A 72,089-nucleotide genomic window follows, 5' to 3' on the forward strand; every position below is an offset into this window, starting at 1 on the left:
GTGTACCACGGTTTGAGAACCACTGGGTTAGATCATTAAAACCTCAATTAATTAAAAAAAACTCGGTAACACTTTCTATGAATGTCGCATTTGTAAGCATCTATAAACACATTTATAACATGTTATAATGTATTCATAAGGCATTATGAACGTGGTTATAAATATTTATAAAAAAGAATTACACTGAATTACACTTTATAGCCATGTTTATTATACATTATGAATTGTTAATATAATGCATTATAAATAGTGTTAATAACATGTTATACTGTCAGTGCCAAATAAGTCAGTCCCAGCTTGGAGAGTGTTAAGTAAAGACAAATACCAAGCTAACGGTGGTGAACATTACCTTTCCCACATTGGGTAAAACACTGATGGCAGCTCTAGTTTAAACTCTGACATTTGAAGCCTGTAATGTGCTTTACTGTGAATGTTTTAGTGTTTCAGTAAATCCTTCAGTAAATACTTCAACTTGAAGCCTCACTCTGAACACTGGAGGAGGCTTTAGTACAGTACGCTTCACTTTACTTAGAGCGGACTAATACAACTTATGAGCTCTTATAATTTGTTATGATCAGTACTTACAATGTATTATGTTAACAATTCATAATGCATAATAAACATGGCTATAACGTATAATGCATTTTTATAAATATTTACAGCTATGTTTATAATGTCTTATGAATGCATTATAACATGTTATGAATGTGTTTATAGATGCTTACAAAGGTGACATTCATAGAAAGTGTTACCAAAAACTCTTTACACTGGAGGACACTAGGTGGCCAATCAGGTACAGTTCAATTAACTACCACTGAATACAAAACACAGGACTGTAAAATTCCAGGTCCGGATCTGAAGACCTCTCACCTAAACCATTTCAGCTTGTATGTACATCATATGTGTGTGGCACATGTCCTACATTCCATTTAATGTACAGTAAGGTTGAAGAGAAGACAGATTAATGAGAAGTTAGCCCTGACAGGATCGGACGAGTTTAGCACACAGACAGTTGGCACGTTAGCGGTATTCCTTTAATATTCACAGAGCACTTTGTAGCGTTTCGGGGATACTGTACATCCGCCATTCCAGCAGTGTGGAATTCCAATTAGGCTGAGAAGCTTACTGTAGTTAGCCCTTCTCCCGGTCCCTGTGAAGGCTACCTCAACTCTCCTGTCCATGCTGGCCGGACAGCACCGGCTAAAAAGTGCACACTCGTGGCTTCATGTGGGCAGATTCCTCAGAGCTGCTGGGCAGCTGCCTGCTCCCTGTAGCCTGGCAGAAGGAGAAGGGGGTTAAAAAGATTTAGAGAGCAGCTCTAGGTGAGACGCTGGTGGGTGGTCCTGATACAAACACCGGCTTCCTGAGTTTCTAAACACTGACTCTCTATGGAAGATCTTGAAGCCCAACAACTCTGGGGCAAAAACATCAGGCCTTGAAGACTGACCTTGCATTCACATTAGCAGGCGACAGAGTGACGGGAGACCAGTCATTTCCTTTGAGAGATCTGAAGCTGTGATTTAGTGACAAGCGAGAAAGTGAGTTAAACTTTATGCAAATGAAGACAATCTAAATGACTGGCTCCAACAAAAACCTGCAGGTTTTTAGTTCCTATTTCCAATAAAAGAGATTTGTAAGTGTGTAAAACCTTTTAAAGTTAAAAACCTTCACTTAAATGTACCAATTTAAGGTTTCTTTCTAGAACCTTTAAATGAAGTGGATCCTCTTTAAAAGAACCATACATTGAAAGTTATATATGCTATCAATATATATATATATATATATAAACAAGTGCCAGACCAGCCTAAACCAGCTTAGATTAGCAGGGATGCCTGCTGGTCTGTGCAATCTTTTTTAGCAGGGAATGCTGAAGATGCTTCAATTGCTGCCATGTTGAGAAAGAGAACTGACAAACAATGAGAGGACTAATTTAATTTAATTATATTAAATACTGATAGTTGTAAAACTATGAAAACATAATACTTCATACTTTCCCAAAGGCACCTCTGTAATAACAGTGGAAATGCACACAGACATGGCTTTGGAATCTGAAGCAGGGAGTGTTATTAGCATACTAGTAGTCACTATAGCCAAAACAAAAGGTATAAAATGTAATTACTGAAAGATATTGAGTTACTAGTGCAGGGTGATTCAAAAAGATTCATCCAATTTCAAAATGATTTATTTCACCTGTAAATCATTACAGATCAGTGCAGTAAACTGTAAATGGTTTAAATGAGCATAAAGTTTATTATGTAATTGTACAAGGTCTCAGTCTGAACCTCCTCCAGCTGTACAGACAACATCAACACCATAGTCAAACTCATCCCATACTGGATTGAGCATGTCGGGTGTCTCTGCACTCACGGCTCTTTCAGTGCGATTTCGGAGATCATCCAGTGTTGTAGAACCAACGGCGAACGCTCTGAGCTGTTGGAGCTTCACTGCCCACGAAAATCACACTGCACAGTTATGACGGATTCACTCTTATTGAAGTGGAGAACGCAGAACGCTTTCTGCTCAGGGGTCTCATCTCCTCTCAGACTGAAGGGAGCCATCTTCCACTGACAACCAGAAACATTATGACCGCCTTTTCCAATTGGATTGTGATTGGTTCCTCAGCGCCTCATCGTTGTAAAAATATGGCGCTTTGAAATCGGATGAATCTTTTTGAATCACCCTGTATTATGTATGTGATTCCATTAAAGAATTTAATTAAATCTAAAAAAAAACTAAGACTACATCTCAGCTGCAGCGGACCTTGTTTGTGTTTCACTGTTGATCTGCTGCTGCTCAAACTGTTTGAATGCATCAGTGCTGTCCAGCGCAGAATGATGAACGGAACAAGTTTCTCAGTGTTATTAAGTCTATTGGTTTTTTGTGAAAGTGCTGTTTTTTTTTTTAACCAAAATTTTAATGCATCCCTAAATTTAAAGAAAACAGTGAATGTAGTACATACACGATTTGGGGTGACATTAGTGACTTATCGTCTCCTAATGTGAAGACTGTAAGACTTCTTTTTGCTTTTCTCTTGGAGTGATCACTGCAAAAAGTCAGTGAGTGGTACTAAGACATGCAGCGCTCTCGGTTAATTAAGTCAGTGCTATTTCTGGAGTGGCAGGGTTCAACAGTTGCTATTGGGGCTAAAAATGCCGTTTAACATTTAGTGAGATTTTAAAGACCCATTCACCAAATACTAAATGAATATTGCTCCAAAATCTTTCATTGAAGAAATTACACCAAATCTGGAGTGTGCACCAAATATAGACTACAAATGTAGCTGCTGTGTTTCACGGTTTGACTGTGATGTAGTGCTGTTGTCTGTGTTATTGCACCACCAAAAATCAGCGAAAACAGCTACACCCTGCCAGCTGCAGCGATTCCTGACTGGGGCTTGAAGAGCCACCTGGATCTGGGCTGCATTTGACACATCAGCAGACCGCCTGGAGGGATAAGAAGACTGCTGTGCTATCACATGACTAATACGCCACCTTACAGGTGCCACATTATACGAGGCTAATACCCTTTTCATGTGCAGATCTTTACCTTGAAGGATTTAAGAATTTCAGTTTGGTCAAATTGGATCGTTGGATTTTATTTCCTGATGCTTATTAGCCAGTTGAAAACATGATGAACTTAAAAATGATTCATGGTGATGCATCAAAGCCGCTGCCTTTAAAAAGACGGTGACAAAAGCTTTAAAAGAAAGAGCACAAGCTCATTTTCCAGCCTTTAGTTAACTCCGCGGAGCTCCGGTGACGACGTTAATTATAAGCTAATCTTATTCAAAGCCAACATGCGATAAAAACAAAGTGTCTAAGTGGCCTCATCCATGAGCGCGTTTGAAGGGAAGCAGGGCCATTTTGTCTCTATGAATCTTCAGCATTATCTCATTATAATGGGCACCGCGGAGACGGCTCTCGACTGGCATGCAGCAGACAAAACCAAGATCAAACGGCCTGCAAAGAGACTGACAGATGGGAGGAGGTGGGAGGCACACGAGCAGAGATGGATTGAAGTGAACTAAACGGGAGCGGCAAGGCTAACAGGCTAACGGGAAAGGTTGGCTGGCCAGGCTGTGCTGTGGTCAGACCTGCATCAAAGCACCGATTCAGGAGTTGAAAGGAATATTCTAGCATTTTATAACTGAATCTCTATCTGGCACATCTGTACTGTACCATTGATCGCTTACTGTATTTAGAAAAGAACAGAAAACCTGACTTGAAGTGCATTAATAATAGAAGCCAATGGGCAGATGCTTCAGTTCTTTCCTGAGTACAGAGAAGGTGTTATCTGTGGTAATCAGCATGCTGTAAATGCTGCAGACAGATTAGGCTGAAGTATTAACAGCTAATTAATTTCACTATAGAGATAGAATTCTGGTATTTTAAGATATTTTTAAAAATACCAGGAATTGTTCATTTTGAGGAAGGTCTGAGGAGCTTTTTGTGAAACAAGAGTCATGCACAGAATGACACACCTACCTTCAGAGACTTGAAGATCGAAGTGGAGCAGCATGGAAAAGAAATGGGAAAATGGTTGAAGTTAATTCTCTGCTGTCTGAAAATAGCAAGTCTTGTGAAAACATCCCCGTTCATATTCACCCAGGTTACAACACTGCAGGAAAACAGAGGCTATGTTTGAAGACGATCACAGCGGGTTTGAAACACGTTAGGGAGAATTACATTCAACCACGGTGCAGCTTTTACACGAGCAACATACAGAGAAAGAGAGAGTCCTGGGAGTTGCCTCAACCGCCTACACGTAGCAATTATCGCAGTGCTTTCCATCCGCTTCCCTACAATCATATAGTAGGAATTGTCGTTGTTTCAAAGGGTTCCAGATTTGCAAATTAGAATGGGGAGAGATGCTTTAAAAAGCAGCAGAAGTGGGAGGCACCGCGTAGACATGGATCCCTTTGATTTAAACATAACTTGAGGGATTCTCACCTTACATACATGTAATTAAAAACCCCTATGTTGAATTTCTGTTCTCAGTGAAGTGGTGCAGTCGCCTGAAAGTTGACTGGTACAGAACATCCTGTGGGACAGCTACATTCTCTGTATTTGGTCTTTAGGATTATCAACATTGGGGGATGTTTTGTGTTTCTACAAGCCTGGTATGATGCTTACTTGCGAGGATGACCATGTCCATGCCCCAGAATATGCTCATAATCCAGCCCACCATGACCACGGCGGTGAGGATCTGGATGAAGGCCGCGGCGATGTTCAGCCAGAACACGCAGCACACGTGTCGATCCGGCAGATCCGTCCTGGCACCACACAGCACCGTGAAGGCTGAGATGAAAGTACCTGCCCATTCGGATGCAAAGAGAACGTAACAGTTAGATTGTTGATGAGATGCTGTTAAGAAGATGCTTTGCCTCACACTGCCTAACATGACTGACAATAGGCGACAGTGACAGGCTCAGCCTTTTACACTAGGGCTAAAAAAAATCAGTTACAGAAACTCACCACTATCGGACGCTGTGTCAGAGGATCCCAATGACATATAAGATGAAAAATACATGTAGTACAAAACGTATCAGCTTTGGAACATTTTTATTCACCACAGGAGGCGCTAAGAAATGTTAAAGAAAGCCACTAAAAACCAGTTCTGTTTATTTCGATAATAATAACAGATTTCTACTGGTGTTCAAACATTATTAGCCATTTGGATAATACTAACTGATTCTTAGTAGTGTTTAAACATAATTAGACACTGGACCTCATTCACCGGAATCTTCCTAAGTTTGTTCTTAAGTGTGTTTTTGAGAAAAATCTGCGTCAGATTCATGACGTGTTCTTAAAGCGCAGAACTGTTCTCACCTTTGTTCTCTTGAGTGTTTGTAGATTCTGTTCCTACATAAGAATAAACCCCAAACAAGAGAACATCGGTGAGCTAGAATCTTCATCAAAACTCTTTAGGACGGTTGGTAAATGAGGCCTAAGGTTAACATTTTCTGACAGTTTCTTTGCTCATAGATTGTTAGTAAGACACTGTTAGGAAGATACTCTGTGTAACTCTGCTAACATGACTAACGATTCATGAAAACTAGATAAAATTATCTCACTATGTTGGCAGATAATTTTACTTGCTTCAAGAAATAGGCTAGAAATATGCAGTTATTTGCCAATATAATGAGATAATATTTCTTATAAAAATACTTAAAACAAGTTAAATAGTCCTATAATAAGATTTCTATCATGAGAAATTTTAGAAATCGGCTACATTTAAGATGATTTCACTTGCCAAGATATCATTTTTGCAGCGAACACCTGAACATATAGTATAGAGTATTATGTCAGCTCCAAAATGTTCACCCTGTATATTTATGTTCTCTCATTCGCTGTCCTGTGTTCACTTTCAAATTCATGAACCCGCCTCCTAAGGAGCACGTCTTTCTATTTTTCACCACGAGGTTTGAAAAAGCCGCTGTACAAACATCCTCTTAACATCGTTCCTTTCAACAATACTACTTGATCCTGAATGGTCCAGACATCGTTAACCTCTTTTAACATTTTCCAACAAATATTTTCCTTTAACGCTGAGCGGCGGCGACCTTGTCTAAAGCTGTGATGCCGGCACACAGAAGAGCTGGAGGCAGGAAAATGGAGTCTGTCTCATTACAAGGTTGCCATCTATCCTGCTGAAAATAATGGAGTACTTGATTAAGAGGTCAGAGCTTTAATCAAAGTGTAAAATATTTAAAATGGAGGTCAGACTGACATACAGTACAGAGCTCAGCAAGGGTCAGATGTGACTGTCTGTTCTGAATGGATCTATTTAGACTTACAGTTCAGTAATTCACTGTAACCGTCTACAGATTGTCTCAGTAAAAGACGACAGTGACCGGACTAAAACACAGCCATCAAACTCAGCTGACCACACACACCTCAGCTGTTCAGCTGCTACAGGACTAAAACCTCGGTTTACAGTGAGAAGCCAGGTTAAGGTCCTGTGGTGCCCCTGGGCGTTAGAGCTATAGCGCATTATCCCCATGAACCCCTTATAATAACCTACACTTATTTAGGGTTCTTCAGTAAAGCTAATGGCTCTATTTAGAACCATGAGTTCTATCTAGAACCATTTCATGCTTAAATGCTTCTTTGCATGGTAAAGTGGTTCTTTGGATTGAGGGAGAATGTGTTGTATATGGTTCTGTATCAAAGCTTTTTGAAAATGGTTCTATCTTTCAGCAAAAAGGGTTCTATTGTTACAAGCTTGACATAAAAATTGACGCAACAATAGAGGAACCCTTTTTGTGGCTATATAGAACCATATGCAACACATTCTCCATCAATTTAAAATACAGTTTCACCAAGCAAAGAACCGTTTGAGCACGAAATGAGTAAAATTCATGGTCTAAGCAGAACCAGCCCCTTTACTACAGAACCTTTAAAGAACCATTTTTTAAAGTGTGTAAGACTGTTTGCTGAAAAGGTCTTGAATTTGCTGAAGACCTGTTCTGTCAATTCTTCACAATCATTTCAACGGAACCAGAGATACATTCTCAGCTAAGACCTTGTCCAGATTGGACAGGTATGCCAACAGTAGGTCATCAGCTGGCTTCTGAAGATCACTATAAGATGATCCTGTCTATGTTTTATCCTTATAGATGTCACTGTCTGTCAAATTTACACAATAATGATACTTTTTGGAGATTTATGGCTGGATTATTATTTATGGCTGACTGTTGTGCTGTGTGAATAGATTTAAAGTGTTATGTTAGCAGATTAAAATCATTTATAACTGTGCTCTTTTTTGAAGCTGGTCACCCAGGTCACCCATATGGCAGATCCACCTATGGTAGTGAGTGAAAGGTAGTAAATACCAGTTGGACATAGACTTGTGATTAATTGTCATATAAATAACTGCAATTAGCAGTTTCACCCCTCAAAAGGCCAGGGCCCACCAACAGGCCCAAAGTTTTAGCACACAATTCTAACCTAAGAACCTAAATTGGCTGATAAGCCATCTTGCTTCCTAGCTATGTTTGATTAATAGCTAATAGTGGTTGTTGAAATAATACACTAAATCAGGGGTCGCAACCCAAATGTTAAGAAGAGCCATTTTGTCCTTTCAACAAAAATCAAACCACTTTGGAAGCCACAACACTTTATGTCCTTTTTACCATCTTGGCTGTAAATACGTCTCAGTCTGTGCTGATGTGCAGGTAAAGACTAAAAAATATAATACAAACCAAAACTCAGACTTACTTTGCTCTGCTTTAAGCTTTAGCTCAGCTACAGCTGCTTTTCTCACTTCTCCAGCAGGAAACTTTTCCGCAAGTAGAATAGTTTCTTGTAAAATGTCTGTCAATGTTCGTTTTTTACTGAAGTCGCTTCACATTTGCCAGCTTCTTGTTTGAATTTTCCTGTTCCACCTTAAATTGTGCCTGAGGCTCCAGAATGTAACCGAGAACGAGAAGTTGACTACAGACTTTTTAGTGTTTGTCAGTTTCTCGTTGCAGATTAAACGTATCAGGAAACCAGCTGGAGTGATTATAAACACAAATAAGTCTGTTTGTCTCCAAATGATCAATGTTCGTCTTAAATCTTTCTCTGTCTTTTCGTTACCTACCAGCCAGGCGAGATTGTTGTCTGCATTGCTGAGCACCAAGTCAGAGGATTTGTTTGATATCTTAATGAACGCATTTACTGCTTTCTTTTATTTCAGTTTATTTACATCAACTCAGCACATCCAGCTCACATTCTGCTTATCGCAGAAATCTAACGACTATAAAAGCATTAAAGGTTTAAATAATTGTGATCATTTCAAATAATTGCGTTTAGGTGATTATTGACAGGCCTAGTCGGAAAGAAATTTCATATATTCAGTAGTAAAGCATACATATCATATTTCCAGCAGTAAAGCCGTGAACTATGAACAAGATCTTTTCTCTGGAGTGATTCGTGCAGTGCAGACCTAAGACACACATCAACATCTCAAAGATAGAAAGAAAAAACAAAACCCAAAATAAAAAAGGGAGTAAGTATAAATCTCAGTTTTTTCCCCATGGAGGTTGTTGTCGGTTCTAGTTATCGCTGGGAACTCAATTAATCACTGGTATCTCAGCAGGACGTCTTTCAGTTGCCAGATATATTCCTCTAGTATCCTTCAACTCAGAGTAATTATTCTAAAAATAGCCTCCATGTGGCGGATAAACATGATTTACAGCAGCGGAGTCTCGGTGGAAACAGGCAGCACTGTGTCGAGCTCTGCGGCTCCTGGTCCGGTGCCAAGTAGGCTACAGTAGTGCTGAGCAGTATCGATAGAATTCAGTATCATATATGAAATCATGATATCAGATGATGTTAAAAAGCTAGAAAACCTCACAAACCTGACAAAGCTTGTTTCAACTGGATGGGTTCTGCTTCTCTCATCATTACACCAAAGGGAACTTAAGGGAACAGCATTGTAAATGGTAATCAGGCTGATTTCCAGAAAGGAAACTCAATTTTTCAAAAATATTTAGTTTTTAGATTTTTGAATGGCTCTTTCAAGACAACTGGAAGCACCCAACGACTAATATACAATTAACGGGTTTTTGTTATCTATGTTTCCAATGTTTTACTTATATTACTGTGTGAAGCGCTTTGAGATGTTGTAACTAGAATGAAAAGTGCTATATAAATAAATATTTGTTATTATTGTTATGATGATGATGGTAATAATCATACATGTTATTGTTGTTATTATTATTATTTTTATCCACTAGTCCACCAAAACTCAAAATCATTAACATGGCATGACACCAACACCAGTATATCAGATAAAGACCAGGGAACGCTATTCTCAATATCTGATTCAATAACACAACAAAACAGAAATTCCATTTAGCACAAGCTTTTTTACTAAAAACAATTTTGTGTGAACATTAACAATTAAAATAAGCTGCAAAATGGCATTTAGCTTTCTTTACAAACGTATTTACCTGGAGAAAGCAGCAAACAGCAGCCCTCATTATTCAAACTACTATTATTATTCTTACTACTGATATTGTTGCTGTCATTATTATTGTTGTTGTTGCTTATATTATACAAGTAAAGAACAATATTGTTTCAATAAACCAGTGTAAGAGATGGGTCATTCTACAGAAATGTCCACTTTTCTGTCTCTCCATAGGAGTCACTGGTGTTACTGATCCTCATTGGTGTTACACATAATAAAGGAACACCAGAGACATTTTAATGAAAAATACATTTTACAGAATAACTGCTACAGAGCATCAAACCACATGTAGTCAATCATGGAATATCCACTAAAATATGGAATTTAATCCATTTGTATTCTATTTTTTCACAATTACCTCAGAATAAAGTCGGTCACACCAGTGACTTCAGCTAAAAGCTTCATATGAAATCATGAGCTGAATGAGAATCTCTGATAACTGAAAGACACAGTGGACTCACCATGTGCTTTTCTTCATAGATCCTCAGAAAACAGGTAAAAGGAAGTCAAGTGATGTCATCAGTGTGACTTTTATTTCAAAATAAGAGATTTTTTGTTACGCGGTAACACCAGTGACACGACTCCTGGGGACCACAGCTTTCATCATATATTTTATATTTATTTGGTGTTTGTTTTCTTTATGTCATTTAAATCATATATTTCATAGTCATGTATAGATTATTGTAGTTAAAATAGCACAAAAACATTTTTTACTTCAAAATATGGCCTCAGCCTTCACGCATGACTGTGGGGACGAGCTCTTCTGTGGTGCTTGGAATTCTAGATAATTGATTTTAAAAACAATATTGCTAAATTGAGGCTCAAGAAGGTGTAACTGTTAAAATAACTTATTGTTTTATTTTAAAATATAAATAAATTGTAATCCTAACATGTTTTTTAAGTGTAATATATCTGTAAACGCTAGGGGCACAAAAATGGGCGTTTCTGTAGAATGACCCAGATACATTATCTTGGCTAACAGTAGCAGCAACATGATATAAATTGATAGATAAATTGAGTACAAGCAGTGGTCAGAGTTTACTGACATTGGGACAGACCACTGTTTGTAAATTATTGACCTGAAAGACTAACATTATACTGAACTGATTCAAATCCTAAAACTGAATTAATTTTTTGGCCATTCTATTACCTTAATCATCTGTCTCGACAGCTTGAATGTGTGGGTTCTAGTGTTTACTTTTTCCAGTAACAAAGTAACGTAATGCGTTAGTTACTGTCTCTATGTACACCAACTGGCCGAGCCTCCTTTCACCCTGTTCTTTAATAATCAGGACCCCCACAGGACCACCACAGAGCATGTATTATTAAGGTGGAGGATCGTTCTCAGCACTGCAATGACAGTTTGTGTTGCACTGGTACGAGTGGATCAGACACAGCAGTGCTGCTGGAGTTTTTAAACACTGTGTCCACTCACTGTCCACTCTATTAGACGCTCCTACCTTGCTGGTCCACCTTGTAGATGTAAAGTCAGAGATGATAGCTCATCTGCTGCTGCACAGTTTGTGTCGTGCAACCCTCCTTGGCACCAGTGCACCAGTTCTTGTGACACTGCTAATACCAATATAGACGATATATCACCCAGCACTGGGCTACAACACTACATGGTTGCATCACAACGGATCCATTCTGGCGGACGAGTTTAACAGCCAGATGATGAATCACGTAGCACAGCATTCAGAGTCACCTTGCTGTGGCATTGGCAGGAATTCCACTTCCTCTGTGGAGGAGAAAAAACAAGAATCCACCAACCCAACTCCACTAAAAATCAGACCTGTGATCTGATAGAGAGCTCTGAGCTTAGAATAACACAGAGCAAGCTGGGTTTTGAGGGCTGGGGGCAATTATTAAGAAGCGCTCGGCTCTTTCTAGTGATGGTGATCTCATCCCACCCACAGCGCTTTCTTTTGGCTCAGCCTTCTAAGTGGACAAACATTTTTGAAGCAGTACACTAATGTTGCTCTTTCTCCTCATGATTCCAAACACAAACAGCTCTCCTCAACGTCTCACTCGTAACCTAGAGAGCCGGCGCTGAGAAGGTGCAGTTTGGGATGATGGAATTCGGATTATTATTCCCTTATCTGAGCAAACGCTTCTCAAAATAACACGTACCCTCCTCTCCATTCTGCTCTGTCGTTCTCTTTCCTGCTCTCTCTGTCTCACTTCATCCCACCCTCCGTTTTGTGTTTCCATCTGTATAGTCAAGTGGGCATTACTTGTGCGTGTGGTGTGACTAACAGAGCTTACGGGGTCGGGTGTTAATGGCACTCTAATTACTGACAGTGACGCGAAGACCCCCATTTCTCCCGTTTTATCCATCCTCCCACATCACTCTCTTTCTCTCTTATACGCATTCTTTTTCTTTTATACACACATCATACATATATCTATAAATCAGAAATGAAAACTTGGCCGTTTGCAAACTCATAATGCACAATATTTTTTATTCTCCAGCTGGTCTCTCTAACAGTTAAACACAGCCTGATTAATATACCCATCTGTAGGCATTTTTCACCACATTGTGTTCTGCTATTTCTTTCTAAACACTCTCTTGAAATGCTTTTTAAATCTTATTCCCATAAAGCATTTTGAAATGGTATGCATGGCTCATTATCGTTCGCTTAAAGTTAATCTAAAATATATTTTTTACTTTCTTTGTTCATGTTTAATTCATTATATCATAACATTCAGAAAACAAAATTCAAGTTTTTTTTAGTTCTGAGTTTTACATCACTGTGCACCAGATGGGGAAAACATTATTAACCAAAACATCATGTTTCCCTCACCCCTCCCACCTCCCCCAACTATCACTGAGAGAAAACACTCAGCTAGCTCAGAGACCCTCCCTGATACCCTGTTTCAAAAACACGTCATGGTACAGAAGGAAAATGCGTTATGATGTCTGATTCAGAGTGACATTAGCTCCATTCAATATTGGCTCTATCGTTGGGGGATCTTGAGTTTAACCCCCAGCTGTCCGTGGAGTCCAAGACAATGTAAATGGCCTCTCGTGGTTCGAAAAGATGTGGTGGGTGGCTTTATGCGTCTTGGAGGAAGCATGTGCTAATCCTTATCCTTCCACCTTGGTAGCACTGTGTGATGGAGAGACCCCTTTCTATTCTCAGAGAGTCTGGGGCATATCGTCCTCTAATGTAGCCAACATCAACTTTCTTTGAGAGGACTGGCCTTCAACCAGAATAAACTGTGCCCAATACATTGGTATGCATTAGTAAACAGACAAGGATATCTCGCTTAAAGCCACTAAATACTTCAAATAAAACTCCTGAACTCATGAACGTCTCAAGCCCTTTCCAATCCTGAGACTATATCTTGCTCTGAAAGATATGAAAGACAGACATGTGGAAAGCCAATTATAGTCATACTGCCATGTCCTGATCATTGTGGCCAGCTTAACCTACAACCTACTACTATCGCACAGGCTTCATGTATGTGTGGGCAGAGAATCTGAGGACTTGGGGAGACCTAGCTAGATTACTCAATTATTAAAATAATGATTATATTACTCGATTATCAACATTATCGATTGCTGACACAGGTTCAATTGCATTTATGCAGCTTGTATAATCTTCATAGATTGTACTATAAAAGCACTGTCAACACAATGGGATGCTGTGGAGCAGCCACACATGAGCCTAAGGTCATCTTGCCCAATGCGTAGCCTCAGACAGAGGAGTATAAAGCCCCCCAGTACTGGGCAAAGGAGCAGATGAAACCTGTTCTCTCAAGTGATCTCACCTCCAATACCTTTTGGATTTGAGCTGGAGTTTGTGCTTGTGATCCAGAACTAATCATCCAAAATCAGTGTCCGACCTCACTGCAATGTTCCAACATCTAGCATAAAGCCTTCCTAAAAGAGTCGAGCCTCTTACTGCAGCAAAGAGAGACAAACTCCCTGTTAAGACCACTGGTTTCAGAAGAGACGTTGGATGAGCAGGTGTCTAAAAACTTTTGGATATGAAGTGTGTATTACACTGTTTTTACAGCTAAACGTGGTGTGTTTAAATGTATTTGCCGAGATCCTGACCCGGCACATTCAGCTATCACTCTGAGCCACATGCACAGCTAAGAGAGACACCCTGCATCCCCCCATGGTGAAGAAGAAGCGACGTGCAGGACTGTAGAGGAACAAACAGTGCCTCGGTGAGGGGCCCTCGTCCCCGCGCATTAGGCTGACGATGACTGTAATTTTCACCAGCCTCGTTCATAGAGCGCCAACTGCAAGTGTGGGAGGTTAATTATCCAGTTTGAACCTCTTTTCTTAGTGAGGAAGACATTGCTCACTCACTTCGCTCTGCCTTACAGAGCTCCTGCTTTTTAGCAGGCCGTCTGCTGTGGAGGAGCTGATTTTTTGGTGTTTTACATTGTGTAGTTTGTAACACCTCGGTTATGTAAGCGACTTGAATAAAAATAGCACTAATGACCCTTTGCCGTTGCTGGCAGGAATAAAAAAACAAAATATGAACACCCACTGTTGTCTCATATGAGCTAGTGCTCGTCAATCTGGCCAGCGGTGAAGCTGCGAATGTGTGAATACCTCTCCTCCACGTCTGAGTGGTGCTTGGGAACGAAACACTCCAAAAAGATGTTTTTCTTTTTTTCAAAAACTGTTGTAAACTTGTCAGCACACGATAACTCGCGTTAAAGAGCGAGGCTGAATCACTTGTCCGCAGCCAGACATCGTTGGGCTTTTGAAACCCAACTCTGCTCAGCTGGATACAAACAGAACTGAAATAGGCAGCTAGAGCAGCCAAACGCACAGCCCCCACTGCTTCCTCCCCTCCCCTCCCCCCCGTCTTCTGCCATAAACTCTTCTCCCACACTAGCGGCGAGAATGTTTGTCAACATTAGCCCGGCGAAGCTGATGCCTCATGTGTCGGGTACAGAATCTCCTGGCAGTCCCACACTATCAATCACCAGCCCCCGCTCACACCATCTACGGCTGTAGCACCCTCTGCCTCTCCACGCCTACAAGAAACACCAGCCTCGCTTATAAACCCTCACAGGCCCAGGGCTGGGAAAAGTCTTTTTCATGGTATAGTATTATATTAATAATTAATACAGTAATAATTGGTATATACACCGATCAGGCATAACATTATGACCACCTCCTTGTTTCTACGCTCATTGTCCATTTTATCAGCTCCACTTACTATATAGGTGCACTTTGTAGTTCTACAGTTACAGACTGTAGTCCATCTGTTTCTCTGATACTTTGTTAGCCCCCTTTTACCCTGTTCTTCAGTGGTCAGGACCCCCATGGACCCTCACAGAGCAGGTACTATTTGGGTGGTGGGTCATTCTCAGCACTGCAGTAACACCGACGTGGTGGTGGTGTGTTAGTGTGTGTTGCGCTGGTACGAGTGGATCAGACACAGCAGTGCTGCTGGAGTTTTTAAACACTGTGTCCACTCACTGTCCACTCTATTAGACACTCCTACCTTGTCAGTCCACCTTGTAGATGTAAAGTCAAAGACGATAGCTCATCTGCTGCTGCGCAGTTTGTGTTGGTCATCCTCTAGTCCTTCATCAGTGGTCACAGAACGCTGCCCACAGGACGCTGCTGGCTGGATATTTTTGGTTGGTGGACTATTCTCAGTCCAGCAGCGACACTGAGGTGTTTAAAAACTCCAGCAGCACAGAGGAACAAAATGCCATAACAATTTTACTGAACTTAACTCAAATGAAGAACATACCAAAAATATTTAGCTTTTGGTGGAGTGAAATGACGTTCCTCCAGGACCAACAGGGAACAAAACAGACCAGACAAAGTGCAAATGTGCAGACGTGAGTGTGCAAAACATTAAACTAGAAACAATACAATAAATATGATAATTAAAACAGACATTAGACACAGTAAACAGACAGGACGGTACCTGTATCACTTCTCAGTCATTGTTGTTTGGAATGGGATTGAAAATCAAACTGACAAATTATTGTAACTGGGGAAAACAGTACGGCAATACAAATCAAGATTTTTTTAAACCATTTTTTTAAACAGTACTACTTAGAACAACAATGGCTTTATGACTCCAGTGAAGGAGTGGGATTGTGATAAAACAGGTTCAGGGCTAGTTCGATGCAAGTGGACAGCATGTTTTTTTAGCCAGCAATGACAAAACTGGGGCTGACAACATGATATCTGGCAGAGAGAGAGAGATGGAGAGATGGGGGAGGGGAGAGAGAGAGAGAGAGAGGGAGAGCGAGAGAGAGCGAGAGCGAGAAGAGGACGGTGGGGCGGGGGCAGTCTTGAGCCAGCCACAACCAGGAAGACGTTTGTGGGGACTGAGCCGGAAATTGAAAATTCCTCAGGGGGCCAGTGACCTCAATTTATGATGATGAAAAGGGGCAAGCAGCAGCTCAAGGTTGAAATTGTGGCGACAAATGCAGTGACTCAAAGAGGCTGCTGTCACGATTCACAGCCATTTGACCAGGATGCAGTAGAAAGTGGAATATTTACGTGGCAGTGCAATAGCAGCCTTGCCTGTGTTTTGGAGGACTAATTACAGTAAACTGAGGAAAGTGGGACACTTTATGAAGCAATTCTTACTCATATAGAATTTAATAGAGATTTTTTTTGGTCAGTCTGGAAAACAGTGTTAGTGGAAGGCATAAAATAATATATTCAACTGAACATTAGCTCACAGGCTGCATAATGCACTCTCCACTTAGGCTGATGCGTTACTTATTAACATAAGCAACACACGCCACAGTGAGGACTGCTGAAACGTCTGGCACCATCCTCGACATACGACTTCCTCATTCCTTCAAAAGCTAGATTAAGTAAATTGATATTGAGCTGGTCTAGCATATTCCGCTTATTGCGGACATAATTCTCCTGTTTTCTGAAACGGAAATCCATTTTAGGGGAGTCTCCAGATGAAATCAGGGTAAAGGCGTTTATTACTTTGACAGTTCTTGCCATTAATCACCCTGCAAATCACGGCATGTGACATCCGTGCTGCGGTGTCATCTGTTTCGGGCTGTGTCTGCTGACCGCCACTGTGCAACGGCTTTAAAATCAAGACAGAAGCTCTGGATGAAGCTCTCTCATTCACCTTATTCATCCGTGACCCTCTCAGTGCCTCTGAGAGAGCGAAATGCCACAAGCAGCTGCAGCGCTGAGCTATTTACCTCCGTATGTATAAACAGTGCAGTCTTTTTGGCTTAAATGTCAAAAACCTGCTGAGTGTAAGTGTATATGTTAGGGGTCAGCGGTGGAAATAGAACTGAAACTTCCTGCTCAAATAAGAGTACAGTTCATTTACAGACAATTCACTACAAGGAAAAGTATTTGGGTCATTCTACAGAAACGTCCATTTTTGTGTCCCTGGCATTTACAGATATATTACACTTAAAAAACATGCTATGGTTACAGTTTATTTACATTTTCAAATAAAATAATAAGTTATTTAAACAGTTACACCCTCTTGAGCCTCAATTTAGCAATATTGGTTTTTAAATCAATCAATCTAGAATTCCAAGCACCACAGAAGAGCTCGACCTCACAGTCATGTGTGAAGGCTGAGGCCATATTTTGAAGAAAAAAAAACACATTTTTCTGCAATTTTAACTATAATAATCTATACATGACTATAGATTGTATAAATTAAAGGACATTAAGAAAACAAATGGCAAATAAATATTATAAAATATATAATGAAAGTTGTTGTCCCCAGGAGTCGAGTCACTGGTGTTACCGCGTAACAAAAAATCTCTTATTTTGAAATAAAAGTCACACTGATGACATCACTTGACTTCCTTTTACCTGTTTTCTGAGGATCTATGAAGAAAAGCACATGGTGAGTCCACTGTGTCTTTCAGTTATCAGAGATTTTCTCATTTAGCTCATGATTTCATATGAAGCTTTTAGCTGAAGTCACTGGTGTGACCGACTTTATTCTGAGGTAACTGTTTAAAAAATAGAATACAAATGGATTAAATTGCATATTTTAGTGGATATTCCATGATTGACAACATGTGGTTTGATGTTCTATAGCAGCCAGTTTATAAAATGCATTTTTCATTAAAATGTCTCTGGTGTTCCCTTTATTATGTGGAACACCAATGAGGATCAGTAACACCAGTGACTCCTATGGAGAGATAGTAAAGTGGACGTTTCTGTAGAATGACCCCTTCGTAAAGGAAATTATTCAAGCAAGGGCATTAGTATTTATTTTTAATATTAGTACTTGCTTTGAGTTATTTTTGCATGTCTACAATCACATCTCGTTGGTTAGATCTGTGGAAATGCTGTACAAAGATAATATTACTACTGAAAGAGAAATGTTTTACTTGAACGTTAGCTTAGCTTGCTTAAATGTTAGCTTTAATATGAAGTTGAATATAGAGTTATCATGATTACTCTTCCACAGCAATAATGTAAAAAGGAATTAGTAAAAAAAACAGCTAACTAACAGCTTCTCTGGATGCTACCTCAGTTTGGAAGATGATCAGCGAAAAGTGGAGGTTTTCAGAGGTTTTGAGAGGCTTATTTGTCAGCTTATTTTAATGCTGTTTTCTTTAATACATTTGAAATTGAACAGAGATGACATATGTGTCATGTATGTGCTTCACGTATACTGGTATTATCTCTCTCCTTAGGCATCTGAACTGTAGTAAAGGCCTCTTGTCCACTGTAGGGCCGACGATTCTGAGCATGGAGAGTAACCGCTCCAGTGGCGTTTCCACATGGACATGGTTCGACATGGAAAAAATGAATCCCTTAAATGGCTAGGGCCCACCGGCAGGCCCACAGTTACATTACACACTTCTATAACCTAAGAATAGCTCAGAAAGTTTGGATAGAAGTCATTGTAGTTATTGAATAATAGGCTTTAAGAAGCCTGGGATTTTAAGAGGTTAATAAATGAAAGCAGTGCACAATTTTCAATCCACCACATAATAAATCTGAGGAGGTCAAGCGGCTGGTGTTGGATGGACAGAAAGCCGAAATTAAGCCTCTTTAATGGGGTTTGATCTGTAGCTTCCTAGCAAGGCTAATGCTTGCTGGCTCGTCTGGCCTATTTAGCTTATCTAGTGGCCTACAGATCCGAACGCCACAGTATAGGTCCGATTCCATGCTCTGTGGTTACAAAGGTGGACGATAAAAGTGGTTGTCCTCGTGGCTGAGAAAGCAGAGTCAAACGACTGGTGTTGGAGAGAGAAAAAAAAACAAAATCAAACTTGTTCTGAAGTGTTTTTTACTATAGTCTGCTGGGCTAGGCTAAAACTAGCATAATGTTAGTTAGCCCGCTAAAGTTTCCATCCACCGTAGTACAGGTTTGGTTCCAACTCATGCTCAAATAACACCAGATTACAGAATAAAGACTCTAAGAGCACAAAACCAAGTGATTCTTGTTGGAGTGACAGCTGGAATTGAACGTGTTTGGTAGCATTTAGCCTGTTAGCTGTTGCTGGGCCACTCTTGTGTGTAGTTTTCTTAAGTATTTCCTGATTCTGATTTAACAGCACAGCAAATGGATGAAGAATCCACGATTGGTCACATGAGTGAGAACCAGCGGGGAATGGAAAGCCTTCACAGTGGAAAACAGGCCTCAGAGCAGGGCACGGCTTGGCTTTGCTTGGCTTTCAGAATTGAATCAGTAGTTTCTTCTATTGCACTGTTACTCTGTTATAATCGATACTGCTAAAATTCAAAATACCAAAGTAAAATACTCAATTAGAAATGAACTCAAGTAACAGTACTGTGATTTAACTGTACTCCAAAAATGTACTCAGGTACTGTAATGTCCATTTCCACCAACCCTCATAACAATACTCTCAAGATTTGATTCAGTTGAGTCTGAATAAAGAAAAATGATGACTATATTCATGTATCCAACCGATTAATGAGACTACAGTAGGGAGGTGGGAGGCCTGGAACAAAGACTTATGAATGTGTTGGTGTGGCTTAAGTTGATTGAGACCTTCAAACAATGGGGATGCGTTATATCAGGGGTGTCAAACTCAACCACTGAAAGGGCCATCTTAAAAAACCTCAGCAAATCTGTGGCCCAGCTGTGTTTTTATTTCATTTTTACTTACTTTTTTGCCATGACCCGATTGGGCCACAGTTTATTCAGAACACACCAAAACTGCAACAGCAAAATAAGCACTGAATACTTTTAAAAAAGGTAGTTTTTTCAAACTGCCTATTTGCCTGAACTAGACACAAGGCATCTTTTCTTTTAGTGTAACCACTGGCCCACAGATTGTTGTTGGGGGAAGAGGGTTTAGAACGTACACTATGTTGCAGTGCATGCTGGGGACTGTAGTGCATCTCAGGATGAAACAGGCTAATAAGAACAGAAAATTAAAATAATTTCGCGGGCTGGATAGGACTGTGTCACGGGCCTGACTTGGCCCGCGGGCCTTGTGTTTGATTAATTAATCCACAAATAAAATTATTTATTTGGTCATTCTCAGAACACTCTAATATAATATCTAAAAATCTGGAATATTGGTGGACATATCATGGATTTATTAGAGTGCTTTGGTGAGTAGCTGTATTTATGAGCCTCAGTTTTGAAGCAGCTGCCATAGTACAGTATAGATGCATTATTTTACAGCCTTATGCAATTGCAAGAATTGAACTGCAGAGGTTGCAATAACGTTGAGGCAACAAACTAAAATATTTTTTGCCCTCAGGCTGCGTATTACTGGCTGGTCACCTGGTCAGCCCCGTATGAACAGATGTTCCTGGATCGTAATGAAAAGAGAACAGCGATTTATCATAGAAAGTGCCGTTGTAAGAAACGGCTAACTGGGTTATCTTTAATCTTACCAGAGACAGGCGAGACAGGCGTAAGCCACTATAGCATCTGCTGTCATGGAAACAGGGAAAGCAATAGGGCTGGTACAATAGGTCCCCTGTACCATTCACAGAGCTGAGGAACAACAGTGAAAACCAATGTAACTTATTATCCGTTTCCCCAAAAGTGTACATTTCAGGGGCCGTGATTTACTGAGTGTTTTTACTTTGCTGAGATTCCAGTTGGAATGGAAAAAAGCAGAGAGAGAAAGAGAACAGTGGGCTGTTAACTAGGCCTGCGCTCAGGACATTTTCAGGACATGTTATCCAGCTTTGTGGTGAAAGATGGGAACTTTGCTATATTTGACATTTGTACGATGCTTGAGACAAAGAACTTGTCTCTTTTAGGCACCACAGCTGCAGCTACAGAAGCGACCTTTTTATCAACACTTGTAGTCTGCGTCAGTTGCTCTCCCTGTAAACGTCAGCAGCGCTGTCACATTAAATCCTACAACCTACACTACAGCAACAGGAACTGATTATATATCTGGGCCACTCAGACTCCTGTAGCTGTGATATTTGGCAAGCTACATGTCTGCGCATGCTGATATTCAGACTGTTATGAGTATACGGCAATACTGCTTACACTCTGGCCAATGCATCCAAATTCAGTCCAGGGTTTTCTCTCCTGATTATGATATCTAAATTAGGGGTGGGCAATATGACAACATTTATCATTACCATGATTTCTTGATAGCTTTTCTGAACATATCATAGACATTGTCAGTCACTGTCAATGTTGAATAAACAGCGCTATGTTCATAGTGTTGGAGTATATTTAAAATGTGGCCCTGCTGATTCTTTTTTGTCTGTTCCCACATATCAAATCACAGACAAATGAAATATTGTGATGCACATTGTGTGGGACAGCATGTGGCTCCATAGCCGCATGCGGCTCTTTTACTGTCCTGTTGTGGCTCCACAGCTGAATTAGATTTGTAGGTAGAAATAAAATAATCCTCCTTTACAGTAAAATAAAGCTCTGCTGATCGTTCAACACAGTTTAACAATAAATGGTCTTAAACTCTGGAGTTAATGTAGAACTGCTAATTCACCCTTTAACCCTGAAGATCAGCGCAGACTGCTGGTCACCATAGCAACACAGACGACAATCTCGACTAGCTAGTAGCTAACGAAACAGCAAAGAGAGAGATTTAAGACGAACATCGATAATTCAGAGACGAATGGACTTATTTGCGTTTATAATCACTCCAGCTGGTTTCCTGATATATTTAATCTGCAAGTCACGAAGCTGAAATCAGTTTCTTATTCACCAGCTTCATGCTCAAATTCGAACAAAAAGCTGGTGAATAAGAAGCGACTTCAGCCTTTTAAAAAATCAAACGTTGAGAGACATTTTACAAGAAACTGTTCTACTTTGTGGAAAAGTTTCCTGCTGGAGATGCGAGAAAAGCAGCTATAGCTGAGCTAAAGCTTAAAGCAGAGCAAAGCAAGTCTGTTTTTGTTTATATTATATTTTTATCCTATATTAGCACATACTGAGACAGATTTACAGCCAAGATGGTAAAATGGACATGAAATGTTGTGGCTCCCAAGGTGGTTTGATTTTGCTGAAAGGACAAACTGGCTCTTCCTAACATTTGGGTTGCGACCCTGATGTAGGGGAAATAGCAAAAACATCATATCACGACACCTCAAGACAGTTTTACGATACACAACATGTATCACTGCTATCAAAACTATAAATACAATGATGTTTGTTCAACGTTTCATATGCTGCACTGTAGAGCTGCAACAATTAATCGATTAATCGATTAGTTGTCGATTATTAAATTAGTTGCCAACTATTTTGTTAATTGATTAATCAGTTTTTTAAGATAAAAAGTAAAAATTCTCTGATTCCGGCTTCTTACACTTGAATATTTTCTGGTTTCTTTACTCCTCTGTGACACCAAACTGAATATCTTTGGGGTATGGACAAGAAAAGATCTTGGAGGACATCATTTTGGGCTTTGGGAAACAATGATCAACATTCTTCACCATTTTCTGACTGTTTATAGACCAAACAACTAATCGATTAATCGAGAAATTAATCGACAGATTATTCGACAGTGAAAATAATTGTTAGTTGCTGCTGCACTGCATTAAATCCAAATAAACAGTCCTATTTATGCTCTCTTTGTAATAAAACATGCAGTTGGTCAGTAGTGACAGTATCCCCACATACTCAGAAACATACCCAAAGCGTATTGTCTACCATGATGATAAAATTGATCACAGTAACCATAAAATATTGTCATATCACCTACTTCTACCTTGACGTAGCATGATATTATATTTTTGCCATATCGCTCTCCCCTAATCTGGACTCGAAGAGTCACCTGATACTGAGTACTGACCCAGCACCAGTGTTCTGTTACAGTACTCAAGTACTACAGTAGCATAAACGTAAACATACAGTAGAAGCTAATGCAATATACACTGTGAAACATGGAACAGGGCAGAGGTCAGAGGTCTGCATGGGTCTGTTTTTAGTCCCGCTCATGAAGGACTTCATCTCGCTCCTGTCTGCTACCTCAATGTTTTGTCCTGCTCCTCCAGTTGTGTATAGCTGGATTCTGTCTGTGTTAGTCACAACTGACAATGACTGCCACATGTCAGACTTGCATTTAGTCAGCTGTGTCATCGTGTATTTGTCCTTCTTGGGAGTATTTTCCACAGCTGTTGCCGTCTGACTGTCTGAAGGCTCCGCCGTTTCTGCAGCCCACAAGAAAGTGATTGATGTGCTGTTCACATGATTGGTGCTTCTATTTAGAACTAGTTTAGAACTTCTATTTAAAATGAGTTCATTCAGTCTTTGGTATTTTGCTGTTAGATATTATTTTTTTTATATGTTATCATTTCATTTTCGCTATTACTTCATTTGCCCCACTCCTGACACTGAAAATTAGCCCTGCTCCACAAGATACTGTGGTGGGTCCTGGAGGAGTTGTGTGGGAATACAGGCCACTAGAACAGGAATTGATCTTAAGTATTTGTAAGATTTGCACACAACAAAAATATTGGAGTTGTTCAACTGAAATATAATTTTACTTTGCTTTGTTTCAGTTAAAGAATTTGTCAGCTAAACTGCTTGTTACCACATAAAGTACATTTTTTAGGTTGAAATGACAAAACGCACCAACGTCACACACCAACATTCTTTTCAGAGTTCTTATTTTAATTTTATGGTTCTAAAACGTTCATAAAATTGCACTTGTATAATGACCATGACTATAAAGCGTTACTGAATGTGGATCGGTCACGTCTGACTGATATCTGAGCCGTGGACCACTATTATGAACCACCAAAAGCTATCAAATTCCTAACAGCTCCCCCTTGTGGAGAATCTTCAGCTTCCTAAATATGAGTGAGTGAGAGAGTGAATTACAAGTAGGAGTGGGCAATATGATGATATTTTATTGTATCGTGGTAAATTACTTCACAACCTGCTTTTCTGCAAATGCTGTGGATATTAATGATGCACTGATCATGAATCATGAAACTCTAATTCCAATTTCTTTACAGCCAAATTGGCTTTTTTGTTCAAAGCTCACAGTGTGTGATTAATGAACACATGAATCACAACAGCACATGTTCAGCACTTTTTACTAGCTAAAAATGCAATATAAACAAAATTAATTGCTCTTTTAGGGACCAAACTGGCACTTTAAAATTTAAAATCACTGCTTATTTAAATAACATGACTCAGGTAAAGTGCTACACTGAAAGTAAGAGGGAACTGCCTATTTAGCACAATGAGTCATGCATATTTATGCTATAACATTTTGGTACACGTGCAGTGGCAGCATTCAAACACACACGAGTGCACTTGCCTGCCTCACGTTATTCGTGTTTTAAATTGCAACACAAAATAAAAATAAACTGGCTGAATGCCAATTTTATGTTATGAGCAAAAATCTGCCAATTCCACTTTTGGCCGATTCATGATTGTGCATGTTTTATTAATGCACTAAGCTCCTTTGGACACTGTACCAGTCTGTTGTAGGGAGTGATTTACTCTGTGCTGTTGTGTTCTGGAGCAGCAGCATTAACAACAGTGCTCTGAACAAAATAAACAAACTTATAGGGAAGGCTGGCTCTGTTGTTGGAGTCAAGCTGGACTCTCTGGAGGTTGTGGCAGAACAGAGGACGCTCAACAAGCTGTTAGCCATATTGGACACCTCACACCCCCTGCATGCTACACTGGATAAACAGAGAAGCTCATTCAGGTCAGACTGTTACAGCTGCGCTGTGTTAAAGAGCCGTGTGAGATCTTTCTTACCCACTGATATACGGCTCTACAGCGAGTCTCCTTACTACTGCAGAGATGGTACTGATCTCCTGCTGTCTGAACTGAGCTGAACCTCATCACTGTATCTCCTCTCCTGTTAATACAAACTGTGCAGTATATCATAACCGCTACTGTAATGACTCTCACTGAGCACTTTACACTGTAATATTGATACAACTCCTAGTAATGTCTGTACTTTATATGTCTGTACTTTATATATAGATATACTTTTATTTTATTTCTCTTATATTTTAACCTATGTCTATTTTTATTTTCTGCATATCCATATCAATAAAGTTCTGTCTGTCTGTCTGTCTGATCTATCTATCTATCTAATAAGAGAGTATAATTAGTCTTGTATTAATTATTGAAGTTAGTGAAGCACAGTATGTAAGTCATATTCATGATTAATTTTTTTGATAGGCCTTGAGAAAATTTCCTTAAGTATTTTGATATATTTTTCCCCATATCACCCACTTCTGGTTGCAAGTCAGGCCCACGAGGTACTTTACATCTAATTAACAGCCTATGTTAATATATTCAAATAAAACACTGACTTTGCCAGAGTAACTGCAGGCATCATTAACTCAAATACTTTTAAGACAAAATCTTTAAAAATCAATTAAAATGGCAGAAAAACTGATATAATATAAGCTAACAGAACTGTATCATTATCACATTTCATCATTAGTGTTTATGACTCGTACTGTAGGACAGGTGCTGATAACACAGGCAGATTTTCCTGACACTCATCTAATGAAGGTGCACATGTGGAGCAAATTAACATGATTCAGTTCGAGCCTAATTCGGCTCCTAACAAATGCACCCCAAAGTAACAGCAACTGGAGGAGGAGGGAAGAGGAGCATGTCAGGAGTGATTCACTAACTAGGGAGGTGAGCGCTGCAGACGAGCCTCAGGCAACCACTTGGCATTCCTGCTCGGGGCACTTTCCCCTCCAACGTCCAAACATGTGGCTCCCTTGTCATAACAGTTGCCTCTAGTTCGGGTAACCGGCACCACGGCACAGGCAGGAGCCTGATAAGCTGGTCCTGCATGCAGTGGTGATAGAAGGCAGGTGTGTGGATGTTTGTTTTCTGTACAGTACACAGATGCAGTGAGTCAAAAAGACCAAATGAGTCAGGATGCGCGATATATCGGTAATATTATTCACGGATAAATGGGAAAACATTGGGCCTCATTCACCAAGCGTTCTTCAGAAGAAAATTCTTCCTAAAACCCATTTATGCAGTTTTGACCAAGACTCTGACTTTCACCAGTGTTCTCTCATGTGGGATTTGTTCTGAGGTAAGAACAGAATCTACACACCCAAGAGCACAAAGGTGAGAACAGTTCTGCGCTTTAAGGACACGTCATGAATCTGACGAAGAAATCTTCGCAGGACCTTTCTCAAGAACACACTTAAGAACAAACTTAGGAAGATATTGGAGAATGAGGCCCATTATTATTACCAGGGTTTCCCAGGTTAAAATTTGGAGGTGCGCCAAGGTTTGTGGACACTTCAACACGTAACTAGAAAGCTGGCTGTATTTCACCACAAAGAAAAACAAGCATCTCCAAAATGCTAGGTTTACAGCAGAGGGCAAAACACTCTTAACTTTTACTCTAAGTTATTGTAAATAGATTTCATCCCAAGCAGTTCTGGAGCATTTCTATTGGTCCGTTCATCATGAAATTTTCACACAGTGTAAAGGACAGCTGCCGTGTTTGAACGATGTAGAAAACTGAAAAAATGGAGATGTTTAGCTGCAGTGACACTCATGATCCATCTAATATTTACTTAACCGGTGAGGAATATTTTAATGAAAGGCTGTACGAGGAGGAGGGGGGACTCGTAGCTCAGGCACATGGATGTGTGCTTATTCAGTGTCAGAGAAGTTTAAACCTTCCTGAAATACAGTCAGGAGAATTAGCCGAATCGCAGAGATGTCCATTTTTAGCGGTCAACATTTAACAAACGATGGAATTCGAGTCTACTTTGTGTCTTCATTTTCAACGTGTTTAAGCCCTTTCGCCATCGATTATGGCTTCTGCTGTCAGTCATAAACACATCAGATCACTGTTATTCTCCTGACAGAGTGTATTCAGAGGACTCTATTGACGTCACACTTCATGCCTCCCACAAAATGCCCTTTTGTGTTAATATATATGCATTTAAGGTTCAATAAGAGTTCTTGTTTCTGCACAGAAACTACAACCCAAAATTATTTAATATCATCAACTGCTGTATAGTTTAAGGGCAGCTTCAACTACATAAGTGCTTATATTGATTGTTGCTGAATGAATGAATGCTTGTGGGGAACAGTTAGCATGATGCAAATAACATGATGCCTAACTGGTTCTACACCTATCATTCACCGTTAGCCACTTTAGCATTTTGGGGTGAAAGGTGCAAATAATATGATGCTAAGTGTCTCTCCAATAGCTCTATTGCATTGTAGCCACTTTAGCATTCGGGCGTGAGGTGCAATTATTATGATGCAAATAATGAAATATTGTGATGCAAACCGGTTCTTCACTAGTCATTATTTATTGTCAGCCACTTTAGCATTTAGGAGTGAACTGTGTCTTTAAGCTCAACAAGCATTCTGTTCAAGGTCAGCAAGGTAGACAAGGTCGTTTGGGATGACCACACCACGACATGCATGCATATAAAAGGATCGCTCTCCCTGAGTGCTCTGTACGCGTTTCAGATGTCCACGGGGGAGTCTGAAACTCGAAGCTTGGCACAGATGTCTTACTGGAACAGACTACATTAGGGAAAAGGCAGAAATATGGCCATCCAGCCCAGACTGGCGAAAACACCAGAGGGCCACCGGTGGCAGAGTGGAGCAGGAGGGAGAGGTTGGAAGTTTGCAGTCGGACTGCATTAAGCTCAGCCTGAATAAGCCTGTCAGGAAAATGTGGGCCACTGGAAAACGCAGCAACCAGGCTGGGACCTCGGTTACACCACAGAGACTGCATATTTCCCATGCCCTGATATCACTAACCCCAGCAGTGCATGCAGACACACAGACACAAGAAAGGCCCAGTGGGACGGATCTGTGTCAACAGAAGCTGGAATGAAGAGGAGAGGCCGTAATTTGATGTATTCTGGGATCGATACTAGAGGATGGACTGGGCGGGCATCTGTTCTCTGGAAAGACTGTAAGTTTACAGCAGTTCAGTTTCAGTATATATTAAAATAAAACAAGAAAATAGTATACATTTTTTTTAAATAGGGTATTCTGTAATGCTATAACAGCTAATATATCATAGTTGTTGGAACAAAACCTCATATCTCCATTTTTTTCATCTTTTAGTTTTTGACATAATTTGAAAATGCTGGTTGCCCTATACATTGTGTATGAATTTCATGATAAATGGACCAAAGGAAACAATCCAAAATTACTTGGATTACTTGATTACTGGTTCCATTGACTTACACTAATTTGGAGATACAAGGTAAATATATATATACGTACAACACCTGCTCTATTTTCTCAACACCTACTTATTATAATATTGTTATTTTCTGCATGTTGCTGTAATGTTCTAGCTAAATAAATACACCAATAATGAAAAATAAGGAGAAAAAACAACTTCTCCTTTTAGATTATACTGAATATAACTAAATAAAACAACAATCAATTTTGGGGTTAATCCCTTAAAATCCCAGGCTAATAATTCAGTAATTATAAGGACTTCAATGCAAACTGGCTGAGCTATTCTTTGGATATAGTAGTGCGTAATGAAACTTTGCCCCCCCCCGGTGGACCCTGTAAGGGTTTAACCGGAATATTAAATTTTAATTGAGAACTGTAATAACTGATATCTGACAACTCTTTCCAACGTACTTCTTCTGACAGCCATCCCGTGACCCCCAAAGTTATCTTGCATATTTGTTTTCAAAAGTGGAGCAGACATATCCCCCCTGTCCACCCTCTGAATTTGCACCAGAGCTACCTGGCAATGCTAGAACCACACTAAAAATATCATCTTAGACACAAGGTGGGTCCTTAGAGGCCTTCAGCCACTCCCACCTGGCAATTAGGGAAGGAGGATCTCAGGATGAAAGGGAAAAGGGGTGAGGGGGCCGAGCGCCAAAATCACACCAGTGTCCAAATACCAAATATCAAGGGTACCAATTAGGCCTCCGAGAGCCACGGGCCAGAGTGAAAGCTGAAATCACAGAGAGAAGTGCTGGGTAGCGAGAGGGATGAGGAGGTTGCTGTGAAAAGGTGAAAATGAAGTGCTGTGTTGCCTGGATACAAAGAGGGAAAGGTCAGCGATTGTTTCTGCTTCTCATACCTTTTGAACAGGTGATTGGAAAAGAAATGACTGCAGTCGAAGGTCACGTAACGGTAGCTGACCTCAGTGTTAATAGAAACAAAGAGACAAAGTGACTACAGAGCTCAGTCCACAGGTTTACACAGAGGGGTCAGGGGTGTCAGTGATGGTCATTCTTCAGAGACGGTTTGATGAACACACAAGCCTGAGAATCACTCACACAAACGGACACGTTCACCCGAACACTCTAAAAATACATGTAAACAGTTACAGTCTCGCGCATTTGCTGATACTGATTCCCTGTGAGGGCGCGACACCGTACTGGGGAGCCTCACTGACAGCCCTGCGCTCCGCTGGACTACAGTCCACCTCTTCAAAATAAACAGGACATTTGTGGACAGAAGAGCCGCTTAAACTCCCTCTCTCTCCCTCTCAGGTGAATGCTGACCGTTACTCACCGAGCCCAGGTACAAACGTGTTGAGGAACAGGCAGATCACAGCTACAGGGAAAGGCATGTACGGGATCGCTGCCCGTAAAGGTCCCTTCTTCTCTCGAACTTGGACAACAACTCCGCTGGTGGAGGAGGAAACTCCTTTCTCGTTCATCTCCGTGTCCTTCTGGTCCATTTCTGGATAAAATCTATGAGAGAATTTCCTCGAAATCCTCTGACTAAAGTGATTGGTTCACTCGCCGTTCGCGCGCAGCTCTGTAATCTCTCTAAACACTGAAGCGAGGGAAGGAAATGTGCAGCTACACCGTCGCTACCAGACACTGTGTCTTTACGCACGTTGTTCTTTTCGCACCCGTTTTCCGGAAAGCCCCGCCTTCTGCGCAGGGATTGGCTGGTAGTATTCCGCCTCCTGATGATTGGCTCCTACTTTAATTTTTCTACACTGTTCATAACACAACATCAAAGGCCTGAAAGCTGGTCATACTTAATCTGTAGGGATTTTTGAGACACTTTAGGAAACACCTGTTTATGCAAATTTAAAATTAAAATAAAATAAGCAAGATGCCCCCCTGTTCCTAACACACAGTCCATTGTACCTGCGCCCACCTGTAATGTGTTATTTACAGTTTAAATTATAACTGTGGACACTTTCACAGAAGAAGTGTTGGATTAAATCAATAAGCCGATACTGTACACTCCTATGAAGAGCGGTGTGCAGTAGACTGTAGCGTGGAGGACACGACACCCTCCACAGACACAGTTTAACAACCCAATACATTAACACACACAACAACAACAGCAACTACAACGAACTTCCTTCTTCTACCGGAAACGTGGCGCCTAACGAGAGCTGCTTTGCATGGCCACACCCGCTAAAGCTCCCCAGGTAGCACGGTTAAAAGACTGCCGGGACTGCCGTTTGGGGTGGGCACAACAAATTTATGGGTAGGCCCAAACCTCACTCCCACAGACAAACCTTCACCATCTCTCACAGTACTTACCAGCTTTCAATCTTCACTCCTCTGAAGGTTTAAATGTTATCGCTTTTATTCTCACTCGACCAAACATGTAAAAGTAGTCAGCTGTGTTACCCTCTTAAATATCACAGAGGATGCAAATGGTTTGTATTTCTTGTGCCGCGTGTGTTTGTGTTGCAATTTTCAGGTCATTTTGTGGTTAGATCCACCGTGCCAATGCTGTGGATGTTAAGCCACTATTCACAACCACAGCTGTGCTTTTGATGATTAGCATTTCTATGGTTGTCTAATCTGTTAATGGGGTCTGAATAGCTTATTAAGTGGTTCAATGACTGCTGCGTTTTTCATGAATGCTTAGGCCCACTCACGCTGGATACAAATCTCATTTCTTCTGTGACGTCCGAATCGGTTAAACAAGGTGCATATAAAAAAGCCTTTCTTAAAGATTGTGTATGTGTGTCTTTACCTGTAGGTATCAGCCCTGACTCCTGTCTTAGCTGAAGCAGGGTTATTGGACTCCAGTGTATTTGCACTAGCTATAATAGACAATAAAGCACTTCTGTAAATCGCTGTGGATGAGACTGTATGCTAAACGCCATAAATGTACATGCAAATGTACAGCAGCACTGTGTTGGAATTACAACCTCATTTCCAAAAAAAGTTGGGACGCTGTGCAAAATGTAAATAAAAACAAAATGCAATGATTTGCAAATCATTTAAACCCTATATTTAATTGAAAATAGTACAAAGACAACAAATCAAATGTTGAAACTGAGAAATTTTATTGTTTTTTCAAAAATATATGCCCCTTTTCAAATTGATGCCAACAACACATTCCAAAATAGTTGGGACGGGGGCCTGTTTACCACTGTGTTTCATCACCTCTTCTTTTAACAACACTCTGTAAGTGTTTGGGAACTGAGGAGACACTGCTGTAGTTCTGAAAGTGAAATGTTTTTCTATTTTTGTTTGATACAGGATTTCAGCTGCTCATCAGCTTTATAACCCACCAAATGTTTCAGCGGTGACAGGTCTGGACTGCAGGCAGGTCAGTTTAGCATCCGGACTCTTTTAATATGGAGCAATGCTGCTGTAATACATGCAGAATGTGGTTTGACATCGTCTTGCTGAAATAATCAAGGCCTTCCCTGTAAAAGACGTCGTCTGGATGGCAGCATATGTTGCCAAAACATGTATATTTCGTTCAGCATTAATGGTGCCTTCACAGATGTGCACGTCACCCATGCCATGTGCACTAATGCCGCCCTGCACCATCATAAATACTGGCTTTTGAATTGTGCACTGATAACAAGCTGAGTGGTCTTTATCTCGGAGGACACAGTGTCCATGATTTCCAAAAAGAATTTCAGTGCTGCCTGAGGGCCCAAAGATCACAGCCAGCAAATACTGGTTTTTGGCCTCGTCCCTTACATACAGAGATTTCTCCAGATTCTCTGAATCTTTTAATGATATTATGTACCGTAGATGATGAAAAGCAGAAGTTCTTTGCTATTTTTTGTTGAAAAATATTATTCTTGAATTGTTGCACTATTTGATCATGCAGTCTTTCAGAGAGTGGTGAACCCCTCCTCATCTTTACTTCTTAAAGACTCTCCGGGATGTTTTTTATACCCAATGATGTTACTAACCTGTTGCCAGTCAACCACCAGGTTTTTTTTTTCAGCATTACACAACTTTAGCAGCCTTCTGTTGCCTTGTCCCAACTTTTTTGGGCATATATCTTTCAAAAAACAATACAATTTATCAGTTTCAACATTTGATTTGTTGTCTTTGTACTATTTTCAATGAAATATAGGGTTTAATGATTTGCACATCATTGCATTTTGTTTTTATTTACATTTTGCACAGCATCCCAGCTTTTTTGGAAATGGGGTTGTAGTTGTTTTAACTGAGCGTTGGAATTATTCATCAAAAATGTAAATAACATGACTATACACCATGATGAAATAGCACAATCAATAGAAAAAGTGAAGGTGTAGCTGTAGCTTCTGTATGTGTGTTGGTTATGAGCCTATTGGTTGTTGATGCTTTGATTGAGCAATAAAGGCACACAAACGGTCCTGCGGTCCCAGACCACCAACAGCTACATTCTCCTCTCATTAAATTAATGCTTTTCAGCATTAACAGAAATGTGACCCCATAAATTAGAAGATACAATCTCCGCCCAACCATAATCACATTACCACTCACTGAAGGCCCTGAGTGGCTTACAGTATAATGGAGCACAACAGAGATACACAACATGTCCAAAAGTTTGTGGACAACTGTTTATTCAGCGTTCTTCTGAAATCAGTGGCATTAATAGAGAGTTTGTCCCTCTTTGCTGCAGTAACAGCCTCTACTTTTCTGAGAAGGCTTTACACTAGACATTGGAACATTACTGTGAGGATTTGATTGCATTCAGCCACAAGAGCATTGGTGGGGTCAGCTACTGGTGTTGGATAATTAGTCTGAGATCATGAATGCTGCTCTAACTCATCCCGAAGGTATTAGATGGAGCTCCATCACTCCAGAGAACTCGGTTCCTCTGCTCCACAGCCCAGTGCTGGGGGGTGTATACCCCTCTAGCTGACACTTGGCATTGAGCATGGTGACCTTAAGGTCATGTGCAGCTGCTTTAGATTATATAAGCTGTGTGTGCAACTTATATATTGTGGAAAACTGAATTTTCCTTGCTTTTTAAAATGAAATAGATTAATGTACTACACTAACAGGCCTAAAATTTCAAAACATACTGTTCGCTCTCCGGTCCATTTATGAAAGGTATGCTGCAAAAACAGCCTGTTTTGAATTCATGGTTTTTGTGATGTCACAAAAACCAACACATTTGCATTTACACACCTATTTAGCCTACATCAATTAAGCTCCTCCCTTTCACATGGAAGTTATAAGCAGTGTTTCAGCCTGGATTGCCTTTTTATATGAAGCATAACACAGGGTAGCCAATCAGAACAGAGGTCATTTACAAATATCAGTCTTAAAGAGACAGTAACAAAAACAGCCTGTTTGATTCTATGGGATAGAAGTTTGATAAAGGTAATGTAAAACTGAATTATGATTGTATTTCACAAACCCACACAAACAATGAAAGTGTGGAGATATTATTCTTCATTATTCTATATTATCCTTCTTATATTATTCTATTATTTGAAATATTATTCTTCGGACATATTTAGCATACTTTGGAACCAAACATGTCTTGCCTGATAAAGGATAAGGGGACAACTGTGTCAATTATATATTTTTGGTAAACCACTAATTTAAAGTAGATGAATTCATTAATTTGAAGGGATGTATGGATACTTCTATACATACAATGCACTTTCTATTAAGACATCTAGCCACAAACAGAAGCCTATTTTAATTTTGTGGTGCACTGTTTTGCACATCTCAGAGAGATGTGGTCAGGTCTCTGCCCCATTTTCACTTCTGTTAAATAATAATAATAATAATAATAATAATAATAATAATAATAATAATAATAATAATAATAATAATAATAATAATAATAATAATAATAATAAGGGCGGCACGGTGGCGCAGTGGGTAGCGCTGTCGCCTCACAGCAAGAAGGGCCAGGGTTCGATTCCCGGCGGGTTGACCAGGGTCATTTCTGTGTGGAGTTCGCCTGTTCTCCCCGTGTCTGCGTGGGTTTCCTTCGGGTACTCCGGTTTCCTCCCACAGTCCAAAAACAAGCAGTCAGGCCAATTGGACATGCTAAATTGCCCCTAGGTGTGACTGTGTATGTCTGTCTGTCTGCCCTGCGATGGACTGGCGACCCGTCCAGGGTGTATCCTGCCTTCCGCCCAATGACGGCTGGGATAGGCTCCAGCACCCCACCGCGACCCAGAAGGATAAGCGGTTTAGATGATGTATGTATGTATGTATAATAATAATACGTTCAATTTATGTTGTGCCTTTCACAAACCCTAGGACGCTTTACATAGTATAAAAAAAAGTCATTAACCCTGTGATTACATGTTCAAGTGGGCCTAGAACTCTTTAAAAGTGCAGCTTTTTAAGACTGCCTGCTATTTATTAAGAAAAGACAAATGTAAATGTTTGGTGGGTTCATTTTTTCTGTCTGATATTTTGAAGTGGTCATAACATCATGGTGGTGTTGGTACAGAGAAGTGGTAATAAGAGCAGTAATGCAACTAGGATCTTAAGGGCCCTGGTGCAACAAAAAAGCCCTATTGATCTTTCAAGATTTGAGATATAAATAAAGTTAGAGTTACATTACAGATAATGGTTATCATGGAGGAGATGCATCATGAATAAGAGGGAGATAAATAGGCATTATAATCGTGGCTTATTGCTTTATTAGGGCTGTTGATGGAAGCTAACTGGTATGTGATGTTGTTAAGAAATTGGATCATTCTGTGAGGCATCTGTGTACAACTGCGTTCATATCTACAGAACTGTGATAAAACAGAGACCACCCTCAGGGGGACAACAGTAGAGAACATTCACTTAACAGAAAATTAACCAGAAGCCTCAACAACTAAACATAGCATATTTTCAGGATTTAGTGTGTCCACTCATTGCCTTTATTACAGCCTCCATTCTTTTCACACGTTCAATGATGTTGAGGTCTGGACTCAGTGGTCAGTCCATTGTTCTGAAAACACCAGCAGATTATTTGTTTGATTTACAAATATTTACTTTTTTGTCTGTTTCCATTTAACAGCTTCTTGAACAGCTACACATCCTTTCAGAGCCACAGCGCTGAGTCGTCTTCTCACAGTGGAAGGATGGACAGAAACACCTGTGGATGTTTTCAGATCTGATCAGCTTGATTTTCTCCTCTCTCTCAGAGATGAAAGCTTTAAGTGCTGTTTATCTGATGGGGGCAGTTTTGGGGTCGACCAGGTCTTTGCATGGTTGTTAGGAGCCACATTTTCTCTACATCTTTTAATATTTAAAGTTAATATTAAAAATTAAGTCCAGTTCTGGAAACTCTGTGTTTTAATTTATTTTCTTTTGACTTTCCACCTTCTTTGTGCAAACCGTTTATTTTATATCTAATCTCCTTAGAAATACTCCTGAAAAATGAATAAATTCTACTTAATGGTTATTTTGACTAGAAAAGGTAGGTCTCTGACTTTTGCCGGGGTCTGAGTGTCATGGGCCCTGGGGTGAGGCCCCTTCTCCCACACCTGTATTTACACCGCTAAATAAAAGATGCATAATAACATATTTCAGTCATAAAAAAGATGCATAAGAACATGTTTCAGTCATATAAATACTTCATCATATTAAATATAATAACACTGATTTTGTATATTGACCATCTAGGCTTTTCCACTAGAAAACAGAAAAAAATTGAGACTGGTGGTGGGGAATGCAGTTGTCTCTGCTCAGTAAATATTCATAAACCTGACCCCCCCCCCAAAGATGAAGTCAGCCTTTATCACTATCAGGTCGCCTAGCAACCGAGCGTATTCTTGGTGGACGTGATCAATGTGAAACGTTTCTTTTACAGAATCAGAAGGTTTTGCACCTGAGTGTCGGCAAACGGAACGATAGGAGTCGACTGGATTACAAAGCTTGGTTGAACTGCTTCGTTGGTGTCAGAAATATTTGCAAACAGGCAATAAAAACATTTTCAATCTGAAACAAAGGTGATACGTGACAACAAGAAGATAAAAGCACGCAGCAATATTCCTACATTCCTCCTGAGGTCTGAGGAGCCGAGGCGGATCTCAGCAATTACTCCATATCTCATTTCTAAGACTATCCTGGGCAAAGCAGAAGAGGGGTGGAGAAACATGAAGACTACATTGTCAGTCTATGTATTTTATAATCATTTTATAATTCTTTAAGGGTTCCTTAATAAAGACAATGGTTCTGTTTGGAATCATGAACACTTAAAGAACCGTTTGCATGCTTAAAGGTTTTTTTGCATGGTCAAATAGTCCTTAGATTGATGGAGAATGTTGCATATGAGTCTATGCAGCACCAGAAAGAGTTCTGTTATTATTACAATGTCAAGCTTTTAACAGTAGAAGAACCCTTTCTGGTCTGTCAGATAAATGCATAATTTGACCTCTGATGTTAAATTATTGAGACCACAGCAATGCTCAAGTATTTCTGTTCCAGTAAGGCTGAGATTAGACCCCAGAATAGGGAGCTTTTCTAAAAGATAAGCTTTCTTTGAGGGTAAGTCGTAAGATCCTTCAAAGCCCCTGCATGACTCTTGGTATTTCAGTTTTATGGACAGTGCTCCCTCTCCACTCACTCTCATCTTTTGAACATCAAACCAGCACATTATTACGTCTTTCAGACTGGTGCATTATTAAACCTAATGGCCATTTTGTAATTATGCCAGATCCAAATGACTCACATTGGGAGCTGCATTGTCCTTTGTTTTTAATAGCAGGAGGTATTTGGCATGGGAGCTGGACATTTCTTTGTAGCTTGTTTGCTTTCATGTCTCATCTGGTACAGCACAGCTTTCTTACTGACTTGGACAGCTTTGAGTCTTTAAAATCTGCCTGTTTACTGTTACATTAGTAGCAATCTGAATAATCACTGTGTCCCCTCTTGGAAAATACACCCACCTTCCGCTTTATTAGAAACTCCTCCTAATAAGCTTCATTTATTTGGAGCCTTTCTCATAATCAAGGATGACTATCAATGCAGAGAACTGTACGAACACACCAAAGTAGAAAGAATAACAGAAGGTATAGAAACAAAGATAACAGTTTAATATAATTAAAGGAAAAAATCAAATGTGCATAATCATAGACAGGGGAAAACATAACGGATGAGGAAGTAAACATTAGGACAGGGAAGAAGAGTGAATGTATGGGGAGGAGGAACATTTTGAGTCTGACTTTTAAGGAAGAAAAGAAAGCGGAGAGTAGAGGTCCACCTACAACACTGGTGTGGTTTTATGTACCAAAAATGGTCATCATTCATTTATACATGTCCATTTTCCAGCCTCTTTTTTATCCCTCACAATTAAACATGCTGTTACTGTGCCTTTAAGACTGGTGTATGTAAATTGGCTCTGTTCTGATTGGCAAACCTGTATTGCGGCTCATTCAAAAAGCACTCCTTATAACTAATATGAGTGGGTGAGGTCAAACTGCTGTAGGCTGAACAGGTGGATGATGTTAAGGAGTTGATTCCCATGTCATCACAGAAACAGTGAACTCAAAATGGGCTGTTTTTGAAGCTTAGTTTCCATGTATGGACTGAATGGAGTATAAGTGAACGTTACGTTCTGAAGCATTAACAGTGTTTACATATAACTTCAAGTGCCCATATCTAAAAAAAACAGTAGAAGCAAGTCAGCTATATAGGGGGGCTCCAGGCCATTTAGGGTCTTATATGTTAAAAGCAAAGCCCTAAACTTTACGATTTACTGATTTATACTTCCACTAAATCAGGGGTGTCAAACTCAACCACTAAAAGAGCCGTATTAAAAAATCTCAACAAATTCATGGGCCGGGTGTGTTTTTATTTTATTTTTGCTCAACACTTTGCCACAAACCCAAAGGGCCGTTGTTTATTTAAAATATGCCAAAACTGCAACAGCCAAAATGGGCACTATACAGTTAAACAATTAAAAAAAATGTTTTATATACAATAATAGACTATATTAGCCACAGATACCTGTTAAACCTCTGTCGACCAGAGGAGGATGGGTTCCCCTTCTGAGTCTGGGTTCCTCTCAGTGTTTCTTCCTGTTGCTCTTAGGGAGTTTTTCCTTGCCACTGTCACCATTGGTGACACTCATGGGGGCTCAGAACCCAGAATTTTCTGTAAAGCTGCTTTGTGACAAAATAAATAAATATTATATAAATAAACTTTGACTTGGCTTGACTCTTTCAATGTCCCCAGTGTAAAGTAGGTTTTTTTTAAAACTGCCCATTCTCTTGAACTGGACACCTGGCATCTGTAGTGCTGTCCCGTAGATCGTTGTTGGAGAGGGGTTGGGAGTATTACATTGCAGTGCATGCTGGGAACTGTAGTGCAGCTAATGGTGAAACGGGCTAATATTAATAGAGCATTCAAATAATTTTGCGGGCCGAATAGGATTGTGCCACTGGCCTGTCTTGGCCTGCAGGCTTTGTGTTTGACACATGAGCACTAAATGGACCATTCTAGTGACTGGACTTTCACACTATTTAAAAAAGAATGAAGTATTCAGACCTTAGATATTTGCAAGAATTATGTTATGATTTACTGGAACTCAAGGCTTTAATTGAGACATTTAATTTTTAAATAAAAAAACTGTGCTGACCTACATTTTTATGTCACTACAAAAACACAGAGTTTACAGCCGAATCCTTATTTTAGCAGTTAGATCTCATTGTTTTGAGGAAAATGTGTTCCAAAGTTAGCTAAAATTATTCCTACTAAAACATTTGGTAAAGTTTCAGTGCTGTTATGATTGTTTTGTTAGTGACAATCATTTATTTTAATGAATTAAACATAATTATTGTACAGATACACAAAAGGATTTTAGTCCAAAGTCGAAGTCAGTTTGGTAGAATTATCCATGTTTGTGTACAATTACAGACTGTTGTGATATACATTTTGTTAATCACATTCATTATTGGTCATTATTTCTAATCACTGGACTGCTGTTGCTAATGTCATGGCAGGTGTGTGACACTGATACAGGTATATCAGGCACAGCGGTGCTGCTGGAGGTTGAGAGTGCTCTAGCGTTGCCACGATATCAGAATTGCGACTTCAGTAAAGATACCAAGCAGTATTACAGCTTAATATTAAAACAATACTATGACAAAATGTTAAAGCTTAACAGAGCACAGAATATGACTTCAGAGTAGCGTTACAATTTTCTTATATTTCATTTATTTATTTATTTATGTATTGTATTTTATGACTCTTGATGTTCTGTCAGGTTTACATACTACAGCAAAATCTACCAAAAATGTCACAATTCATTTTCACATGGCCGTTTACCACGCTCTTTATCCCTAAGAAATTAGGCCTTTTTGTTACTGTGCCTTTAAGACTGCTCTATGTAAATAAACTCTGTTCTGATTGGCTGCTCTGCAATGTGCCTCATTCAACATTCAAAAAGCATTCCAGGCTGAAACACTCCTTTATAACTTCAGTGTGAATGGGCGGGGCTAAACTGCTGTGGGTGAATATATGTCAAAGTGTTGGTTTTTGTGACATCACAAAAGCAAAGAATTCCAAATGGGCTGATCTTGCATCTTATTTTCCATGTATGGAGTTTGTGGAGTGGGAGTGATTGTTAAAGTTGAAACATGTACCAATGTTTACATACTACAGCAAAATCTTTTATTTCAAAAAAGTGAGGAACATCTGTTTTTCCATGATAAAGAATTGAAAGTACTGAAAGTTAGAGTATTGCTTTGTTTACCATTTTCTAAAATTGAAAAAGAATTGAACTACTAGTTCTTCATGCAACATTACTATAGCCTCTAACGCTATAGCAGCGCTATGGAGATACAAACTAGGCATGTCTAATAAACTGGCCAGTGTAAATGTAAAGTAATATTCCTGATTTACAGAATTACATATGAAAATATAACTGCACTGCAATTGGTTTCAAAATTTGAAACCTGTCCTAAAGAAGCCAAACACAAACACAGTGTTTTAAGTGAGTTTGTTCTTTTCCGTACACGAACAGTCCTGATGTATTATTTGAGAAGTGCAACCATCATTAGGCAAAGTGAAATGTGCTTTTAAAGGTCTTGAGCAGAATTATGAAAAGCATTATATACCCAGTGGACTAATGTATTGGCTGCGTAGGCTGGAGACTGAAATGACGCAGATGGTGTGTAAAGATCTCTTTACTTACGGAACGGCTATCATTAGCTTTAATAGCACTGGCCTGTAAAGATCATCATGGACTGCTCAGAGAAAAAGCCCGGCCTTTCTCTGCACAGGAGAGCTCATTTTCTCCACCAGCTGTTGGAGGTGTGGGTGTGATGAAACAGCACACATGTACTTTAGTATTCAATGCAGTTAAGTAATAATGTATTTATTTAAATGTAGGTGTTTTGACATTAGCATTAGGACACTGAGTGTGACGAGGACCATTCCTAACGTCATAACAATGACATGGACTGAAAATGATGTAAACCAGTGGCATAAGGTGGAGAACAGAGTAACATTTTTAACTGTTAACTTCTGAGACAAGGAGAACATTTTTCTATGTGTAACAGGGTCAATATGTAGATAGTAAAGGGTAGAATATGAGACCGAACATACAGTGAAAAATGCTTTTTAATTTTTTTATTCCTTTTAAGAAATTAGTAATCCTATAGAAGCCTTCTGTCACTGGAAATCATAATTTGGACAGATGATCTCATATTTATGAGAAAGATTCTCATTATTAGACATATTGAGTCATACTCATGACAAACTGACTTATTATGAGGTTATAAATCAAAATTCAGAGATAATCTGAGATGGCAAGTCATTGTTATAAGATATTAAGTCATAATAATGAGATTGTAAGTCATGAATATGAGATTATACTGTAACTTATCATTGTGAGGTACCAAGTTATGATTATGAGATAGTAAGTAATTAAAATGAGATATTAAATCACAATCATGAGATATAATTAATTTTAATTATAGTTAATTATTTATTTATAGTTAATTAGTTAATTATTATTGTAAGGTACCAAAGCATTATTATGAGATAGTAAGTCGTTATTTTAAGATACTAAGTCACAATTATGAGATAATAAGTTGCTATTGTGAGGTACCAAGTTATGAGTATAATATAGTAAGTCTTTACAATGAAATATTAAGTCACAGAAATGAGATGATATGATTATGAGCTGGTCAGGGTATGATATGAGATAGTGAGTCATTATAGTGAGATGCTAAGTCACAATTATGAGATAATATGCTATTATTGTGAGATACCAAGTCATTATTTTGAGATACTGAGTCACAATGATTAGCTAGGAAGTTATCATCATAAAACACTTATTTATATTTATGAGATAGTAAGTCATTACAATGAGACGCTAGGTCACTATAATGAGATAGTAAATTACTATTGTGAGGTACCAAGTCATGAGTATGAGATAGTAAGTCATTACAATGACATATTAAGTCACAAAAATGAGATGATAAGTTGTTATTGTGAGGTATCAAGTCAACATTATGGGATAGTAAATCATTATTTTGAGATACTAAGTCACAATTATGAGATAATAAGTTGCTATTGTGAAGAACCAAGTCGTTATTATGAGATACAAAGTCACAACTATGAAATTATCATTATTATGAGCTGGTAAGTCTTGATTATGATATAGTAAGTAATTTCAGTGAAATACTAAGTCACAATTATGAGATAAAAAGTTTTTTATTGTGATATACCAAGTTATTATTATGCAATAGTAAATCATTATGAGATACTAAGTCACAATTATGAGGTACTAAGATATAATTATGAGCTGGTAAGTCAGGATATGAGAGTGAGTCATTATAGTGAAATACTAATTCACAATTATGAGATAATATGCTATTATTGTGAGATACCAAGTTATTATTTTTGAGATACTAAATCACAATGATTAGTTAGGAAGTTATTATTGTACGACACTTATTTATCATTATGAGATAGTAAGTTATTATTGAGAGGTACCAAGTCATGAGTATGAGATAGTAAGTCATTATAAGAGTATATCTTTATAAATGGGAAACTTTCTCATTACTATGAGATATTAAGCCATAATTATGGCCTGATATGTTTTATAAGGCTCATATTTAACACATAAAAATGCAAAATCACAGCTAAGACAAACAAGAAACAGTTTCAGTCCAAACAGGCCGTCAGCCATGTTGCTCCCATTCACCCTTGGTGCACTTACTCTTGTAAAGGGGATCATCCAATCAGCATGTTACTGATGTTCTGATTGTCAGAGCTGAGCTTTTTGACTGTCATTTATACGCAGAAAAGGCATCCGTCTGGCTTCCGTCTAACGCATTGATCATGTGCTGTAATGGCAACCACTAATAGCAGGATTAACCCGCAGGCTTACAGGCCTAATTCAGCTGAGAGAGTGGACTGAAGGCTGACTTGACACACGTCAAAAAGCCTCTCCTATCTGAGCTGCTCTACATGGTCAGACCTAGTGCAGGAAATTAACCCCCACAAAGAGCCTATGTATATTAAACTCAACATGGTGGATCTCCTGCACTTAATGAGAGGTTTATGCGACTTTTTTTATTTTAAAAAATGTTCAAGCTTGATGTACAGTTAAAAAAAAAAAGACGTCGATAAGAATGTCGATATGTCCGTCAGCTTGTAAACACCTGCTCATTTAACGTTCCTTAGAAATCAAGAGTATTAAAAGGGAGTCTGTCCCATCTTTGGATCACAAAGGCCGCTCCAGCTCATTCCAGTGATGTTGAAAGGAGCTCCATCAGTCCAGAGAATATAATTCCACTGTCCACAGCCCAAAGCTGGGGGGCTTTATTACCTCCTAACCAACTCTTGGCATTGGGCATGATGACCTTTGCTCATGTAGCAGTGCTTTTTACGGAGATTATTCAAGCTGTCTGTGCAGTTGAACGTGTGTGTCAGCAATACATGCAAGCTAGCTGAATTCATTAGAATGGGTGTCTGCATACTTTTGTATATATAGGATATGTAATTTAAACATAGAGAATAAAGGAACATTAGTGGTTACTTGATTAACGTTGCTACTATAGGTTTAGAAGCAAGACTGTTTTCCTGGCCTGGCAGGCTTTAAACATCTCCTTCATTTGATTAAAATGTATTTATGTGATTGTATTACTACTGATGTTTTCCTGGTTGAGATAGACAGACAGACAGACAGACAGACAGATAGATAGTTAGATAGATAGATAGATAACCATAAACTATAATGTGCAAAAAGTGAGGAAAATCGCATAAATATTTTGCAGGGGACAATGCAGTAGTGTATGTCATGTCCAGTGAATGAACTGAGTGACTAAACACTGTAAACAATAACATATGTTAATAGTATTGCAAAATGCATGGGTCTATAAACAAGTGGCCATGCAATATGCAATATTCAATACATACAATCACAATCTTTTTTAACAATTAATAAAAAGTGGTGAACCTACATAAACTTACTAAACTTACTTTGTTATTACTTAAACAGTTAAAGGGGAATCCACTGACCTTTCCAAATTTATGTGTAATTCAATGGTTTCAAAGTAAATAAAGCAATTTATGGTGGTTCAGTATGAGATGGTTTATTTTAGGGAAAATATGAAAATAAGTTTTCTTTGGGTGCTATTTTGCCTTATGATGCCTTGCATTTACCTCTCCAACAGGAGGGCCTAGCATAAGACAAAGGATTAAGAAGCTACTACCTTTTAGAGGCGTTAAATTCTTTGGACGTCTGGTTCCTATCACCACCACAGTGAACAATTCTGACTCAGTAAGTTTCTCTAGAACAGAGCGTCTTCATTAAGCCAACCCAAATGACTTTATTTACATCTTAACCACTGAGTTCTGCAGAACCTTTGAAAAACCTGTGAAATTCCCCTTTAAAAGGATGTGCTGTAATCTGACTGAATTCACAGTGATACCATTCAAGCCCAGTAGGTGGCAGAAATACCCGTTACCTGTTCTAACGAAGTACAACAGAATAGCAGGGCTGAGAGAGTGAGAGTGAAGACAGTAATGGTGGAGCACAGGGAGCGGATGAGTGACAGCTCCACTGCCGTGAGAGGAGGAAGCCAGTGGAGCAGAAGGAGACGCAGAGAGCGGCCTGTCTGAACGTGGAGGCGGGACACTAAGAAAAACAGAGATGACAGACACTGAAAAGCGTGACAAAATCGGAAGGTGTGATGGTGGAAAAACAACAGATTGACGCTGCTGACAGAGGCAAAGTTGAGGGAGAGTGAAAAGAGAAAGTCAGCGCAGAAGGAAGCTGATTGAGGGCAGAGACAGAAGAATGAGAGAAAAATGAACACGTCCTGGTGGGAGACAGTGATGAGTAATGGAAAGATTTCCCCTTTGTAAACATGAAAATAAAAGAGCGAGGAGAGAAAATAGACGAACTGGAGAAGAAGGAAGAGGAAAAGCTAAAGAAAGGAGGACATGAGTCAGAGAGAAAGAGAGAGAATATTGGTCTCTGGGACGTGCAGAGCAGTGATGAGACGTGAGAAGAAAATAGAAATGACCACAAACTTAAAATGGAAACAAAGGGGAAGAAAATGCAGGGAGAGGATGAAATGGAGAGGGGAAAGAGAAGTGAAGAGAAAGAGCAGTGAAAAGAGAAAGACGGAGAGAAAGTCAAGGAGCAGCAGAAGGGCAGACACTGATTACTCACTTTTAACAGTTAAGGTCAGGAATCTCCACTGTAGATCGTTCAGTTGCTGCAGAACTGAGATAAACGTCTGACCCCATTTGCTCGTCTAGCACAGGTGTCAGTAGCACAGGAGTGGAAAATCAGGTTTGCCACCCATCCGGTTTTCGCCTGATAGTCCAGTTTTCAGGCTGTGTGCCCAGCTGTCCATTTTTGATTGTCATTTGTCTAGTTTTTGCAATGTTTTCCCAAATTGACCATGTTGGTCAGTTTGTTTGTCACTCATGACTTCCACCCTCTCACTGGCTATTTTAGGTCAGTTGAGTCATTTAGTGTTATTGAGGTTTTTAAACACAGTGACCGTCATAAAGATAGCTGCCACAATTCTCAGCATCTATTTTAATGTTTTGAAACTTTTGAAAAATGGTCCTTTTTCCTTGTTTTTTTTTAAAGTGTTAAAGTAAGTGTTTATCCGCTTGAATGACCAGAGGCCACCAGCAGGCCCAAAGTATTATTACACACTTCTATAATCTAAGAACAGCTCATCCGGTTTGCTTTGAAGTCCCTGTAGTTACTGAATAATGAGGCTTAGGATGTAATGAGCCTGAGATTTTAAGGGGTTAACTTTCAGAAAATGTTATTTTCCCACTTCAGGCTGACAATCCAGACACTTTCGATCTGCGCTGTCCGTAAAGGACTGTGTAAGGACTGGGTACCACTCATTTGAAGCGAGTAACAGGGTTGAACACAGAGATCATATTTTCCATTTAGTTTATATAAATGCAGTAAAAAAACATATTAAGTATACACCATAAAGCAGAGAGACAAACTAAACAATTGCTTTAGTCAAACCTTTCACTAAAATCCTTGTTTAAAGCCATTTTTATTTCATTTTTATTTAAAATACTTAAATTAAAAAATGATAATTAATTAAATTATGGATAACAAAATTCCAAGTCATAAGATTACAAATTTTGCCTAAACCAAGCATTCAGGAGTGGTTAGCTTGACAGGGTACACATGTTGCATGCTAACTACTGATAACCACATAGTTTACATACATTTCAGTGTGTTTCATATGAACATATATACTTTTTTCTAACAATAATTTTGGCAACAGGGTTGAATGATCATGCTTTACTCGTGTCGCCACATCAGTTTTTTGTGCGTAAATTGAGAAAATGGAATAAGAATATTTACTTGTCTCAGGAACTTCAAAAAACAACAAGATGAAGCAAATACTGTAGTGTAAAAAGTGGCCCATCTAATCTTGACTTCATGTAGTAACAAGCAATTGAACTAGTTATATTCATCTCAAAGCATTACTATGATTGAAAGAATCGTTCACTCAAAGTATTTATTTAGGTTGAATAAAAAACAGTTAATTTACTTGATACCACATAAAGTAATTTTTTTTAAGTAGATCTGATTTTTTCACAGTCTGTACATATATATAATAAATGGGATGCTTTTTACGGGGGTTCGGGGGGCAAGTTTGGGCAACATGGTTGTGCATAAAATGTGGGGCTAAAATGAGTTTTTGTTAAAGTCAATAAATTTCTATTTTATTCTTTCCAGTTGTTGTAATTTGAACTCTATAAAGTTTGGTCAGTAGGGGGAGCAGTGCACTCACTGCCTATGAGCACAGCGTTGGCTAATGAACTGCTGAATGCTGTTGTTTCATTATCTTTTTAGCTACTGACATTATTTTAATTTTGAAATTAATTTTTGGCCTATTTCTATGTCTATTTGCACTTTCATTTGATTGGGTGTTATGATTTCTTTATGTTCTTGAAGGTCTTTTTTTAGTAAATCCATAGTTGTCTGATTGTACAGTGTCTTTGGGTGATGTGAAAGGTACTTTAAATAAAATTCTATTATTGTTATTATCATAACATGCATGGCTGGTGCTGATCACATCAAGCAGACAAAACCAGTGCTGTAAAATATTTGACCTTTGTCAGCTGAACTAGAAGAGAGGCGCTCTTATCTGTCTCATCACCTCTGAACCGCTATATCTCTGCAGAGAGGAACATGGAGTCTGGTGTCAATGACAAACAGAAACAGATGGCGCGAGTGACCACTGGGCCAGTGTGAGATGTGGATCGAGTGTTTGAAGACTGCGAATGATCACTGGTGAGATCGTGATGAACTTGAGGAAAATGTGAGTGAGACCCTTCACTGGCTTTCACTCTCGTCTCAAAGCTAAAGCTGAGTTACACTACATGATTTGTTCTTTCTGACAAATGTTCACAATCTGAAGCCATTTTTCAGGCTGGGAGTTTGATCTGAGGTGATTGATGGTGCAGATGATCTGGTATTGAGAGAGAAGAAACAGTCTTGAGCTCTGAAGTGATCAGAGACAGACAGACAGACAGACAGATAGATAGACAGACAGACAGACAGACAGATAGATAGACAAACAATCAGGCAGACAGACAGACAGACAGATAGATAGATAGATAGATAGATAGATAGATAGATAGATAGATAGACAAACAATCAGACAGACAGACAGACAGACAGACAGATAGATAGATAGATAGATAGATAGATAGATAGATAGATAGATAGATAGGCATATAATTTAGATAGACAGACAGACAGACGGACAGACAGACAGACAGACAGATAGATAGATAGATAGATAGATAGATAGTTAGGCATACAATTTAGATAGACAGACAGACAGACAGTTAGATAGATAGATAGACAGACAGACAGACAGACAGTTAGATAGATAGATAGACAGACAGACAGACAGACAGACAGTTAGATAGATAGATAGATAGATAGATAGGCATACAATTTAGATAGACAGACAGACAGACAGACAGACAGACAGATAGATAGATAGATAGATAGATAGTTAGGCATACAATTTAGACAGACAGACAGACAGTTAGATAGATAGATAGACAGACAGACAGACAGACAGTTAGATAGATAGATAGATAGATAGATAGACAGACAGACAGACAGACAGACAGACAGACAGTTAGATAGATAGATAGATAGATAGATAGATAGATAGACAGACAGACATATAGATAGATAGATAGATAGATAGATAGATAGATAGATAGATAGACAGACAGACATATACATAGATAGATAGATAGATAGATAGATAGATAGACAGACAGACATATAGATAGATAGATAGATAGATAGATAGATAGACAGACAGACATATAGATAGATAGATAGATAGATAGACAGACAGACATATAGATAGATAGATAGATAGATAGATAGATAGATAGATAGATAGATAGATTTATAAATGCATATAAACTTACAAATATTAGGCAGAAATGAAGATAGGAATAAAAGCAGACGTACAACAGGAGAGATGATGTAGTGATGTGATTCAGCTCAGTTCAGACAGCAGGAGAAGTCCTGTAGTGTGTGATGGTCAGTGATAAAACTCGATGAGTGATCCAGGAAACAGTCAATGAGAGCTAAGAGAGAGAGAAAAAAGGTGAAGAGAGACGTGCAAACACTCCACCATGTTCACGGACACGGAGGAGCTGCTCGTTGAGTTCAGGCAAACAATCGCTCTATTCATGATTCCAGGTCAGCAGGCAGTTCATAGTTAAATATTTCTCCTCCTCTGGTGGTGATATCTGCATTTCAACCTCAAATTCTGGGAGTTTTACTGCTTTTTGGTTACGTGTGTTTTACCCTCTTCAGGACTGTCAACGTTTACATTTCAGTTAGAGGCAGATTACAGCATTCTGAACCTAGGAGGGGGTGGTGGTGAGGGAGCTGGTCCACCACATTTGATTTTTTTTTTAGGAATAAAGATATTTTTAAATTTCTCTATACACAACACTGAAATTCCATTTCAAATACTACTATTTGTATTTGTTAATATTTGTTAATATTTGTAAAATATTACTATTTGTTATCTTTTAGTTGTTACTATTTGTCATCTTTGCCACACTCTAATCTGATTAGTTCACACACTAACACTACATATATCAACTGAATATAAAACTAATATTCGTAACATATTTTAACACAACTTTGTTACATACAGAGACTTAACGAGTGACAACAATAAAGCCATTAGAGGAGCAAAGACTGAGAGCTGGTAAGTTCTGCGTTTGCTCAGCACTGATGATTTGTTGTGAACTCTCCACTGAATTTGCCTTTGAATGAATCTGTAATGAGCCTATTTTCAATGTGAAGGTTTTCTGAATAAATGAACCAAAAACACAACTTAAATGACCTTGTCAGATAAACACCGATCAGGCATAACATTACTCCAGCAGCACTGCTGTGTCTGATCCACTCGCACCAGCACAACACACACTAACACACCACCACCATGTCAGTGTTACTGCAGTGCTGAGAATGACCCACCACCCAAATAGTACCTGCTCTGTGAGGGTCCATGGGGGTCCTGACCACTGAAGAACAGGGTAAAAGGGGGCTAACAAAGTATCAGAGAAACAGATGGACTACAGTCTGTAACTGTAGAACTACAAAGTGCACCTATATAGTAAGTGGAGCTGATAAAATGGACAATGAGTGTAGAAACAAGGAGGTGGTCATAATGTTATACCTGATCGGGGTATATATCATATTAGAAATTCAGTTTTAACGTTGAATAATCAAAATCTCAGTTTAATAAATAGCTGTAACTGTGAGGCTGAACACTTTCAGACATCCAGCTACGGTTCAGAGCACTGAATCTAATTCCTCTAGCAGGAGAAGTAGGAGTTGATGGAGTCCTGCACTCGCAGTGATACTGTCAGAATTTTGGAGCTGAATGTGGGGTGAATTTAAGGATTAGAAGCATTAAATCCAGGCGTGTTTTAAGCACGAAGGTGCAGCATAGTTTATAACATTGAACAAATACAGTATCTACAAATGTTTATCCAACGTGGCACAGTTATAGTTTTTCATTATGAGCTCCAGTTTTTTGTGCTTTAATCAGCGAGTGAGTCGTGTCTCCCAGTGCAGTTTACTTCCTCCTGCAGTGTTTAAACGACGCTTAGCAAACGCCTCAGTTAATACATCGTTATATTCTCTATCTGTGAAGTAACAAAGGAAGTGTGAGGAAATGCGAGGACGAATGATCCCCGTGAGAGCGAGGTCCGGCCCACCCGAAATGTGTCGTGTCAAAACCAACAGCTACACAGTGGAAATAGGTCACGACACCCTGCTGTTAGCACTGCTTACTGTTTAGAACTGTGTTAACTTTGCAGCATGAACTATTCTACTGGGTGCTGTTATAAACACTGTTATTAATCACGGTTAGTTTACCAAAACCAAGTTTGTTATTCTTCCCATTTATTTCTCTTCATTTACTCTCTGTTTGTTATTATTTTGTCAAAACATCAAACCAAATTTGTATCAATGTAAAATTGACATGCTAATGCTAATCAATCAATCAATCAATCAATCAATCAATCAATCAACCTTTATTTAAACTCGGAGTACATTGAGGGAGACCCTCATTTACAATGTAGCCGAGCCATACAGGAATCAGGGATTGAGATGTTGTTCAGTAAAAAAATAAATCAAACGCTATAATTAAATAATAAAAATCATAAAAGTAAGATTTAATAATAAGAAGGTACCAATAAACTGTTAAATCAATAAATGATTAAAGTTACAATATAATAACTTATCAAGTAACAGAGCAGATTAAGGACAAAATAAATAAAAACATAAATGAATGTGTTTTTGTGCTGGGCCCAGTCCTGCCCACTAAACACCTGCTAGAAAATACTCTTCTGATTGTTTAGCACACTAACTAGTCATGCAGGGTCAGGTGTGGTCAGCTCATGGGCAGCACTGATGAAGATGAGGATCAGGAATACAGCAGTGGTGAACTGTGAGTATCAGAGCCTTCAGTTCGGGCCATGAAGAGTTGAAAACTCTTTGAAAATGAGAACAAAAAAGTCCATCTCTTCGATAAGGCTCATTTCTGCCAGCACCCTTCTGGGCTTTTAGTAGTGTGTTAATACTACACTAATGGAAACTCACAATGAAGTGTTGTGTGACTTCTCTAGAGCTGTTGCTGTTTTCCATCTGTCTGAAATCAGTGATGGGGTGTCAACTCCAAAAGACTACATCTTTCGACTTTGACCGTCTGGGAGGATGAGTCAGTTATTTCAAACATAATGTCATGATTTGTTCAAGTATATCTGTATTCCTGAAGCTTATTATTTACTAATAAGGCCTGGTCATTTTGTGTGCATGCAGGATGCTTGTGATTGAATAGCTTTCCTTTGTTTAATTTTAGGCTTAGCAAGCCTATCAGAGCTCCACCCTACTGGCCTAATCGAGTCCTTCTACCCATTCTATGCTAACGCAGCTCACCAGCAGCTGAAAGTGCAAACTCTGGTTACAACATCATTTTGAGATGTCTGTACTTCTCCCTGCATACGCAGTTTATACTATAGATATCTAAGCTCTTCATAAATATTCTTCATATTATGGCTGCGATAAACAGGGATTAGAAATTTATCATAGAATGTTGTAGTAAATTTGGAAACAAAAACACTTTCAACTGTTTTAGAGTAAATAAAACAATATGTTTAAATTTGGTTAACCGGTAAATAGCATTTAATTCTTGTTAATTTTCAAAAAATTGTGCAAAAAAATGATTTCTGAGCACGCTGCTCTTGAATATCCTGTTTTTTATAAATTGTAATGTTAAAATTTCTTCATCTGTGTAGTTTTACTGAGTTAATACCAAAGTCTGCTCTCAATTCCATGTGAATAGCTGCATTGGAAACCCAGCCTCGCTTAGCTTCTTAGATCTGTAGAAAATATTTCAGTAGAATATTTAACCAAGTACATGCAAACTTCCTTTTATGTGCTAAATATGCTGCTTAGTTCCACAATGTAAATTACTTTTCACTATATTCAAAATTGGCTTCCAAAATACAGGTTCAATTAAGAAGCTTTAGGATGCAGCGGATACTTTGGGTACTAAAAAAATATGGTGATTTTGTTTCTTGTGGTCAGTTTTACAAAACGGTTGTGCCCAATATGTGCATCAAAAACACTGATATGTTGAATAAAAACATGGTTGACGTGTTGAATCCTGATTTTCCCACTATATTTCTAGGGAAAATCTAACTTTCCTCACTTTTTTTAAATTAAAGAGTTTGATGTAGTGCATAAACCCTGTTATAGGTTCAAATCATGCAGTTCATTCCCCACTCTGTACAGTCCATGTATGAAAACAGCCCATATTCATTGCACATATATCTGCCTATTCAGCCTATAGCAGTTTAGCCCCACCCATTCGGCCTACAGCAGTTTAGCCCCACCCATTCATGCTGAAGTTATAAAGAATGTTTCAGCCCACTACTTTTTGAATGAGGCACAATACAGGGCAGCCAATCAGTACAGAGGCTGTTTACAGCTGTTTTCAAAAGTATAAACACCCCTAGTCGAATGAAATGATTCACTATGTGAAAATTACACACGCTCTCCAGGAATCAAACATAAATAAGGCATTTTTTCCTAAATATTTTAGTGCACAATTTCTATTTATTTGCCAAGCTTAACATATTGAACAAAAGTTAAACATAACATTTTAAGTTTAATTTCTTTCCCCAAAATGTTAAATTCAGCATATAAACTGTAATTGTCCATCACAATTTGCAGACGTCTCTGTAGAGGATGTGTTAACATATTTTTATTTTCAAATTAACTAAACATAATTTGACTAGGGGCCCCCACATTTTCCACATGACTGCACGTTTATCAGTAAAAAAGGGCCTGTTTATTTCTAAGGGATACAAGGAGGTTGTAAAATGGTCATGTAACACGAATTAGGACTGCTTTTGGTATATAAAGCAACACAAACAACACAAGTGGACCTCAAGCAAAAAGGTAAAATTCAAGAAAAACATAGGAAACAAGCCTTTAAGTACCAGGATCAGCTCCACTGGCGGGTGCCGACATAGTATCTGTATCAATATAACTCTAGTAGGTACTACAGTGGTTGGAATAGTGTAGTGGGTAACACCTCTGCCTTCTATGCTGGAGACTGGGGCTCAATCCCCTGCCTGGGTAAACACCCTCCACTACTCCAATAAGAGTCCTTGGGCAAGACTCCTAACACTCCCTGTGTAAAATGATCAAATTGTAAGTCACTCTGAATAAGAACGTCTGCCAAATGCCGTAAATGTACAGACAGTGGCCAATCAGAGAAAGAGAAGATCAGTCTCTTCACCAGCACACTTTATCCAAGCCAGGGTGTTTTTAATAGAACCGATACATTTTGCCCCAGCTTTTTTGGGAAGGTATGGCTCCATCCTAGTCCAGTCTTGTTGCTTCTCATTTGATCTTAAACCGATTCCTGTATGTGGCTGAGCGTCCTCTGACAATGCAGCAGGACGACCAAACTGCAGCTCCTCTAATGCAGTTACTGCAGAGTGCCAGTGATCCAATCAAGAGCCCTTTATCTAATGTAGCATCAATCAGTATTTAAACAGACATGGTCAGTTTACTAATGTTTAACAGGGGGTGTGGGACCACTGTTCCTGTTTAATGGACGCTTCCATTGGCCTACTGTTTGTTTCCTGGCGGCTAATCAGTTGCAGTTACACTACTGTGTCACGACTGCACACTCTTGCTGCCTTCAGTCTTCAAATGGCACTCTGCTCAGGAAGTCGCTGAACTGAGCTGAAATTAAACCCTCAGCAAACACTTTCCTCGATAGAAACATTTGTTTTTGTGGGAAGCAAATGTGCACAGTAATATTTCAGAGCAGCCCAGCAGTGATTCTCTCCAGATACTCTGGAGATATGATGAAAGGCTTATTGAAAAATTCATTTGTTCTGGCTTTGACATTTACCAAGCCAGACTAAATTTAATTAGGTGCTATTAAGACCTCATAATATTTAAGGCCCTCCTGCCAACATTTGTCTTAATAAGCCGCAGAGTATGGCTGAGTAATTGGACGGCATAAGGAAGCCGAGGCAAGCGGGGTTGGACAGCTCCATTGTCTTGTATGAGGGTGGCAATTACGAGAAGGCACAGGAATAATCAACCCCCACACTTCCTTTGTATCTCCAGAGATGTGCGCAGCAACACTCCTCTCTCACGGTTTAGCGTGCTGTAGCAGGGCGTTTTCAGAGAGGAAAGGCTCGGCCTTGTGAAAGGAGAAGAATGCAGTGGGCGCATAATAAAAATCCTCTTCTCGGAAATCAATGGATAATAAAAAAAAAGCTTCTGACTCTTTTTTTGATCTGTTTAAACTTTTTATTTTCAGCATGGAGCAAAACATCCAGTTGAGAAAAAGTAAAAAATCTTCTTTTTAATTTTTTCTTAAGTGGATCTTTTGCTTTATACTTTCAGTAATATTTAAGCATCAAACTACAACCCATGCTTTCAGTTAAGTACAGTTTATCTGCAGTTTTTCCAACCCTGCATAGGGCCCTTCCTATGTATTGAGGACTTGAGGTGCATTATGAACCAAAACACAGACAAAACTTTATAAGATAAGCCGAACAATTAGGATTTTAAAACTGCACTATGAAAGTTTCTGTTGGTAACATTTTTAAAAAGTAGCATTACTGAGTCAGGAGGAATAAAACACACTTGTTTTATTGAGTACTCTTTAGTGTCACTGTTGCGAGACACCCTGAAAAAGCCTGGAATAAGAATTAAAAAGTCAGAGACATGAGGTCACATTTCCTGGAAAGTTTTATGACCATTTCATACATCTTTACATATTAACGTCACATGCACAGTTTCAAAAAGAAGGTCCAGCTCGATGTTTACATTAGCATTAAACTGATGAAGAGATGATGATATTAGTAGATGATTCACTTCCATCCTCAGAAGACACGTCCTTCACCAAGCTTTTACTGAGCTCTCTTTAAATTCTCTTTCAACACACTCACAATCATCCAGTTCATCCACTCGGGTTAGAAAATGTTCTTCTGCATGTTATGTGCAGTTACACATTTCCACCAGAGAGGTCTCCAAATCCCAAAACATACATAGTGTAGCTTTAAATGAGAGGCTGCATTTTTTTATTTTAGCTAAATCTGTTGATTTCTATGGACTATATCGTCAGCTGCCTTGCTAATCTGTGCTGTAGTGCATCTTTAACCTGTAAATGGACAGAACCTGTGGCAGGTCAAGGCTTTCATTCCTGTAACTCAAGAGTCTGAGTCAAATCTCGAATCTCAGAGGTGTGAGTCATGAGTCAAATCTCAACATCATTTGCATATTTCAGTGCATACATGTAGTTAAAATTCATACTTGCAAAAAATGGGACACTTTCCCCCTAAATTTTTAAACTAGACCACCTTTAAAAAAGACCATTTGGCTAGAGACCCCCAGGTCATTTGAGTCTGAGACCCCTGCTCTAAGTATTTAAATGAAATCTGTTTGCATTAATAATAAAAATGGATGTGTGTTGTTTGGTGTATATTTAGTTGACTTTACATGGTGATTATGAATACGTTTTAGAGATGAAGGACAGAGAATAACGTCACCATCATTTTCTTCCAAAAAAGTTACACTGCAAAGCTGGACTAAGATTCTAATATAATAATAATTAATCATATTTTAGGCTGTGTTTTATTCAATTCATTAAAATCCAGGGATACTAAGCCTTATTATTTAGTAACTACACAGACTCAAATCTAGTTCAGTGAGTTAAGGGTTCAAGTACTTTTTTTTCCAGAAACAATGTTTTTTTTTTATCAGAAAGTACTTAAAATTCTTTTATTCCAGCTAACAGATTTGTTGAAAACCAGTCTACTTAAGGATAAAGCGTTTTATGTTGCTTTTGACACGTAAAGGAATAAAACAAAGTATTTTAAACTGAGTAACACAGGTTAATGTGATATTTAATGCATCACTTTTAGAGTAAACCTGCATTAAAAGGTATCAACCAACACTTTGTATAGGCTGGACTGAACAGAAGCTTGGAGTGGGCCATGCAGACCCTTTCCCAGGGTAATGAGAAAGGAAAATGTTGCCACCTATTGGCAGCAGAAACTAAACACATTGCTCCCTCCGATCTGAGCAGTAGTTTGTCTAAATCAGGGGTGTTGAAACTTTTGTGTCAGCTGAACCCCTTCAGTCTAAATAATTTGCCTTGAGGTTTTAAGTAGGTTTAAGTTGAAATGGTTTTGTGGCAAAGTTTGCATGATTCATTTGCAAATGTCTTTCAAGAAAGTTGATTTCACAGACTTAAAACAAGACTTTATTTAGTGCAGGAGTGCACAACTGGTGGTTCCCCTACACACACACACACCCACACACACACACACACACACACACACACACACTAAACCTGGGAATAACAGATGTGTTGAATTAGGTGTGTTTGAGCAGTAAAATTACCAAACTGGAAGCTGGACCCTTCAGAACTGGAGTTGTGCACCACTGATTTAGAGGATTTGTCACAACAGAAATGTTACAAATGTTTATAGTTTACTTTTTGGATCAAAACCTCGTGTCTCCAAAATGGTAACTTTACAGGAGAAGGAAAAAACCTACTTTACTTTTAATGTAAGTCAATGGAACCAGACTTATTTCCAAGTCATTTTGGGTCGTTTCTTTCGGTGCATTCATCATGAAATTTACACACAAAATTAAAGGCAACAGGTATTTTCAAATTATGTCAAAAACTGAAAAAGGGAGGTATGAGGAGATACGAGGTTTTCTTCGGACAGCAGCGACATATTTGAGAGTGACATTCCCATCACAAACCCCTGGTTGGGAAACCCTGGTCTAAATGAACATTACAGCATATTAACAAAGACACTGATGAAAATGGTCAAATTCCAAAATGGTTTATTATATTATATATGGATTATTATTATTCCAAATGTAAATAACAGTGTAAAAATATAACAATTAAATAAGCTGGTGCAAATGAATTGTTTCACACCACATTCTCAGTTATGATGAACAAATAACGAATGAACAAAATAAGGACCGCCAGGCAGCTTATAGGATTTTATCTTACAACCTCAATCTTCAGAATCAGTCAGAGTGATGTTGATATTTAGCTCTTCATGCTTATCAGCCTCTGAACCCACTTGTCTTCTGGATTAGCACACTTCTCTATCTGCTTGGTTGTGTGGAATCTGTGATGTCAGAAAACAATTGCGTGTTATTATAATGCATATCAACTGTATTCATATTTCCAGCTGCCACGATTAGACGGTAAAGGCACTTACATGACTCCTGGCTTGCTGCATGCAGGACTGGTCATCTCAAAATGCTCAACCATTGCCACAGGGATTTTTGTCTTTGTGTAGCTGAAGCAGCACTTCTGTGGCCCGTGACTGTCTGAAAAACAGAATGTAAGGTTTTTATAAACACTTCAGTTCATAAAATGACTCTCTACTCCAGTAATAAACATTCATTTGCAGTTTAGAATCCTAATTACTCTATGAACTGTTTTGTCTGTAACAGCTTTAGAAGTGATATTATCTGAGAAAGATATACACATGTAAACTTACTCTGGCTGAAAGTCACCGAGCAGAAGGCGAAGAGGAGAATGCCGATGGCTGCGATGCTGTATGGCTTCATGTCTGGATCTTCTCGATCTTTAGACGTAACCCTGTGTCCTCCTGTGCAGGTTGTGATTTCCTTACACCCGCGGCCCAAATTTATAACGGACGACCTCACCAGCGGGACTTCACCATCACCACAAAATACATCTGTACGATCTTGTCCATCTGGGAACTGTGACATCACACCGGTTGGGGGAAAGAACCGCGATGTGATTGGGAGGTAGAACTTCCTGTACACCCCTCCCCAACTAAACATTGCTGACTGATGGAAACCACCTTCAAGCTGATCGAGCTGAGCTGAAAGCCAACAGTCACGTGAGATTCTTCAAAAGTGCATTTCCTGGAGATGCATTTGCACCTTTTCTTAGTTTTAAAACCCCTTTATTACACAATTCAGGCAAGAGTGCTCGAAAACACTCGCTTTTCCCCCTAAACTCTGAGTAACAGGGTGAGTGAAGCTCTAAAGCAGAATGTAATCACTTTGGGTAAAATGATGGTGAATACCAAGACAGTCTAAATGTCCAACAGGCTTTAGAAATTAAAAAGAAAAAGGAGCTGAACAGTTTAAAAAACTTGAAAATGATTTTAAAAATGATGCAAAAAAATGCTCAACACAAAGACAAATATTCCCTCGCTGGTGTTTGTACCATCCTTTACATTATTATCACTGAGGCTGCTAAATAACCTTGAGAAACAGTTGATAAGTTCCCCTCACCACTCTGGCTTGGTGAGTAATTTACATTAATGTAGAAATACAATGTTGTGTCTCTTTGCTGGTTGTGGTGCTAAAGGCTCGTGCTAACGTTACCAATGTCCACATGGGCTGTTAGGAAGAATTAAACCTGCTGGACTTTTTCTCCTCATCTTTCTCCTTCAAAAAGAAGTGCAGTGAGTGCTCGTTTTAGCATTAATATTTTGTCTCACTGAGTGTGATGGGTGAGGAGTGATGTGATGTGGAGTTGAACTTCCTGCCCATAAACATTCGCTCTATTCCTTCTCCACTTCGCAAAAGCCGGATTGCTGTCCAAATGCAGCCTGCAGTAACACTGACATGGTGGTGGTGTGTTAGTGTGTGTTGTGCTGGTACGAGTGGATCAGAAACAGCAGTGCTGAGAATGACCCACCACCCAAATAATACCTGCTCTGTGGGGGTCCATGGGGGTCCTGACCACTGAAGAACAGGGTAAAAGTGGGCTCACAGAGTATGCAGAGAAACAGATGGACTACAGTCTGTAACTGTAAAACTACAAAATGGACAAAGTGTAGATAAAAGGTGGTGTACTTAAAGTGGCTGATCGGTGTGTCTTATATGTATTTGTGTGTATGTGTGTGTATATATATATATATATATATATATATATATATATATATTTATTTATTTATGTATTACACATACAACTGACTTCCAGCTCCACAGGGAATCCCTGAAAGTACCGTTCCACTGTTCATGTTATTCATCTCATGAAATGAGCTGTTCAGCATCCAAAAATGAAGAATCACAGAGCATCTCTCGAGGTTTTGTGAGGCTGAGAAATCTTGCAGCTTTCCGATGTGTAGTCAGCACTATAGTTGGCTGGCATGTTTGAATTAAAGCTCCAGGAGAACCTGATACACAGTGCTACTGGAAACTTTCCCATCTGTGCAAATGCAGGCTGTATGTTATCATCAGGCAAAGTTTCTGGATGTTCTTATAGGCTTTCCTAGATCTGTGCATGATGCAAGGGTCCTTCACCACAGTACTCTCTACCAGCAGGCAGCATTCTGGTGGTGTGGGATATCCCTTCATCGCACACCCCTCACCCCTCATCACCCCTTTTAAAAAGCCTGTAAGAGGAGAAGAGTGGGTAACCTTCAACAGGCATCATGCAAGAGCACGTTCTGTAATTGAATACACCTTTGGGTTGCTGAAGACCAGGTGGAGATCCATCTTACTGCATGCCCTCAAAGTACACCCACAGTTTGTGCCACAAGTGATTGCTTCCTGTGTCACCCTGCACAACATCTGCATGGGAGCAGGAGAGCTTGTTCAGCCTGAGGAGGAAGCAGATGGAGAGGAGGAAGAGGATGGGCAGGAGGAAGACGTCACAGAAGAAGTCAGCGGTCATCATCTACGGGAGCAGCTTTGCGTTGCCATCGCTGACATGTACTGATGGTCCAGGAACTGAAAGAGTTTAATTAGTTAATTCACATTTTCAAATGTTATATTAGCATTGAGAAAAGTAATATCTTTGAACGTGACATCTTAAATCTAGTCTGAACATATAATAATTCTAGGTTTGATTGTTGTATAGAATATTATTTACCCTCTAACATTTTTACTCGTTAGGCAATGCGTGGTGGAAGTGTCAATTTTTTGGCACTATGCTAAAATCGCTTAAAACGTAAAAATGTGTGGAGACAAGTTCATTGTTTCTTCTCAATCTGATAATAAGAAAGCTTTAGGATGAAGATATTTTTTTGCAGCGTGTGAAAAAAATGTATGTTGGTACTCATTTTGCTAAATCTCACCCCAACAAGAACTTCATTATAGTTTTTTATCTTATTTAGGAGCTCATATTAAAATATTGTTTTATTATAGGGATTACACTGTAAAACAGTTCCAAGTGATTTGAATGAATGACCTTCATTAAAGGAAAACGTCAAGATACTATAAAATAAAGAACTGACCCTAATGATTGAACAGTGTGTAAGTTTAAATTTGTGAATGGTATAGCATGAAGCGTTCTTAAATACAAGACTGGGTTCTTATGAATAAAGAATAAATGAATTCATCCAAAGAGAAAGTCTGTTATGATATTAGTTTATGCGTTACTGCATTTCAAGATTAACGTTAAAAATTTCTGTAAAAAAAGTAAAATCCAGAATTATTTTTATAAAATAGGCTTTATTTTAAAAATGTGTTTTAGTTAATTTTGCTAATAAGCTTTTCAAGAAGGCCATACAAGTGGTCAGACCGCTCCTGCTCTGCTCGCTCTCTCCTCTCTTCTCTTTCCCTCTCCCTGTCCATGTCCTCTCGAAAGAGGTCGATTAGGGTTCCCTGCCTCTTCCTTTGTCTTTCCTCAGACAACGGTGAAGCCGCAGCAGAAGATGGCCCTGGTTCCGCCTCATCTGACGAGACTATTAGTAGGTGACCAAGAGCCTCGTCCACGAGGCTGAACCAGGGCCAAGTGGCTGCAGTGGCTTCCCCATTGTCTGTCCCACTTCCAGCTAGTGGACATTTCAGCTCCTAAAATAAATACAAACCTGTAATCTAACTTCGCTCTGCTTTGTTTGGCCTAGCTGAATTATACTCAAGAATACTATAACATTTGAATTAGGTTTGAAATACACTCAAATGTTTGAAACAGAGAAATCCTTAGTCTTTCAAATAAAGTACTTCAACTCTGTCTTAGAACTTACCCTGCATTTCATCTTTAGATTGTCCCATTTTTTATGGGCTTGTTGAGGAGTCACTTTCTCCTGTAGCCCCAGTTCCAAAAGGACAGTCCTATCAACAAGCAAACCAAATCAAATTAAGACTTGATAAATGATTCCAACTAAAATTTTAACCGCATTAGGAAGATGCATTACCATACAAGCAAATCACTTACTTTTACATACTGTTAAGTTAAAAATATGCATGACTAACTCCTTGACGTCCAATCGTTTCCAGAAAGAGTCAATGTGGCTGCAGGATTTCATGATTATCTGTTTGCCCTGATTACGGGGAATCAGGTGAGCTCCTACATGTTTGCAGTGAAAACCTGCAGCTATAGCCGCCCTTTGCGGATAAGATTGGACACCCCTGATCTAAATGGTGGACAACACCCTAACTTTCTTACTTACAATGCTCTCTTGAAATTCAGCCAAAATAAGATCCCTCAGTAGGCATCATATGTGAGGTATTTGAGAATTGGGACAGGCCAGGAACGTGCATATTAAGATGTGAAATGCTGTCTATGTAGAGAGCTCACTAGGTTTTGAGACACATGTTTTATATGCAGTTTTTCCAACCCAAGAATTTATAAGATAAGCCCAACAATTAGGATAAAAAGTACTTACAATTCTTTGTGTCTAAGCTTTTGTTCCAGCCAACAGGTAGCATACATTCTTAAAACAGATTTGTTGAAAATCAATCTACTTAAGGGCAACATAGTTTGTGTTGCTTTTAACATAAAATGTGTTAAAACAGAAAGGACTACAAAGTGTTTTAAACTTTAACTAAGTAAGTAACACAGGTTAGTGTGATATTAATGCATCACTTTTTAGAGTAAACCTGCATTAAAAGGTATCAACCAAGACTTTGTTTAGGCTGGTGGACTGGACTGAACAGAAGCTTGGAGTGGGCCATGCAGACCCTTTCCCAGGGTAATGAGAAAGGAATGTTGCCACCTATTGGCAGCAGAAACTAAACACATTGCTCCCTCCGATCTGAGCAGTAGTTTGTCTAAATCAGGGGTGTTGAACCTTTTGTGTCAGCTGAACCCCTTCAGTCTAAATAATTTGCCTTTAGGTTTTAAGTAGGTTTATGTTAAAATAAAGTTGAAATGGTTTTGTGGCAAAGTTTATATGATTCATTTGCAAATGTCTTTTCAAGAAAGCTGATTTCACAGACTTAAAACAAGACTTTATTTAGTGTAGGTGTGCACAACTGTACAGTGTGGTGGTTCCCCTACACACACACACACACACATATACACACACACACACACCCACACATACACATATATACACACACCCACACACACACTCACTAAACCCGGGAATAACAGATGAGTTGAATTAGGTGTGTTTGAGCAGTGAAATCACCAAACTGTGCTGGACCCTTCAGAACTGGAGTTGTGCACCACTGATTTAGAGGATTTGTCACTACAAAATGTTACCAATGTTTATATTTCGCTGTTGTCATTTTCGTATCTCCAAAATAGTAACTTTACAGGTGAAGGAAAAAACCTACTTTACTTTTAATGTAAGTCAATGGAACCAGACTTATTTCCAAGTCATTTTGGACCATTTCTTTTGGTCCATTCATCATGAAATTTACAAACAAAATATTAAAGGCAACAAGTATTTTCAAATTATGTCAAAAACTGAAAAACGAGAAAATGGAGATACGAGGTTTTCTTCCGACAGCAGCGACATATTTGAGAGTGACATTCCCATCACAAACAATTTGCAATGCCACCACGAACCCCTGGTTGGGAAACCTTGGTTTAAATGAACATTACAGCATATTAACAAAGACACTGATGAAAAGGGTCAAATTCCAAAATGGTTTTATTGTTATTATTTCAAATGTAAATAACAATATAAAAATAGAACAATTAAATAAGTATGGAAATTTTACAACGTCATGATATTAATAAAAGCTGGTGCAAATCTATTGTTTTACACCATATAAGAAGGACAGCAGGCTTGACCGCCAGGCAGCTTATAGGATTTTATCTTGCAACCTCAATCTTCAGAATCAGTCAGAGTGATGTTGACATTTAGCTCTTCATGCTTATCAGCCTCTGAACCCACTTGTCTTCTGGATTAGCACACTTCTCTATCTGCTTGGTTGTGTGGAATCTGTGATGTCAGAAAACAATTGCGTGTTATTATAATGCATATCAACTGTATTCATATTTCCAGCTGCCACGATTAGACGGTTAAGGCACTTACATGACTCCTGGCTTGCTGCATGCAGGACTGGTCATCTCAAAATGCTCAACCATTGCCACAGGGATTTTTGTCTTTGTGTAGCTGAAGCAGCACTTCTGTGGCCCGTGACTGTCTGAAAAACAGAATGTAAGGTTTTTATAAACACTTCAGTTCATAAAATGACTCTCTACTCCAGTAATAAACATTCATTTGCAGTTTAGAATCCTAATTACTCTATGAACTGTTTTGTCTGTAACAGCTTTAGAAGTGATATTATCTGAGAAAGATATACACATGTAAACTTACTCTGGCTGAAAGTCACCGAGCAGAAGGCGAAGAGGAGAATGCCGATGGCTGCGATGCTGTATGGCTTCATGTCTGGATCTTCTCGATCTTTAGATGTAACCCTGTGTCCTCCTGTGCAGGCTGTGATTTCCTTACACCCGCGGCCCAAATTTATAACGGACGACCTCACCAGCGGGACTTCACCATCACCACAAAATACATCTGTACGATCTTGTCCATCTGTGAACTGTGACATCACACCGGTTGAGGGAAAGAACCGCGATGTGATTGGGAGGTAGAACTTCCTGTACACCCCTCCCCAACTAAACATTGCTGACTGATGGAAACCACCTTCAAGCTGATCGAGCTGAGCTGAAAGCCAACAGTCACGTGAGATTCTTCAAAAGTGCATTTCCTGAAGATGCATTTGCACCTTTTCTTAGTTTTAAAACCCCTTTATTACACAATTCAGGCAAGAGTGCTCAGAAACACTCGCTTTTCCCCCTAAACTCTAAATAACAGGGTGAGTGAAGCTCTAAAGCAGAATGTAATCACTTTGGGTAAAATGATGGTGAATACCAAGACAGTCTAAATGTCCAACAGGCTTTAGATATTAAAAAGAAAAAGGAGCTGAACAGTTTAAAAAACTTGAAAATGATTTTAAAAATGATGCAAAAAAATGCTCCTTGAGAACCTTGAGAAACAGTTGATAAGTTCCCCTCACCACTCTGGCTTGGTGAGTAATTTACATTAATGTAGAAATGCAGGGTGATTCAAAAAGATTCATCTGATTTCAAAATGATTTATTTCACTTGTAAATCGTTACAGATCAGTGCAGTGAACTGTAAACGGTTTAAATGAGCATAAAGTTTATTATGTAATTGTACAAGGTCTCAGTATGAACCTCCTCCAGCTGTACAGACAACATCAACGCCATAGTCAAACTCATCCCATACTGGATTGAGCGTGTCGGGTGTCGCTGCACTCTCGGCTCTTTCAGTGCGATTTCGGAGATCATCCAGTGTTGTGGAACCAACGCCGAACGCTCTGAGCTGTTGGAGCTTCACTGCCCACGAAAATCACACTGCACAGTTATGACGGATTCACTCTTATTGAAGTGGAGAACGCAGAACGCTTTCTGCTCAGGGGTCTCATCTCCTCTCAGACTGAAGGAGCCATCTTCCACTGACAGTCAGAGACTCTATGACCCCCTCTTTCAATTGGATTGTGATTGGTTCCTCAGCGCCTCACGGTTGTAAAAATATGGTGCTTTGAAATTGGATTAATCTTTTTGAATCACCCTGTATAATTTTGTGTTTCTTTGCTGGTTGTGGTGTTCAAGGCTTGTGCTAATGTTGCAAATGTCCACATGGGCTAATTAGGAAGAATTGAACCTGCTGGACTTTTTCTCCCCTTCTTTCTCCTCCAAAAAGAAGTGCAGTGAGTGCTAGTTTTAATGCTAGTCTTATCAATGGAGTGCGATGGGTGATGTGGAGCTGAACAAAAGCCGGATTTCTCGAAGTTCCAAATGCAGCCTTAGAATCCAAAGAAAGTAATAGGGGTGAGTCAGTGCATATTCTGGAAGGTGCAAATACATCAGAAAAAAAATCCCATCCATGGTTTTAGTTCAGCCATTTGTATGATTTTGCAGCTCCAACATTACATTACAACATCTAACATAGACCGTTATTTACACTTAATGTCATGGTCGTATATATTTAATGAATGCTCAGTAAAGAACATCTGTTTTAAAAAGGTTTAATTAGAAATACTCTTGGATAAATACTTTTACTGTTTTACTAGAAGTACCTCTAGGTGAGGACTGAGTACTTACTTTCATTTTACCCCCAAAAAATTACACAGGACACACACTTACCCAGTCAGTACCTCTTTCTTAGTGCAGTGGTGATTGGATTCATTCTGGAATATCACTGTCATGCACATCTGAGATTTCCTTCCAGCACACCCAAACAAGCCCTTCCCTGAGGTGATGTGTGTATTAGAACAAGGACAATACTACAACGAACAGGGCAGTGATACTCCAGAAGGAGGACTGAGAACCACTGACCTCGTATCCTTACAGTACTTGATTAATACCTAGAGCCTGAGTTCTATGTATGCTTGTTGTTAATGAAGGCATTGCTGAACATATTGCATATGTGTTGTACATCTAGGCTCCAGCTGATTTATGTGAGTGTTGTAACCAGAGATTTCACAATACCACATTTTCCTGTAACTGATATTGAAACCTTGAATGCTGGGCGATGTGTATTCAATATTTTTGTTTCCAACTACAAAGCTGTGTGCTATTTTTTAAGAACCTGTTTAAACTTTGCATTTCCATGTGTTTTCTGTCCAGACGGCACCTGGACAGATTCCATTTACACTTTTCCATAGAATGCATCTCCAATGTGACCAGATGAGATCTGACTTTATTTTTTCCATGATAAAAGCAAAGAAAAAGTCATTTCTGTTGTACTTCTGTTTACTTTTGTCCCTGTTATGATACAAGTCGACAAGTTTGGCTCAGACGCTTTTATTCCCCGAAGTGCATGAAGGCTCTTGGTTTGGGGAACTCCAGCTTTGCGTATCCTCCAACTTTTATTTCATTGTTTATTCTCTCTCCTGCTATTCAGCGCTCAGCAGATGCATTTCTGCTTATGTAACTGTATATGGATGATGAAAATGCAATACGTTTAATCTTGTGTTAAATATGATCAAGATCCATCTCTGACCACCACTGAATGTGGTTTGAGTGATTTGATCAAATTATAATGCGTCCTGGAAGTGTTTACACCTGGCTTTTCATACGATCGAGTGAAATCTGAAAATGGTCCAATCACTGAAAATATGTGTTACAAACAGACGCTGTCATGCTCAAACCTTTTAAACACTACTGTCTCACAGGAGTAAATACACAGGCTGTTCTCACAAGATGTGTTAGAATTTAGTGGTGCATCAGTACCTTTTTTAGACCTTTAAGAGTACATAAAAGTACCAGCACACGTTTTTTTTTTTTCTACTAGCCAGAACTGAGTGACATACTTAGAATGAAGTAACTGTTATTATTGTAAATGAGTGTAATGTACCTTAACAGTTAAATCATTAAAATCTAGTTGATGTTAAATGATATGAACATCAGTTACCTTGAATTGAGTAGCGCTGCAGTGGAGAAGAGCAGGTTTTGTTCCACCTCAGAAAAGGGCTTCCGTCCAGCTGTAAGTAAAGTATGTTTCATAGTTTTGATCCTAATCTGTTTCTTTCAACAACAGTATCTGTAGCACAGTGATAGCAGGAAGCACATCAGCAGCAATGATTTAATGAACTTTTATGAACTTCTTTAGTGATACAATTGAAAAAATTAGGGCAGAAAATTCAGAATGCACAGTTAAAATCTACAAACCTGCTTCCCCATAATGCCAGCCTCAATCTTGAGAATATTATGATCCCTGCAGAGAGGCTGGAATCATTTACCTTACTTCAAGAAAATGATATAGTTAAAATCGTTTCTTCCGCAAAATCATCTACTTGTATGTTAGATCTGATTCCGATTTACTCAATGAAATTTTGCCAGAAATAACCAAGCCTGTTCTCTCGATAATAAACTCCTCTCTTAGCCTTGGATACATCCCAAAATCTGTTAAATTAGCAGTAATTAGACCGCTAACCTCGATCCCTGCGAACTATCAAATTATAGACCCATCTCGAATCTCCCCTTTATATCTAAGATCTTGGAAAAAGTTGTAGCAAAACAATTAAGCTCCTATTTGCATAGGAATCAAATACACAAAAAATTTCAATCTGGTTTTAGGTCACATCATAGTACAGAAACAGCACTAGTAAAAATTGTAAATGATCTATTATTATTTTCTGAGCAAGATCATGTGTCCTTGTTAGTCCTCCTTGATCTTAGTGCAGCATTTGACACAATAGACCGCACTATCTTACTAGACAGACTAGAAAACCTTGTAGGGGTAACAGGAACAGCTCTTTCCTGGTTCAGGTCCTACCTCACTGATCGCTATCAGTTTGTTAATATAAACAGTGAATCATCTGTTCTCACAAAAGTAAAATATGGTGTTCCACAAGGCTCTGTTTTAGGACCTGTATTATTCACTTTATATATGCTACCAATGGGCACCGTTATCAGTAGACACGGCATAAACTTCCACTGCTATGCCGATGACACTCAGTTATATTTAGCAAGTGACCCAGATGATAAAATTAACCTTAGCAAGATTGAAGACTGTATAAAAGACATAAAAGACTGGATGTTGAGTAACTTTCTCCTTCTAAACTCAGATAAAACAGAGGTTCTACTTCTTGGTCCAAAAGCAGCCAGAAACAAACTGTCTAATCTAACACTTAAACTTAACAATTTCTCAGTTGCATCAAGCTCATCTGTAAAAAGCCTTGGTGTCATTATAGACCCTGATCTGTCCTTCGACACACATATAACTAATATTACTAGAACAGCCTTCCTGCATCTCCGCAATATTGCTAAATTGAGAAATGCATTCTCTCTACAGGATGCAGAAAAGTTAGTTCATGCTTTTATTACCTCAAGGCTAGATCACTGTAATGCCCTGCTGGCTGGATGTCCCAGCAAAAGCCTTAACAAGCTTCAGCTGGTCCAGAACGCTGCAGCCAGAGTTCTTACTAGAACCAGAAAGTTTGACCATATCAGCCCAGTTTTATCAACCTTCAACTATCAACACTGGTTACCAGTTAAATTTCGGATTGATTATAAAATTCTCTTACTGACTTACAAAGCACTAAACAGACTCGCCCCTCAGTACCTGAGTGAACGTCTCTCTCACTATGAACCATCACGCCTACTTAGATCACAAGGTGCTGCTCACTATTAGTACCTAGAATTAATAAAGTTATGTCAGGGGGCGGAGCTTCTCATACAAAGCCCCCCAGCTTTGGAATAGTCTTCCTGTATATGTTCGGGACTCAGACACAGCCTCAGTGTTTAAGTCTAGGCTAAAAACTTACTTGTATAGTCGAGCCTTTGGTGATTAGTTTTCCCTGTCAGATCCAGACCTGCCAGAGTCTCTGCTGCTCTGCTAACACTGTAATCTGTGATCAGTCACCCATTACAGAACTGACACCCATTACAGAACTGACTCTCAGTTCTGTCAGTCACTCATTACAGAACTGACTCTCTGTATATTTTTTCTTCCTTTCTTTCCTTTGCCGAGTTGAACAGCTGCCCATCCTGTGCGTCTGATGCTGCTGCCTCTTCTGCCTTGATCAGGTGCCACTGCTGCCAGCCCTCTGGACCGGCTTGACCACCATTGAGCTTCATGCTGTACAACACCGTGCAAACCTCACCCTCACAACCTGACCCCACTGATGCTGCTGCTGCTGCTGCATAAACTAAACTAATCAAATTAATCATTTGCTCCACCTGTTTTTCCTGTTTTTGTACCCCTTTTGTTCCCCTTCTGAGTCCTGGTTCCTCTCAAGGTTTCTTCCTGTTTCTCTTAGGGAGTTTTTCTTTGCCACTGTCGCCACTGGTGACGCTCATGGGGGCTTGGACCCAGATTTCTTTCTGTAATGCTGATTTTTTTTTTTTTGTAAAGCTGCTTTGTGACAACACCTGTTGTAAAAAGAGCATCTTGCGGACAGAGATAAGGTCGAACTCTGCTATATTCCTTAAATGACAGCAGTTTTAGTAATATTAGTAATATGTGTTTTAAAGTTATGTCAGCGTCTAGATTCACACCAAGACTTCTAACTTCAGTTTTTATTTGTAGAGCCAGATTTCTTTCATACACCTTTTTACTCTTTGCTTCACTACCAATTATAATTATTTCTGTCTTTTCTTCATTAAGCTTTAGAAAATTGCCTTGTAGTACACCACAGAGAATATCATGCTTATCTGAGATATGTTCACCTATGCCTACAAAATACTCTTTTCCAGTTAAATATGTAGAGAACCAGCTTAACACAGTTCCATTAAGACCAACCAAGTCCTCAAGCTGATTTAGAAGTATTCTGTGGTCTATAGTATCAAATGCTGCAGTTAAATCCAGAACCATTAGTACCAAAACATCACCCACATCAGCATTTATTCTCAGATCGTTCTCTACCTTCACTAAAGCTGTTTCAGTGCTGTGATTTGCTCTGAAGCCAAATTGGAATTTTTCATGAATATTGTGTTCATTTGATGATCATTTAGCTGTGAGAAGACAAGCTGTGTGTTTTTTCAATTAGTTAACTGGAAGGTTAGAAATTGGTCTGTAATTGCTAAGAACTGAGGGATAAAGGTTATATTTCTTCAATAGTGGTCTTACAGCTGCTGTTTTGAGTGTGTCTGGAAAAGTGCTGGTTTCCAAAGAGCAATTTACAATGTCCAGCACACTTGGACAATGGCTGTGAAATACTCCTTTAAAAATGCTGTTGGAATAAGATAGAGGTAGGGGAATTTAACTGCATGACAACTTTTTGAAGTTCTGTCTCATTAATATTTTTAAAATTATTCATAGTGTTTTGCTGTTGAATAAAAGTAAAGTCTTCTATTGGTAGTTTTGAAGTGATAAAATGTGACTGAATGTTAATAATTTTTGTATTAAAAAATAATGTAAAATCATTACATTTTATTGTGGAAGCCTCAGTGAGATAATCATTGGTTAATTTAGGATTTATCAGATGATCAATTATTGAACCTAAAACTCAAACAGCAACACCCTGAAAAACTGCGCTACAGCAACTGCAGCACATGCTAGGCTTACGCCACATGATATCAGGTGGTATCGAACATTAGTATCGGTGCATTTTTCGAGATTGAGCACTGTATTGGACCAATACCCCATACCAGTATTGGTATTGATGCATCCCTATTAATATTTTTAAGCTTTCTTTTACAACCCCATGTACAAAAAAGTTGGGACACTGTGAAAAATAAATAAACAAATAAAAAAATAAAAACAAAATGCAATGGTGTGCAAAATCATTTAAACCCTATATTTCAGTGAAAATAATACAAAGACAACATATCAAATGTTGAAACTAAGAAATTTTATTGTTTTTTGAAAACTATATGCCCATTTTGAATTTGATGCCAACAACACATTCCAAAAAAGTTGGGACGGGGCAACAAAAGGCTGGTAAAGTTGTGTAATGCTTAAAAAACACCTGGTGGTTAATTGGCAACAGGTCAGTAACATGAAAAAGCATCTCAAAGAGGCGGAGTCTTTCAGAAGTAAAGGTGAGGAGGGGTTCACCACTCTGAAAGACTGCACGATCAAATAGTGCAACAATTCAAGAATAATGTTTCTCAATGTAAATAGTAAAGAACTTTAGCTTTTCATCATCTACGGTACAAAATATCATTAAAAGACTCAGAGAATCTGGAGAAATCTCTGTATGTAAGGGACAAGGCCAAAAACAGTATTTGCTGGCCGTGATCTTTGGGCCCTCAGGCAGCTCTGCATTAAAAACAGACATGATTCTGTAGTGGAAATCACTGCATGGGCTCAGAAACACTTCTGAAAACCACTGTCTGTGAAAACAGTTCATCACTGCATCCACAAATGCAAGTTAAAACTCTAAAACGCAAAGAAGAAACTGTACATAAACAGGATCTGGAAATGCTGCCACCTTCTCTGGGCCTGGGCTCATTTAAAATGGACTGAGGGGAAGTGGAAAAGTGTCCTGTGGATGAATCAACACTTGAAATTCTTTTTGGAAATCATGGACACTGTGTCCTCCAGGCTAAAGACCACTCAGCTTGTTTTAAATGCACTGTTCAAAAGCCAGTATTCATGATGGTGTAGGGGGGCATTAGTGCACATGGCATTGGTGATGTGCACATCTGTGAAGGCACCATTAATGCTGAATTATATATACATGTTTTGGCAACATATGCTGCCATCCAGACGACGTCTTTTTCAGGGAAGGACCTGCTTATTTCAACTGCCTGCAGTCCAGATCTGTCACCACTGATAACATTTGGCACATTATAAAATAAAAAATATGACAAACGAGACCCCGAACTGATGAGCAGCTAAAATCCTATGTTAAGCAAAAATGAGAAAACATTTCATTTTCAGAACCACAGCAGAGTCTCCTCAGTTCCCAAACACTAACAGAATGCTGGTAAAAGAAGAGGTGATGAAACACAGTGGTAAACAAGCCCCCGTTCCAACTTTTTGGGAACGTGTTGTTGGCATCAAATTCAAAATGTGCAAATATTTTTCAAAAAACAATAAAATTTCTCAGTTTCAACATTTGATATGTTGTCTTTGTACTATTTTCAATGAAACATAGGGTTTAAATGATTTGCACATCATTGAACTGAATTTTTATTTACATTTTGCACAACTTTTTGGAAATGAGGTTGTATATCAACAGCTGAAAACATATCATATATAAAATTTCAGTATGTACAACAAGTAGAAACAGTCACACACAGTAACAGTAAAGGGAACTTTTTGCAAACTTTGCAAGAAGTCGCCGGATTTTACATTGCGGGTTTCTCCGTTTGTAGGCTTGAAGAGTTTGGGGTACTGAGGCAGGAAATAGCAGCGTA

At 39.0% G+C, this 72,089-nt stretch overlaps 3 protein-coding genes across 3 annotated transcripts; all 3 read right to left on the reverse strand.

Annotated features, from left to right (window-relative positions):
• Nucleotides 1–685: 685 nt before the first annotated feature.
• On the reverse strand, nucleotides 686–30,693 carry stum (stum, mechanosensory transduction mediator homolog). The gene is made up of 4 exons (XM_036581191.1): nucleotides 29,844–30,693; nucleotides 5,133–5,312; nucleotides 4,485–4,493; nucleotides 686–1,275 (listed from the first exon to the last, which is right to left on the reverse strand). The coding sequence occupies exons 1-4, from the start codon at nucleotides 30,010–30,012 to the stop codon at nucleotides 1,241–1,243; spliced, it is 393 nt and encodes a 130-aa protein (XP_036437084.1). The 5' UTR covers nucleotides 30,013–30,693; the 3' UTR covers nucleotides 686–1,240.
• A 26,197-nt stretch (nucleotides 30,694–56,890) lies between these two features.
• Nucleotides 56,891–57,821, reverse strand: LOC118816061 (C-C motif chemokine 4-like). Its single transcript, XM_036582568.1, has 3 exons — nucleotides 57,587–57,821; nucleotides 57,302–57,413; nucleotides 56,891–57,208 (listed from the first exon to the last, which is right to left on the reverse strand). The coding sequence occupies exons 1-3, from the start codon at nucleotides 57,819–57,821 to the stop codon at nucleotides 57,127–57,129; spliced, it is 429 nt and encodes a 142-aa protein (XP_036438461.1). The 3' UTR covers nucleotides 56,891–57,126.
• A 5,057-nt stretch (nucleotides 57,822–62,878) lies between these two features.
• Nucleotides 62,879–63,770, reverse strand: LOC118816134 (C-C motif chemokine 4-like). Its single transcript, XM_036582642.1, has 3 exons — nucleotides 63,569–63,770; nucleotides 63,284–63,395; nucleotides 62,879–63,190 (listed from the first exon to the last, which is right to left on the reverse strand). The coding sequence occupies exons 1-3, from the start codon at nucleotides 63,636–63,638 to the stop codon at nucleotides 63,109–63,111; spliced, it is 264 nt and encodes an 87-aa protein (XP_036438535.1). The 5' UTR covers nucleotides 63,639–63,770; the 3' UTR covers nucleotides 62,879–63,108.
• Between the last annotated feature and the right edge of the window lie 8,319 nt (nucleotides 63,771–72,089).

Source organism: Colossoma macropomum, unplaced genomic scaffold, assembly GCF_904425465.1.
Source record: "Colossoma macropomum unplaced genomic scaffold, Colossoma_macropomum, whole genome shotgun sequence".
Classification (NCBI taxonomy): Eukaryota; Metazoa; Chordata; class Actinopteri; order Characiformes; family Serrasalmidae; genus Colossoma; species Colossoma macropomum.

Coding starts and splice junctions, on each gene's coding strand:
- stum (XM_036581191.1), bottom strand. CDS start 30,012: ATGGACCAGAAGGACACGGAGATGAACGAGAAAGGAGTTTCCTCCTCC. Junction 5,313..29,843: donor CACGTTTGTACCTGGGCTCG/GTGAGTAACGGT, acceptor CCGAATGGGCAG/GTACTTTCATCTCAGCCTTC.
- LOC118816061 (XM_036582568.1), bottom strand. CDS start 57,821: ATGTCACAGTTCCCAGATGGACAAGATCGTACAGATGTATTTTGTGGT. Junction 57,414..57,586: donor CTCGGTGACTTTCAGCCAGA/GTAAGTTTACAT, acceptor TCTGTTTTTCAG/ACAGTCACGGGCCACAGAAG. Junction 57,209..57,301: donor TGCAGCAAGCCAGGAGTCAT/GTAAGTGCCTTT, acceptor CTGACATCACAG/ATTCCACACAACCAAGCAGA.
- LOC118816134 (XM_036582642.1), bottom strand. CDS start 63,638: ATGAAGCCATACAGCATCGCAGCCATCGGCATTCTCCTCTTCGCCTTC. Junction 63,396..63,568: donor CTCGGTGACTTTCAGCCAGA/GTAAGTTTACAT, acceptor TCTGTTTTTCAG/ACAGTCACGGGCCACAGAAG. Junction 63,191..63,283: donor TGCAGCAAGCCAGGAGTCAT/GTAAGTGCCTTA, acceptor CTGACATCACAG/ATTCCACACAACCAAGCAGA.